This window comes from Mirounga leonina, unplaced genomic scaffold (genome assembly GCF_011800145.1).
Source record: "Mirounga leonina isolate KUSES-001 unplaced genomic scaffold, KU_Mleo_1.0 Mir_151, whole genome shotgun sequence".
Classification (NCBI taxonomy): domain Eukaryota; kingdom Metazoa; phylum Chordata; class Mammalia; order Carnivora; family Phocidae; genus Mirounga; species Mirounga leonina.
Window position 1 is genome coordinate 2787612 of NW_023270377.1, and position 71788 is coordinate 2859399.

Consider the following 71788-nt stretch of genomic DNA (forward strand, 5'->3'; position numbering starts at 1 on the left):
TGTCTCTCTCTGATAAATAAAATCTTAAAAAAAAAAAAGACTATACATTTAAAATACTTTAGCTACTGCAGATAGGCTGAACCAGCTCTCTACAAAGTTTTCTCACGAACTTCTGTACTGCAGGGACGGCCCTCGCAGGTGCACAGCCTGGCTTCATCTGTAGTCGGTAGAAATCATGAACAGCCCTCTAAGGCTTTCAGTGCAGGTCAAACAGGGGGTCTTGTTAAGCAGAACCCAAGGCACTGCACCCCGGGCCAGAGCTCCACAACAATCCCAATACAGTGGATGAAAATAACAGATAATGAGCAAGGGACACAGCCAGATCAGCACTTCACACTGGAGTCACACACTCGCCCTGGCTCCTTAGGAAGACTGCAAAGGGAGGTAACTTGCAGGTGGTGTGTTTGAGGGAAGGTAAGAGGGAAGATGCGAGCCTTTTCCTTTTGACAGGTCTACCCTGGAACTGTTTCCTTCTGGGTGTGCTTGAAAAACATATTGCTGACCTATCAAATTCTAAGCAGCAGAGCTATGGGGACGCAAGTGGACATTGGAGAAGTCCTGGAGCTTCACAGCCCCAGGGCCTGCTCCACTCCCGTCTGGCTCCAGGGCTGGCTCAATATACCCATCCCTGGCAGATGGGAAATCACCAACCATTATCGGTTGGTGGAACACATGAACTAGAACCAGAAGTGTTACTTGGACCTGAGTGGGAGGAGACCCCAAGACCCCAAAAGGCCTGGAAGTCAGGGTTCTGCAGCCACTAAAAGATGCATGGGCCCCACTGGCCAAGTAGGCAGCACAGTATCAGTTCTCCACTGTGACGGGCCAGGCTCGGTGTGTTCTGAACAAGATGGGGAAGGGGCAGGCCTCTGAGGGATTTCCACTGGACTGAAAGGGATGATCTCGTCATGCGGAAAGGTCATTTCTGAAGAATTACTGATCTCTGATAAGCGAAGTATTTCTCCGCTGTCAGAATTCACGACAGCTGTCCCTTCCACCCCTTTACCTACAATATGCATTATTTCCATTCAGCTGTGGGCACTGAGGTCACCTCCTCTCCGCCATCTGCACCACCAGCTGTGCAGCCTGGGAGCAGCCCGGGCAGCTGTGAGGCCCACCATGACTCAGGCCTGGGACTGCCCAGGCAGAGAACCACGTGTCCTGGGTCCCAGGGGCAGAACTCAGGTGTGTGGGCAGGCACCGAGCAGAGGCCAGCCCTGGGTCCAGCTGACCAGGTTCCTGTGACACTGGGCAGAGCTCCAAATAGAAGTGTGTAAGCTGCAGTGCCTCTCCCAGGCTTCAGGAGGGGAGGTTACTGTGGTCATCCTCACAGGCCCTGAGCCTCCAACATCCACGGTGCCCTTGATCCAGCCCCACTCTTCCTGCTCTGGGCACCAGTGTGGACCATCAGTCAGGGCCCCCCTCAATCTAACGGGTACAATTCCCGATTACAAATGGGAAGCATGGCCTACATTCGTTCCCTCCTGATCTCCAGGAAGACTGATCTCATAGTCAGAGATTGTATTATAAATTAAGAACAACAATCCAGACTGGGTAGATGGAAAGGGGGTGGGATCCAGAGGTCAAAGGAGGCTGTCAGTTAAACTTGAGTGTGCCGGGCAGGCAGCAGGTGAAAACCAATACATTTATTTTGCATTTGATTTCACTTGTTCAGATGTCTAAATGCTGGAATAAATCCATCTGCCCCCTTAGCGTTCTTGCTCGGAAGTGTACTGGCCTGACCGAATATGGCTACGTGCTGCTGCTGATTCCTGGCCCTCCACGGCCTAGGAGGCGCCCCCGAGACCTGGAACCGCAGCAGACTCAGAAGGCCACAGGACTGGTCTCAGTGACATCAGACATTGGTGGGCTGATTCCCGAGGTTATCTGTCCTGTCCCTCAGGTCACGAGGGTCTGGCTCTCTGGCGCCGCCCACTGGCTCACAACCACAAGACTGCTGTGGAAACACCAAGCCCCCAGCTGCTCTGGGCTCCAGCCAGTTTCCTCTGGGCAGTATGTGAGAAAGGGCTCCCTGCCTTTTTTCTTTCCTTTTTCTCTTTCAAAAATCATCCAGATCTAGGGCGCCTGGGTGGCTCAGTCGGTTGAGCGACTGTCTTCGGCTCAGGTCATGATCCCAGGGTCCTGGGATCGAGTCCCACATCGGGCTCCCTGCTCTGCGGGGAGCCTGCTTCTCCCTCTCCCACTCCCCCTGCTTGTGTCTCTCTCTGTCAAAAAAAAAAAACAAAAAAACAAATCATCCAGATCTAGCTTCAAAATCCAAAACTTCCTCGCCCCATCTGGACCCAAAAGCAAGAGCTGATTTTTAAAAGCCAAATTCTTGTTTCATTTGGACAGAAGGAATAATGTGTCTTTCATGTTTTCTTTGTATTTCTCTTCAATAGTTGCTTGACCCAACATCTTTCTGTCTGCTCTATACAATGAAAATACAAACTAAATGAGAATAGAAAAAAATAATTAAAGCATTAAATTGTACAAATTACAAATCTGTTCCAAAATATACTTACATTAAATAAAATACGCATTTCAGTAAGAGATCTACAGTGAATGACTACGCATTCTGGGAAACTTCACGACATCTAGGCAGGGCCAACATCCGTGTGAGGGGCTAAGAGAACTGGCATCCAATCACAGTATGTAGCGGGTTTCTCACTGCTCCTCTGCGAGCTACACTGAGCACGTCATCAGGATCACTTGTGCGGGGAAGGATTTGGGGAAAAGGGGAAGAAGCAAGCGCTAGCCTCAATTCTGAGTTCATTACAACTTCTCAGGAATCTCTCAATAGCCTATACAGTACAGTTTCCAAAAAGTAAACATGTTAAGGGAAGCAGACAACTCTTTAGAACCCCAAACACATTTTCTTGCTGTATTTATGTGGGACTCTCCATCTACAATGGGCAGCCGTGAAGAGGTTCTTCCTCGGGACAGCATGGTCACAGGATGTGGATGACCCTGTGGGTCTGAGGGGAGCGAGGACTGGGGAGGGGGGCTCCCTCTTGGTTGAGGTTGGAGACAAGCCTACAACACACAGTCCGCAGCCCCACCGTCTCCTCCTCCTATCATCTGGCGTAACGCTTAATGTAGTCTTCCACTTTATTCCGGAAGTCCTCCTGTGGAGCGAGAGGGATCAGGGAGAGAAGAAAGAAGGGGGAGCGAGTTAGCGAGGGAAACAACACTTCCAGAACAAGTGGGACCCACCCGAGCTGAGGAGCCACTGTGAGCTCCTGAGAGCAACACGGAGGACCTGGCCTCCAGCCGCCCCCGCCTCAGCTGCCACGGCTGCAGGACCGTCAGAGGCCCGAGGAGCGGAGCACCCTCTCCCTACCACTCCAGGTGCCCGCTGTGTGCAGGACGCTGTGTGCAGGACACGGGGCCACTGTGCCGGGAGGGCTGGGGGTGGGGACCCAAACACAGAAGAACTGAGTAGACGGGAACCTAAGACCCTTCGTTTTGCAGATGGGAAGGGTGAGGCCCCGAGTGGTCAAGGTGGCAACGCAGGTCAGGACAGGGCTCTTGACCTCAACTGGAGATAAGTCGGAGCTGCTGTTCTCCAAAGACCCGTGTCCAGATCTGTCTTCCTAAAACAACCCCCCAGACCCTGCTGCCTATTTAAAAGGTGCCCACTTTTCATGGTGAAGTGCAGCCCGCCACCCGAGTGACCACCTTGCCCAGAAACGGTGGGCTTGCTGCAGAGCTCCCCGCCTAGGCATCAAGCAGAGGCCACCTGGGCACCCAGCCTGATTCCTCTGGCGACAAGAGGCAGTGTGGCCCTTGGTGTCTCCAGGCCAGTATGGGCAGGAAAGTGCCACAGGTGTGCCCCTCAGGTCTGTTCTAACATTAGGACCTAAGTTCCTTGGCCTTGCAGGACTGGGCAAGGCCACATGCGCCATGAGGGACTTGGAGCTTGCCCACCTCAGAACACCTGCATTCAGTGCTCAGGACACTGTGATGTGACAGGTGGAACTCAACCCTCTTACTCCTCCAACACGGATGCTGGGTCACTGACAGCCATGGGGTCACACTGCTTCAGTCCCATCACGTGACAGGTACCACCACGGGCCGCACGGTGCAGAGAGCTCAGCAGAGCCCCTGTAGGCGCGGTGCTGGCTGCGCCCTCTTGTGGCCAGTCCTTGCCCGGAGTGGCGCCTAGAAGGGGGTGGCCACACTTAATTCACATGGTGACCCTTCCAAGGTCAGGGTGGGTTCCTGGTTTTAAGGTCTGAAAATGGTTTGGTGGTTTGCTTGCCATCTCAGGTGAGGGAGTGGAGAGCTGCTGAGCCTGTGCTTGTGGACAGGACTGCATTCAGAGGCTCCCACGAGCCCTGACTTGGCCATTTCCAAAGTACCCAGAAGCCAACAGTACCGTCAGCGGCTAAGGAGCCTGTGGCCACAGGATGTGAAGACCCCACAGGCACTGCTGCCCCGTCCTGCCCTCAGGTGCTCAGTCTCACCCCGGACGAAGCCCAGGGCCCACGGCCCCCAGAAGCCCTCTGTGCTCAGGCTCCCTCCTCTGCCTGAGGGCCCACAGAGCAGGGCCCACGAAGACCACAGACTCTGGGGCCAGACTGCTTGCCTGGGTTCACATCTTGGGCTCTGCCCCTTCCTGGCAAGTCTCTTCCCTCCATGGTGGCTCTGCCTCCTCAGCAGCAGATCAGGGATGGTAAGAGTCCCTCCCTTGTGGAGATGTCAGGAGAACAAATGCACTCTGGGAGGCGGGTGGGACAGGGCCTGGGAGGGCCGCCCAAGACTGCCACTGCTCTCACGTCACCGCCGTCCTGCACCCCAGCTCTAGTCACGCCGGTGTCCATACTCCTCCCTCAATACCCTGAGCACATTCCAACCTCAGGGCCTTTGCACCACTGTAATACTCTCCAGAATACTCCTGCCCACTCTCCATTTGGTTCACATCAGATCTCTACTCACATCTTGTCAGAAAGGCCTTCTCTGAGCACCCGACATCAAACAGCAAGACCCATCATTGGCCCCCCTGGCCCCTCACGTTGTTTGCTTATCTGGGCTCTACCTCTGCCCACGAGCATGGCCGCTCCATGGGGACAGGGACTGTCTGTTCATCACTCTATCCTGAGCATTTGCACCTCACCTGGCACTGAAGTGGCCCCAGTCAAACTTGGGATGAACCATGAGCACGAAATAAAGTAAGGAGAAAGTTCAGTAACTGTCATCATGACTCAGCATGAGGATGGGGTGGGGCTGGGGCACTTCTTAGAAGTGGAGGCATCACTATCTGGAGGATTTTAGGTCCATCTTACTGGGGCTAACAGTTTATAAATGCAAGTCTTCCCCTTATTTCATACAAAGAGCAGGAAGCAACCTTCGAAGAAAAATAAAAGGATAGACAATTTATAACAGGTCTTTCTCCACCTGGCCCTCTAAGAGTGGACCCATCATTACTGATTTCTTTCCCTGACTCGGCTTACAAGACACATCGCTTAGCGGGAAGTCCATGTCAGGGACAGTTACCGGTGGAGCTGCAACGTGAATGGAGCTGCCTGGAAAGGGGCGGGGCGGGCAGTGGGGGGCAGGAACACACCTGCTTGTCATCGCAGTGGACAAACCAAGGCTCTGCGGGGTGGTGCAGGGGGCTGACTGCCGCGGGCGGGCGGGAGATGCCGTGAGAGCAGCCGCGGGCGCATCTGCGGAAGACCTCTGCTGCTACCAGCCCCTGTGCCTGACCAGAAGCACCCACTGACCCTGCAGTCCCACCACACGGCTCACTGGTCCCGCTGTGCCTGCCGCACGGTTTTGTGAGCCGGGGTACGTGCCGGGTGACGCGGTCCTCCCGGGGCCCGCTCTCTGGTTGCAGTAAACATCACACACAACACATTTAACACGCCCCCCCCCCGGCACACAGCAGGTCTCACATAAACATGAGCACCTGCTCTTCAGCTCGGTACTGAGAACCAGGTCGATGGCACTTAGAACTTTACAGATTCAAGGGAGGTGCTGGGTAACGGCCTTGGGTGGCTGATTTCTGGGGTGGGGAGGATTCACAGGAACACGGTTCAGAAAATGAAACTTGAGGCTCTATGACTAAACCAGGTTAGCCCTGCAGGGCTGTCTGCTGAGGCCTAATGGCTAACTAGCCTGGCTCCAGGTGAAGCTGCATAACCTCGAACAGCCTTGTTCTGATCCCAGACGCCCAGACTGCTGCTCCAGCTCCTAACACCTTGTTCATGCACCTTTAAGGATGTACGTAAAAGGGATATTTATTGCATTATCATTTGTAGTTGGAAAAAAAAAAAAAACATGGGGAAAACCTGAGTGCCGACCACTCAGAGAATGGTTGAAAAAAGTATGGTAGAGCCACTAAAAAGTTAAAAACAAACACCAAAACAAAAATAAAAAAACTGAGAATTAATAATAAACAACAGGATCCCATTATTTTGGACAGAAACCCAGTGGGCTTGTGAGTGCAGAGGCACGCTGGATGGACCTGGGGGTGTGAATGCTGTATCCCCATACTGTTGTTAAGGCAAAGTAACAGCGGCCTGTTTTAAATCCCTCAGACTGAATTCTACTAGGAAATCACATCTAATAGAAACACTTCTGCCTGACCTTGGGTCAAATACTTAACTGAGACTACTCACATTTATCACAACACATTACTTACCAACTGCTTTCAATTCCAGGCGTGGACCCACCATTCTCAGCCTCGTGTTTATCTGAGCAAGAGCTTGTAATCATCTTTTTACCAAACCCATCCACCTCGAACGCTACCACTAGCTTACCTTGTCCCTCAAATGATGTTCTGCAGCTTCAATATTCAGCGGATCATCAAAATTCAAAAGATCCTTAAAAAGAGAGAAACTCAAAGTAAACAATGGAAAGAATGCGTTTTTCGGCCGTCACAAGTCTTCATTTTATGAGCCAGATGACATAACTCTAATCAGCAAACAGGAGAAGCTAGAGAGTGGAGAGATTCTATAACGGATCATGGTTCCTGGGACAGAAGCGCACAGTCTGTGTGGGTGTTTTCTCAATGTTGGTGAATGGCGGACTGAAAGATCATGATGTTTACATACAACTGTCCAAAGTTCGGTGAAAATGGAGGTTAGCGATCACATTAATTCCTAAAGCTATTATTATGAGCATTTCCAAATAAAAATCCCATTCTTTTTTCCTGAGAAATTCTTCTAATTTGTGATGAACATCTTTGCCTCTCTAAGTCTCTGGTTTCCATGCTGACCTTCTCTTTACATTTTGTTATTCCCCTTCACAGCACTGCACTCATACCCAGCAGGGATGGCGTTTGGAGCCTGAGGGCGGACAGCGCCAGGAGGACCCTGTCCCCCAGGCCTTTCTACCTTAGAAAACCCGGGGGTGGGCGGTGGAGGGCGCCTGGCTGGCTCAGTCCTTGGAGCCTGCAACTCTTGATCTCGGGTTGTGAGTTTGAGCCCCATGTTGGGTGCAGAGATTACTTAAAAAAAATAAAATCTTAAAAAGAAAACCCCGGAATGGCTACTCCCCTCTCCCTGCAAGAAACACCATGGACTTCAAATCGGAGGCCATGCCGTATCTTTATACTGCCTATGAGAAGTCATTGCTTTCCAGAGTCACTGATGGTCACTGTAAAGACAACAGGAGAAATGTTAAATCTGGGGACTGTATTTCTGATTTGGAAATAAATATGGGGTATGACCAATATGTTACAAATAGAGCAAGGAAAATTCTTAAGTCTCTATGATCTCTATGATCACTTGTAAAGTTGAACAATTAGACTTCAAGTCCTAGAAACAGGCAAAAATATGAAGCACATAGATGAGATACCCAGTGCATATAAAGACCACCAGACACACAAAACTCTTTACTTTCCTTACCATATATCTGACCTAAGATGAATAGATTGGCTGGAATAACCATTAGAGGCTTCATCAGCAATTCTGGTTGGCCCTCTAGAATTTGGAACACTGGAGGGACGGGGACTACACCAGATGAAAGGCTAAATCAGTGAAGGCAGCACGAACTGCTGGGCAGATTTTAAATCATGCTGCAGCCTTCACAGCTCCAGAAGTAACACCGCGCACATCCATGAAGAAGCCAGAGCACGATCACAACAAAACGACGGCACTACCTTCCCCGGGAGTGAAGGGAAGGCCCGAAGCCGGGAGTGCTGGGCTTGCTGCTGGTGCTCCAGGGGTCACCTGGGACAACAGACGAGAAGGCCAAGGGCGGCAAGGCCTTGGGGGTCTAATTTTGAGGCTCTGCTGCTTTCATTTTGCTGCCAATAAGAGCAAGCGCACCGTGGCCTCGGACAGCAGCCTGGCCCCGGGCGCCGGCGCCTTGTCAGCACACCTGCCTTAGGCCAGGAAGCTGCCCCTCCAACGACCCGCCGTCCTGCGGGCTGGCCAGGGAGGGCTCCTTTTCATGGAGGGCCGAGTTTCATCAAAAGTAGCACAGGTCCCCGCCCCACCCCATGGACAGACCCTTGAAGCTTATTTCTTTTAAAGCTCTTTTACGGTCAAAGAGCAAAAACTCAAAAGACTAATATTGTATTAAAAAAATCCAAATAGCAGCTTTTAGCTTCTCCCCGTGTCTCCCTCTGCCCTCCAGCCCCTGCCTGGGATATGCTGTTTTCTGCAGACAGCAAACTTCGGCAGCCCGTCACTGAGGAGACAATGGTTCTAAGGTTCTGGGTTTGTGAAAAGCCTCAAGGTCAGGTGACCACACGCTCCTTCACCCAAACCAGGACACCTGGGAGGGCAGAGGGCTGCTAGCGAGGGCAGACATGGAGTGGGGCCGGGCCAGGCGCCCCCAGAGGAAGAGCCGCCCACGTGAAGGAGGCTGCAGCCAACGAAGAGCCCCGGCCCCAGCCCTCCCGTCCCTGACGGCCTCCCCATGTGCCACCCCAAAGCCCCCCCCAGTTCCCGTCTCACTGTTCCTCTGCCTCATATAAATCCGACAGAAAGGAGGAGTTCAGCGTGTACAGGGTGCTGTTTTTAATCCCTCTAGGTTACCCTTAATGTGATGTTTAAAGCCAATAGTCAGAGGATTCAAGAAAAGCTTGGGATTCTGGTCAATATACTTACAGTAAACAAAGAGTTTAATCCCCAGACAACATCCTGGAATGAGAAAGAAAGAAGAAAACAAGTTTTAGGCTCCTGTGCATTTAGTGTTTCAAACCCATGACCAAGAAATACGTACTGTGTCAGGTCAGAATTTATCTTTAGCATGCTGTTTTCCCTAAGACAGAAACTTAAAACAACTTCTCTCCAATATGACAACAGGCTCTGGGAAATTTGGAGATGAGCAGTCACAGGTAGAAAGACAACATAAAATGCCCTCGGAACCCAGCCCAAGGAGCCAACGGGCTGTATCTGCTCAGGGCAATCCCACCTTACATCACCTCGTGCTCGTCATCTTCCAATACAGTTCGGGACTTCCAAAGAGTCCTCTTTACAACAAAATCTGTTGTTTCTGCATCTGTGTCCTCTTGGGGACTGCATATAAGCTAATTACCCACATCCCACAGGCCTCTAACAATTTTGCTCTAATTACTTAAAAAAAAAAAAGTGGAAGACTGATAAACACTTCCTACCTAACATTCAAAGATCAGAAATTCTCATTAAAATAAAATGGAAAACCAGTGTGTTCTCTCTGGACTGACTTGTCATCTGTGACTCAACCACCAATTCCCTCTCAACATTCCTCGTCATCAGCTCAAGTCTTGTCTTTTTTAGGCTGCTACTCTGCTAGCTGGCAATTTTAATCACCGCCTCTGCTTTGTCCCAGCCATCCACCCGTGTCCTTCTGGGGTGAGCTGAACCTGGGGCCGGAGCTGGCAGTAAACACATGCTCTTTGTCTGGTGGAGAGGTCGGACAGACAGGCATGTCAGCAGAACTCCCACAGAAGTGTTCCCACAGAGGACCCAGCAGGGAGGAGAGGCTTCCCAGAGGAAGCAGGGCCTGCCGGGTAGAAGGACGACAGGAGGGAGCACCTTCTAGGTAGAAGGACCCCTGTGCCGAAGCTAAGTCCGAAGTGGGCAGGACATGTCCAGGGTGTGGTGAGAAGACAGGCCGGGCTCCCCATGGCAGTAGAGACCACACTTCAGAAGGATCCAGTCAGGCCTGTAGGTCTGCAGTGTCCTCTGACTCTGGGGGAGGGCCCCAACACCTTCCCTGTGTTCTTCTCCCAAAGTGCCCACCTGGAGATACCCAACGACAGTGCCTACACGCCAGAGTTTGCAGCTGTTGCCCATGAGGTGTGGTCACGTACAGAACTAGACCTGGCCCAGAACCAGTGTAGTCACTGGTGGGCCGCTGTGACCCATGCATACCTCTCCGGGCCTCAGTGTCCTCCTCTAAGAGCAGTGGGGTTGCCTAAGAGCAGGGAGTGGGAGTGAGGACGGTCTCTAAGAGGTGAACCAGGAAGCTGGCATGTAAACAATGAGGTCAGTTTATCCGCAGAAGCTCTTTCAAAGGCAGGGCCTACAGCGTTAAACTGTGAAGGATGGTGGGTAGAGAAAGCCCGGCACACGTGTGCAGGAGGGCCCAGGCCTGTTCAGGTCTATTCAGGCTTCCCCTTGTGGCCCAAAGGACAGCATCCGATGCGCATCTCCAGCACCAGCCATGCTTATGTTTTGTGTGTTTGGCACAGAGTTCGACTTACAAATGGTTTTAGTTAGGATGACTTTTGTAATCCATGCATGACCAAGCCAAAGTTAACACATGTGTAAAAATGTTGCTCTTCAGACAAAGACAGAGATGGAGAGGGGGAGACAAAGAGGAAGATGGCCTTGTGCGATGTGCCAGGCAGTGTGCGAGTGTCACAAACTCGCTGCTTTGACACCTTCCAGGTTGACCTGGCACGACTGTGAAGAGGAGGACACAGTCACCAGGGAACATGGGCCGGGTCTGGACGAGCACGCCTTTGTGCCGAGTCCCGGGCTGAAGAGAAGCGCAGGCTGGGAACCCAGCTGCCCTCTGAACCCAGGACCGGGAGGGCGCCTTCTGGGCAGCATGGACCCGGCACGAGAAGGGCAAAGGCTCTGATGACTGCGTGGACTGCTTCGTTACCCATCAGAAACTCCCAGCAGGAGTCAGGCAGCCGGTCACCACAAAGTGAACACTAGCCAGAAGTCCTGGCTGCTTCTGACGAAAAGCTCAGGCAACAGGAGGAAACTGTAGGTGTCCCACGGATACCGCAGCAGAAAAGCCCTGAGCTGAAGCCAGAGCTGGCGGCCTCATGCAGCGCCCGTAACGTGCAACCCCAGAACCGACTAGAGCCTACACCGCAGAAGCAACTGGAGCCACTTGTTTAGCCCCGGCGGCTCCCCTCTCCATCGCCCTCCCCTGGGTGGGGTCCTCCTTCAGGGCATACCTGTCTGGGCTGCCACCCTTCCGTTGTCCAGGCTAGCTCCGGGTAACTCGGAGCAGACGGAAGCCACATCTGCCCTCTCCCTCCTCCCCTCTCCCCACCCTGACAGCTCTCGTCTCCTTGGAGAGTGAGGCATCCCACAAGACTGGGGGACAGAGAAAGGGAAGAATAGAAACTACACGACCTGAAGCACAAATGGTAAAGCGCAGAGGGCAGTGAAGATAACTTGAATCCCCACTGCCCCGAGATGAACTGGGGGCAGAGGAACCGACCGGGGCAAGTGCTTGGCCAAGCAGCCCCTGGTGGGCAGCAGGGGGCAGGGTGTGCCCGGCCACGTGGGTGGACAGGACAGCAAGGAGACTGGTTCGCAGAGGGAGAGGCCTCCAGGCCAGGGCTGTGCTCAAGCGCACTGCACTCTACCTTTAATGTCCTTGTGGGAGCCCAGCCGGTGCCGTCAATCGAATGTTCTCTCAGTAAACTGAAACAGACAGAAAGGCACAGCGGTCAGCAAGGGCAGCCTCCAGGCACAGGAGCTGCAGATGTGCTGAGCCGCCGCCGCCAAGCCCTCTGGGCCCATGGCTCCTCTTCAGGACATCTGCTTTCTCCGGGCCCCACCTCTCCCCTGGTGCCTCGCAGGCCCGTCTCCCTGCAGGAGGCCATCTCTACCCCCAAGTCTAATCTGTTATGCCATGTTTATTGCTTGTACACCCAGGTCTTTAATCCTGCATGCACAAGAAGTTCTAAGCAAGAAGAAAGTATGGTTAAAATAACATACAAAGAACACTTGTCAACTTGATATTCAGAAAATGACAACTGATGCTTAGAACTTCCTATGTGTTTCAGCATGATCCTAACCTCACGTAATGCCTCAACAACCCATGAGGGAGGTGCTGCCATCTCTCTAATGCAGAAAAGAAAACAAGGCACAGAGCAGCAAGGGCACGGGCCTGGGGGACAGTCCTTCAAACCTGGGCAGCTTGCCCGGAGATGCAGGTGAACACGGATGACAGCTCCTAGCACACATTCTAATACCTTGTTTTTGTTTTGTAAAAAAAAGTTCAAAAGGGAAAAATGAAGGATAGAGGTAGATTAACACAAAATTCTGAATGGTCCTCACCAGTGGGTGGGAGGACCATGTTCAGAAAAGGTGCACATGCGCTTTGGAGGTACTGTGAGGTCCTATGTCCTAAGGTGGACCCGAGGGCCACTTCCATCCCTGTTCCATCAGCTGTACATGCACATTACAGACTCTTCACAGAAACGATTATTCCACACTTGGAAAAACGAGAATTTATCGCCAAGTTTCCTTCTGGGGCGAAATCAGTTTGGCACTGTTGAGCTGTATCCTGCTGCTCCTTCGATGGTACATAACAGTTCCTAAGCTCACACGGCAGCGCCTGGCTCTCTGCACCTTAACTGTTACTGTGAAGAGAAGTTCTGGATCAGAGCATGTTCAAATTCCCGTAAGTCAATTACGATCAGGAGAAAATATAAATATCCTATAATCTTAACTGCCCATGAAGATCAGTTAGAATAAATAAAACCTTAACTTGACCACTACTACTTACTTTGAGCCTTAAGAACAAAACAAGAAAGAAGAAACCGACATCTCCACCCTGCAGAGCCCCAGGCCTTGTTGACAGGAAAGCTCTGCAACTTCAGAGTAACCGTTCGGGAACCATGCGCCAGGTCCTGGAGGTCTATATGACCCAGTGAGAGGTCTCCTCACTGGGGTAGGGACAGGAATCTGTTCAGATTGTCCTTGTCCTTTTCTCTGACAGACCTCATCACTATCCTCAGCCATCTACCTGTTCACTTGTTCAATGCCTGTCTCCCCAGCAGCTGCCAAGCCCCACAAAGCAAAGAATACCAACTGCTCCCACTGCGTCTGGGCTTGACCACCATTAGCTGATGGCGGAGGGGGCAGCTTCACTGGCTGAGCAGGTAGTATCCTCTGACCCCTGTCAACACACAGCCAGAGCAGGAGGGTTCTGAACCTGGGGGCCAGCTGTGCCCACCCAGGGCAATGGCAGATAAGGGGGGGGGGGGTACCCATAATCGGGCAGGCTGTGCCCAGGGCTGCAGGCCACAGGTCTGGGCAGAGTGACACTATGGAGGGAACACACTGTCACTGTGCAAGCTCTAGCCCAGCCTCAGCAGGTGGCAGGCCCTCAGAGGGTACCAGGCAAGGGATTAGAGAGGGTGCCTCAGGGGCTACACTGGAATCATGGGCCCCAGGAGAAAAAGTCTCAAGTGCAACCACCAGGGTCCTGGCCCGGAGCCCTCTAATCCCACAGACACGGCCCCTCTCACCTCTGACCCTGAGCCAAAAGCAGGCGAGGGCCCCTGGTGGGAGCAGAGCAAGCCTCACAAAGAGAGGTAAGTGCCCTGTGTACTAGACAAGGCCCCACAGAGCACCAGGCACCGGTCAGAGCTGCTGAGTGAGGAATCCAGGTAGATGCTGCCTGGCGGTCACTGCAGACCAGGAGTGGCTGGCCCAGGCTTGTCTTTCTCTTTATTCAGGAGATGCCAGGATTAGTCAGTGGTACACTAAGCCCCTGCTGGACACTGTCTGGTTTTTTCCAAAACAATGAGGAGGTCTTTGCACTTTAATCTGGCACATTATTTCCCACAAACAAATCCCTACAAGTGCAGCTGACAAATCCAAGGGTAAATACAAGTTAAATGTAGACTTTATAGCTGATATATAGGTATATCTCCCATGATGTGAGAGAGCCTGTTCTTTCCCTTTCTCTCTCTCCTTTCTCTCTTACCCCCCCACCCCCCACTGGGTATTTGCTTTTGCTCCGGGCAATATGAGGAGTGGTGAGCGGCATCTCATTGTTTCCATGAGCCTCTCTCTGGCTACTACGGAGACCAAACATCCCTCAGGTGCTTACCACCCACCTGTAACTCTCCTATGAGTCACTACTTGTACCAGGTGCTCGGTTTTCCTAGTGGGTGTGTCTGTCTTTTTCATCCTAATTGGCAAAAACCTTTTACACATGAAGGATGTAACCCAGCTGATCTTTTCTCTCTCACTTTTATGTTTTGTCTTTTTAATTTTAATGTGGCTAAATCTATCAATGATTTTCCTTTAAGGCTTCTGGCTTTTGCTGCTGGCTGCTGCCCACTGAGTTCTCCTCACACTTTGCTAATAATCTGATTTCTCAGAAGACAGCAAAAGTGATGGAGAGAAATTCCTGCCCTGGCATTAACTCTGGTGGAGGATAGGGTGTGACAGGTAGGGCGTGCGGTGGACTCCCAGGAGAGCAAGCACCAGCGATGGCCTCAGGGGAAAAGGCTGGAGTGGATGCCATCTACAGCTTGAAGCTGGAGGAGTCCGATTTTGTAAGTGTGATACTTAAAGGACAGGCAGGGAAAAGGTGGCCTCTCGTAAATGCATTTGTAACTGTCTACTGAAACGGAGGCGGATAGGAGAGAACAGTGGACACTGCACTCAAGCTGCACCGGGAGCTGGATACTAACTGTGCTTTTAAGAAGGAAGAGGGGGCGCCTGGGGGGAGGCGCAGTCGGTTAAGCATCGAACTCTTGATTTCGGATCAGGTCATGATCTCAGTCCTGGGACCGAGCCCAACATGGGGCTCGGTGCTCACTGGGTAGTTTGCCTGTTGCTCTCCCTCTGCTCCTCTCCCAGCCTGTGTGCTCTCTCAATAAATATATAAACGAAGAAGAAGAGAAAGAGGAGGGGGAGGGGGATGAAGAAGAAGGAAGAGGGGTCCAGCTCTGCCGGCACTACGGGCAGTGTGTAGCTCCCCATCACAGGCAGGCTGGTGTTGCCAGGGCGGGGACGGGACACAACACGACACCGACTTAATCACAGGAAGAAAGCAGAACAAGGAGCTAATGCTAATGCCTACCCTCTGCACTGTGGCTGAAGGTTACTGTGACTTTGCTGTGGCAAAGTCACCCGCTGCGGGTGGACGCGCAGGGTTCCAGCCTGGGCAGTCTGGCCCCAGAGCCCCTGCAACCCCACTGCCGCCTTAGTAGAGAAAGTGACGAGACGCAGGAAGATAAAGCCCAAGTGCTAAATTTACTTAAAAACAACAAACCACACACCCTACATTAGTGACCAGCAGCCTAGAGAAGCGGGGAGTTGCAGATCCCTGATCATCTGCCACTGGAAGGGGGAGGGACACACAGGCCACAACTGACATGAAGTTCTGGGAAAACTGTCCTGCTCTACGCACATCAAGACTTTTGGTAAAAAGAGGACATCTTAAATACAAATGCCCAGGTCTTAAACTTGCCATCTACACCCCCCCACCCCAGATTTTATAAATCCTACTTTTCCTTCTTTTTATTTATTTTTATTTTTTTTTAAAGATTTTTATTTATATGATAGAGAGAGACACAGAGAGGGAACACAAGCAGGGGGAGTGGGAGAGGGAGAAGCAGGCTTCCCGTGGAGCAGGGAGCCCGATGTGGGGCTCGATCCCAGGACCCTGGGATCATGACCTGAGCCGAAGGCAGACGCTTAACAACTGAGCCACCCAGATTTTATAAATTCTACTTTTCCTTCTTAGCTAAAATCAGCCACATGGAGGGATTGCAGCCTCTCACTACAACAGGAGCGGAAAAGGGTGAGGAGGCCTGGAGGGAGCACCAGCAGGGCTCTTGGCCACCGGAGGGCCCAGGAGGACTTGGGTCTGGAGGTGGAGGAAGGCTGGGGGTGGGGTGGGGGTGGGAGACCTTCCAGTCACTAGAGTACAGCCCAAAGCTCTGAGGGTGGTTTCCCAAACCTCCCTAAACGTGGCCCAGCCTCAAAATTTCCTCTCAGTGGAGATTGTGTTAGAAAGCCCAATGCTCACACATAGTGCTCACAAACACAGAAGCCAGGAAAGAAGAGAAACCCACCTTAGACATATTTCGCCTGTCTCTGTGATGTTGGGGTGCCAGATCCTCGTCAGGCATTTCACTTTGGGAGGCTGCAACACAGAGAGAAAGAGACTCTCCAAATCATGCCTACTGCCACACACCCATCTAGCCCCTCGTTCCACTGCTTACTGGGCACTCGCTTGGACTGGCCCCAACCAGGGTTCAATCCTGGACTCCCGTCACCTGAGCAGGAGCGTCTTCACACTGCACCCACAAGTGCTAGCCTGCCCGTACCCCTAACACGACCCTTCTACAAGTCCCAGGGCCGGAGGGGCAGTGGGGCTGGTGGCGGGGCCCCAGCCCGCTCTGACCCTCCCTGCCAGGGCTGTGGAGCCCACGGTGCGCTGCAGGCCCCGGTCAAACCAGGAGCCTGCAGACGTTATGCTGTGCGCTACGCTGCTGAGCTGTGGCTGAGGGTTACTGCTCCTCACGGCGGTAGCTGGGTCCCTGCGCGCGTGTTTCTGAAGATGCGACTGCCATGTACATGGTCCTACATCCAAGTCATAGTCTGCTTTATGCTTACAGGAGGGAAAGAGAATGAAAACGAGCATGTGGGAGGAAGGCACACCGACATCACTGATGACGAGGCATGTTTGGATGAAGCTGTTCTTTTAAAGTGACTCGATAATACAAGCAATCCATACTCATTTAAGACAAAAAGACAATGACAACAAAAGGCAAGATCTCTAGAAATTCTCTAACACCCGATACACATCTTGTGAGCCTCTTTTCTAGGCCCCACACAGAGATGCATGTGCGTGCACATTCATTTTTCCTTATGGAAGTGGGGACGTGTGCTCTCTATCTTTTCATATTCCTTTCTGTAATCACTTCAAATGGCTTTGGGCTTTCTCGCCCTCCATGGTACAATTCTAGCATTTCACAAGCCAGTTCCTATTACTGGACATTTAGGTTGTCTCCTACCTCTACCACGAACTGGGCTAAATCAGTGTGCTCATCTCTGCTCACATCTGTAGGAAAGGTCTGCCCGGGAGGAAGCCCAGGTAGAGGAACTGCTGGTCAGCGCACACAAGTGTCATCTGGCCAAGTCTCAAGAGACACGTCATCTTGTAGACATTCACAGCCCTTTGTTACGGGGGGCCACGCTTTCCACGTTTATCATTCAGTATTAATTTGCATTTATGATGCTTTCTTTTGTAAAGTCTTTGTAATCAAATTTTTATCTTTGTTACCAACCACCCAAATCCTCTACTGCACTTTTTCTAGTACTTGAATGGTTCCCTCATTTTATTTGTACAAAACATACTTTTCCAGCACTCTTTTAAGTTTTCCTCCTGATTTTAAAACAGCATGACATCAAGAAACTCCCCCAGATAATTAATCCAAGCATGCAAATATAGGTGTCCAAGGTTACAGAATTTAGGTTCAGAGTGAGTTTCAATCAATTTAATATGCTCTAATTTGGTTTCCTGCAAGTAAATGGGAATGCATTTGACGGAAAGTATGCTAGTCATCGTGCATTTCCAGCAAGGCCTTCAGGCTGAGGGAAGGCCGACATTGCAGGGTTGTATGAATCTAAGTAACAATACAGTTTCCATACTGGGTAGACTGAATCACCAACCTGGCATCGGAGGGAACCTGCAGGCTCTATCTCCCTCCCTTCTAGAGAGTCCTTGACACACACACACCTGTCACCCCGCCTAATGTTGTTCACTGGATCTCCAAGTATCCGACTGTATTTGCCCCTCTCCTCCTTGTCCCTTCCCACCTTCCATAGTTAGATGTTGGCACAGACACCTCCCCTTGTCAGTGGTCCTCCTAACTGCAGTCCCCAGACAAGAGAACAAATTAGAACTATGGACCCAGATTCTGACACACACTTTCCAAACAGAACTTGTAGACCTGACCCTACCCCTAAAGCAAGACAGACGAGAAACACCCAGTCCCACCTCCTACTTGGCAATGCCGCCTGCCCCATCACAGGCTAGGAGTTTAATATATGACAGCCACGGCATTGCAAACCAATGGGGAAAAAGGGATTCTTCAGTGCACAACTGGATAACCATCCGGAAAAACAGATCCCCACTTAAGAGTTGTACTCCAGATGCATTAAACACAAATGATACAGAACTATAAGAGCACTGAAGAAAATGCAGATGATTTACCTTGGGATCTGAAGGCCTGTTTTAAGCATTTCATAACAAGAAAAACTCATGAAAGAAAAGTAGATTTTAGTACAGTGGTGAAGCAAAACAAAACAAAACAAAACAAACCCCTCCCCCGCAAAACCCCCCAAAGTTTTACAGAATAAAAACAACAAAAAACAAGGGAAAAACAGAAAAATCTTTAGAGTACAACTAAGAAAACTAGGGAAAACGTTTCATATAAATTCCAGCTGAGAATTCTTATAAGAAAAACAAATATCCCAATGGAAGAAAGGGCTCAGGACATAGTAACAGCTCACAAAGAACATAAAAAGCTAATAAATAGGAAAAAAAATATTCAGCATTCCACTTATTTAAGAAATGAAAACTCAAATGACAATTAGATACCATTTATTTCCTCCCAAAATGGCAAAAAGAAATCAAAAGATTCCATTTTCGTGAGGAAAAAGGGCCTTTTCAGACAGTACTGGTGAGGAAGCTGCTGGCGTAACCTCTCTGGGAACTAGTTTAACAGTATCGATGAGGAGTCTTAAAATCAGCATCAGTTACTCCACACTGGTAACCCCACGAGGATTTATGCCAAGGACAGAGGCAGACGCGCAGCAGCCGCTGTCTGGACCACGCACGGCAGCACCGCTTATGCCCGCCGTCAACGACCGACAGCCTATGCACCAAGTGCAGGCGGGGCCTGCTGCTGCAGGGATCTAAGTATGGTTTCTACATTTTGAAAAGACTGTTTAAAAAAATCCCAACTATTTTGTGGAGAAAAATAAGTATATGTGATAGAGACCATTTGCGGTTCACGAAGCCTAAAATATTTACTACTCACAGAAAGTGTGGTTCATACTGTCAAAAACTGGTCAACTAGTGACCAACAATAAAGGACTGATTTAAAACCATGACGCAGTGCTCTTATTAATGATGATATAACATGTTCTCATGTGAATTGACATGAGAACATTTGTTCATCACGTTATAGTGTTAAAAACCCCAAGTTATCAAGCTATGTGTAGCATGACCCCATTTGTACATACGATTATATGTCGCCCATAACATACATCAGAAAGTGAACAGCAATCATCTCTGGGTGGAGAGGTAAGAGGTGATTAACATTCCATTTCTGCAGAGCCGTATTTTCCCCATTTCCTACAAAGCATACACTACACACAAGGCAGAGGGGAGTGGGGGTTCAGTTCACTTGTAGTATCTCTGCCCCACCCCCCCTTTCTGGGGCTGGTCATGGCCATGTCTCTTGATTCGGTTATGTTTTATCAAAAATGTGAGGGGAGGGGCGCCTGGGTGGCTCAGTCGACTGAGCGTCCGACTCTTGGTTTTGGCCCAGGTCATGATCTCGGGGTCCTGAGATCAAGCCCCACATCAGGCTCCACACTCAGCGTGGAATCTGCTTGTCCCTTCTCCCTCTGCTCCTCCTCCTGCTCTCTCTCATAAACAAATAAAATCTTAAAAAAAAAAAGTGTGGGGGACGTAACATGTGTTACTTCCAGGAGGAAACTGGAGGCAAAGAATGAAAAGCCGTGTCCCCTTCTCCTGCTTCAGCGCATGGTCTCTGCCAACCAACGCGCGATTAACATGCCACGGGGGCATTGCAGGACTTTGGGACTGTGACACCACACTGAGCCCTGCTCCTCCTCTGGGCGTCCTGATCACCCAGGGATCCCCAGCGCTATGTCACCACCCTGGCTCATCACTGTTTGTGCTGTCTCCCAGGAGACTGGGGTTCTTAAAAAGCCAGTGTCTGACATAGAACCTTGCAAAGCTCATTTCATGTCACTAAATAATTTCAGCCACTATCTTAGAGAGATCACAAGGCAGACTTGAGGCTGTGAGGTAAAGTTCAGGGACAAAAGGACAAAGAGCCAAAGGAAAATTTGAACTTTAGCTGCTGGGGTGTAGGGGCATTTAGGGGGTAGGGAAACCAAATAGGTATTTTCTTTCTTTTAAAAGTTTACTCTAAAATGATGACCTATTTAAGTGATTAGAAGTTTTTCAGAATGACAATCTTAGTAAGTGACTTTAATTGAAGAAGCTGTGTCAGGGGTTTTTAAAAAGTCCTTACCAAGTACAGAAATCATATAAAGTCATGGCATAAAAGCAAATGAGCCTAAGACAGCTCCATGGAGGTCTCTCCAGCTAACCTTCTAAAAGCTGGCTGTCTCCCATCCAAATAAAACATAGGTGCCTAAAGTTTACTCTCACCATCTCTGCCCCAAATGCCTACAACCTATGTATTTTCAGATGCTGGTTTCATTTTCTACACCGTTAAGTCTGTAGGGGCAGAGAGCACCAATCGTTGGACAAATGTGACTGTGTGCTCTCACAGAGCCCTGGAAATACAGTGTAAGTAAGACACTCCCAGTCTAGTGGAAAGAGACGTTAAGGAGTTATATAGGCAAAGATTAACTACAAAAAAGTAAACACAAATACCTGTATTGGTTAGGCACTGCATTACATGGTTTCCCGGGGATGGTGTCACCCCCCAATCCCTGCCCTGAGCTAGTGACAGTCACCGGCCTGGTAATTACGACTGCGGCCTCAGCCTGGACATGGAGGCAGAGAGGACATGCAGGGGCCGCAGGAGCACAGAGTGGAAGAGGCCCTAGCGGCAGCAGGGCAGGGTCTGGGTCCACCCCAGAGGGGCTGGCCTCTCAGTGCCCCTGGCTTGAGAAATGGGTTTCATTCCTGATGAAATCAAACCAGCCCATCATTCAGAAATTTCCCAAAGGAGACAGAAACTAAATATAAGAATGTAAAACCATCATAAGTCACCAATTAATGTAAGAAACATGTCCTCGAGGCTCAGCGGTTTTCTATCCTGTGTATTCCGTGTCCTACCTCTCTATTTCTTGAAGAGGTCACATAGGGGCAAGACAAGATGACCAATATTTTCTCCCACAAAGTGGCCGCTGGGTTTGGGAAGGGCACATGTCAGGGAGCTGGGCAGCACTGGACGAGAACCTGCTTTAGCAATGGAGCTATTTATTCTGGCAAAGCTAACTCTACCTCTCTGGGCCGTAACTTCCTGACGTGTCCCCAGGCAACTACTGGAGAATCACACGAGGGGAAGTGAGTGGGGGCACCTGGTACATAAAAGCTCCCAACAAAAATCGCTTCCCTTGGTGTCTTCTCATGCTCTGCTCTCTTCCGATACTGGGACCGAGAGGCTCTGCCACTAAATGATACCTAATGTACCTGAAATAGTGGTCCTCAGATTCGGCAGCCCCTCCCCACACCATCCTCCTCCTCAAACACTCACTGCCTCTCCAAGAAGACTGTGTCACATACCACCCTTTAGCACTCTTCCGACGAGGAGTCCTTAGAGACGGCAAATGCCCAAACAGCTAAAAGGTCCAGAATTTTAAGTGCTGTATGCCTGGCTGTTTCCAGAAAACATCAAACTAGCCCCTGGAATTCTAAACATCTGTACTTCAACCAAACCTCTCCAACTGTGTCTCCCCTGAGGGAGTCCAGTGTTCTGTCAAGCCAGACTCAGTGTGTGATTAGGGAAATAGAGGAAGTCAGCAGGGAGCTGGATGGATGGACAGATAAAGACCTGAGATGCATATTTTCCTGTCTTTGCTTAGAAATTAAGTTTTTTCTTCTTGGATTGCCAACTCTTTCCCATCCTCACGAACTACATTCAGAAAGAACTTTTAATGTAGTAGCCTAGTAAAAACCAATTACTTAGATAAAGGTTTGGCTTCAAATAACAAAGTGTGACAGCCACTGAACTGTGCCCTGGTGGTGGGCCGGGCCCGGGGCAGGGGGCCTCACTGCACTTGTCAGCTGGTAGGTCAGTCATTGCAGGCAAACCAACGTGGCACACAGGGTCCCCAGTACCCACAGGCTCAAGGTAACAAGAGACTTAATTTTACCATCAGATTTTTTTTCCTAGTTGATAGGCCTAGAGAGGGACGGGAAATAGTAGGGGCATGTATATATATATATCTCATGTAAAATTGTGGAGCTGTTCAGAACTGTCACTGGTTTCTCACTGCCAAAGTGAAAATGCCCAACAACACTCAAATGTGAGTTTCTTGTTTGTCCCCACTTCTCCCCAACCCTGATTCCTCCTTCTAGTTGACCTGGTCAATCCACCACACACATGCTGCTCATTCTCACTTCTGTACCTATTAAAACAGTTCCAGGGATTTCGACATCACCTAGACCACCATCCCCTGGTTAAGGGTCAACCAAGTCAGGACAACTCCAGTCCTATTTCTCCTGAAAAGCTCAACTGGCTGGACCACCTTCCCAATGTGATCCTCTCCTTCCTTCTCGGAATCCCGTGCATTAATTTCCTGGCACTGCCCCATATCTCTGTTATCTGCTACTTAGGGCTTTTATCATTTTAGGGTAACTTTCTACACTTTTTCTCACCTTCCTAACTGGTAAGTTCCTTAAGAGCAAGGATAGAATGTGGCAGTACTTGGTATAATTATTACCTAGGTGGGGTCTTTGAGAGATCAACATTACTTATGGTTTAAAACTATGAGCCATTCCTCTTTTCTAAAATTCTAAAATACGTGTTTTCTACACCTTGGGAATTCTGGTGTTATACCACAAACAAAACCACAGTTCTAAATAAAATGCTTTCTTCCTCGGTGCCAGGATTTAACAAGTTAAGACTGGTGTGAACCACACAGGCAGCTCCAAGCGAAGGTGCCAACCTCGGCCGAGCTGTAGCCCCCATGCGCATTGCCCGACATACAGCACTCACAAGTACTTGTTAAAAAATGCATCTCTCCCCTAAGGCTCTGAATACTGCCGAGGAGCAACATGAATCACAGAAATATCGGCCGTTTTGTACTCAGCCCCAGGACTGGGGGGACCCAAAGTGGGGGGAGGGGGTGAGGGTGCAGGGCCGTGACCACCACTGGGCCACGCAAAGGGGACAATGATTCAAACGCAGGCTACTCACCACCATGTTGTACGCATCAGGAACTTCAGTTTCAAACTGAAATTTTCCACCCTGGTAGTAACCCTCATCTATCGAAAACACAAAACAAAACAAAAAAATCCTTTAAATTAAAAAAAAGGAAACAAAAAGCAAACACTCATGTTAGAATATGGCAAATACAGAGAATTAAGAGTTAAACAATAGGACTGGAGGGTTCCTTGTTACTTCACCAAATCCTGCCCTGCTCTAATGATGAACCCCAATCAGTTCCCTGCTGGCCTGTCACCCCACTAGCCATGCGCCCTCAGGGGAGGTGTAGGCACCCTTCTGGGGGACTGGTTCCTCTTCCTCAGTCTCCCAGGACCTGCCCAAGGAACGCTGTTCTCACCTCGGCCCACCCCACTCCACACCCCAGCACCCAGGGGACCCCTTCAAGCACATCTCATGATAGGCAACCATCCTGTTTGAGCTGCAGGGCCATCTGTTTGCTGCTGGTGGCCCCATGAGAATGTCAGTTCCGAGGGGTGCTCCGGGGGGCCGGGGGGGGCAAGCAGTGGAGCACAGAGACGGGATCCTCGCCTCAGAGACGGCGCACAGACAACGCTGCTGGGCGGGCTGGCTGAGCGCTGGCTGCAGCCTTCTGAACAAAGCGGGACCTCTGGCAGGGGGCTGGTGGGCATGCAGGAGGATGTCTGGAGTCAGGGCGGCACTGGGTCAGGCCCCACAGCGCAGTCCCAGCTCCTGTGATGGCCTCAGCTACCTCTCAGCCTCTTCTAGGGTCGACCAGGCCGGCATGAGCCTGGCCTGCAGGTGCACAGTAGAGGCTACTGGGGCTGCTGCCAGCAGAGGGCGCTCCACCATGAAGGTGCTTGAACCTGAAACACTTCCCCCCAGTACTCTGAGTTTCACAACTTGACAAAATTAACACCATCTTTAAAATGAAAGTTCAACTTCCCCCCAAATATTTATCATTGTGAACAAATCAGCAATAGTACATCTTATTGCTTCCCTCAGCTGTTTATGTAAAATGAACATTTAATAGGAAGTTGTTAGTTTCCAATAAATCATCACTAAAAAAGTTTTTTGAGATTGCATCAATACTTACGTTGTCCATGGTAGTTTTAACTAACATTACCTGGACCCCAAAGTTTTCATTCTTTGCCAGCGTGACAGAAGAGAAATACTCTATTTGTTTCATTTTACACTGAAGAAAAGTAGTGAGGCTGAAATTTACTTCATATTGAATCATTTAATGACTGATGTTCCATAAGTATCCTTGTATTACTGAGGTACCCATGCTTTAATTACAATATAAAAAAGCTCTTAAGATTAACCTTTGCCTTTTATATTTGTTACAATGTTTCTTAGTCTGCTGTTTGTCTTTCGGTTTTGTGGTTCAACTAGTTTTCACTTTTGAGAAGCCAGTCTTTCTGTGGTTTGTCTTTGGTATTACCCTGAAAAAGATCTTTCCCAACCAAGATTATAGAAAGACCTGATTTCTCTGTTTTCTCTTAGTGATCCTGTGGTTTCATATGTCCCATCGGCTCATCTGGAATAAGGTGGTGTGTTTTCTCCGTGCTTGCCTGACCCATCACATAGTATTTATTATCCTACCCTTCCCCACTATCTGATGCGTCTATTTCTAGTGCTAACAAGTGCACTTGGATTCGTGACTGACACTATCGAGTCTTTGGAAAAGACTCTGGGGAAAAATTTTACCTCCAGATACAAGAACTTTCCAAACAAGTGGCATCTCAGGTATAAAATAATCAGAGCACATCCTTGCTCACCAGAGGCTCTGTGTTGCACAGCGGTCATCGTGGCCGAGTGGCCCAGCGCTGGGCTCTGTAGACCATGCGGCGGCACCAGAACGCCAGCTTCAGGTGCAGAGCTCCACCTGCTCTCTTCTCTTCTTGCTCCCCAAGGCTGTGCTCCAGCCCCTCCATCCTGCCACACCACTGTGGTTTTTCTCTAGCTGGCTTTCCATGCCACGATTATAGAGTTTCAACTCTGCTATCTACCAGTTTCAAAGAAACTATTATTTGGTCTAATGGGGTTTTGGTTTTACCATATTCCTCTGTCCTACTCAAGCTCTCAATTAGTAATTATTAGAATTATATCATGTCTGAATCCACTGAAAAGAGAGAGCAAGCAGACGGTTGTAATTTTTGTTCTATTTCACGAAACACGTCTTTCAGGAAAGATTATCAGCTCCTGAGCCAGTACTTCGTTTTTCCTCTTCTAAGGTACGTAAGCCTTTGGACCCGATCCACCTTGGTTGTGAATTTGCCTAGAAATGCCACAGTCCCACTTACAAAGCAGCTGAGGAGCAGACTGGACTGAGAGGAAACTCAAGAGCATCTCTTGTTTCCTGTGATTTTCTCAACAAAAGGCCCCAGGGAAGAGTTCTTGCTGGTCCACCTTCCGGGTCTGGCTCCCGAGCTGGCATTTCGCAGGACGGAGACGCAAGACGGCCTACACAGCTCTGGAGCCAGCGGGCAGCGGGGTCATTTAGAGCGTCCATAACCCAGTGTGCACCACATCCAAGTCTGGGACAGGCCCACTACGTCACTATCCGTGACTGCTGTGGCTGAAAACATCCTGCTTCTCAGATAACTGGGCATTCAAGTACAACAATGAAATGCAGTAGGAAAGTTCCTGGCATCCACCTCTCACTGGGCCAGCCTATCCCCGTCACCCAGGGTTCCAAAGACAGGAACCATCTTTCCCTCCTCTTGTATCCTGGAGCCCACTCCCTCCTGCCTTCCAGGAATCATCCACCACTATCTCCCAGCCAGGTTAGGGGTATTCCTGGGAGAAAACTGTCCAAGGGGTAGGTGGGTACAAACAGCCTCAAGAGAATCCACTTCTAGGTGGTCAGTGTCCAAGTGCATTCTCTCCTAAAATGAAGCTGCCTGACCATCTCAAGAGTCATGCAGGCCTCCCCTTCCCTTTCCCTTCTCACAGCTGCTCCCCCGGGGGCAGAAGGCTGAGTCTCAGCTCTCCTCTTACCATGATGCACTGCCCCAAGGCACAAACATCCCAGAGGACAAAGGTCACAGGAAAGCCCTTTGAAGGGAGGCACAGGGCAGGGTTGTGCTTTCCCTATCCTACACCCAGTTCTGTTAAGGGCAAAGTAGGGTGTTATAAATAAATAAGATATCCCAGTTCATACTGGAATGTCTTAAATTCAGACACATCGTAGAGTCTGATGGCAGGGATGATTAAAATTTCATTTAGCAACTTCAATCCCTAGACTACTGTAAAATAACACATTATCCCCATGAGAAGCAAGCAAACAGGGAGCCAATAAGCCACAGGCATGGTACCTTCTTCCACCCAGGTGACTGGCTCCATGCCTCACTTAACTGCTAGGAATTAAACTCAGAAGAGAGGTGGCTGATGGTACATCTTAGAGATAAGTAAGACTTCTCCTGAGAGTGAGTCTGACTGCTGACTGGGCTGACAATTAGAACTGGTTCTGCCTATTTATGCACTGGGTAGATAGTTCTGATAAATTGAATGAGCCAAATCTACAGCTTCAAGGTTTTAAGGAAATATAAAGCATACATTTTTATATTGGTAAAGGTATGGCAAAATCAGTAATATCACAGAATTCTCAACTCTTACTGAGAATTTCAGATAAAACAAGAGATGCTTCTAAGTGAAGACAGGTATGACTAATGGCCAGTTGACAGGTCTTGGGAAAGTGGTTTTGGTGACTGTCTCAGAAACCGTGATGCTAAGGGACGCTGATGACTGTGTTTGGAAAGTCTTCTCCAAGTCAGGTGGGTTCCAATTCTCTGCTTTCAACAAAATGGAAGAAGGACCCTAATCTAGTAATCAGCAAAAAGATCAACAAAATATCTTATATGATATTTTTGGCCTCTAACTTTGAAGCCCAAGGATGGAATGTCATAGCTATAACAAAATACCTTCCAGGCCTGTCTGAACAAGCAGTCCTCAGTGTTTACATCTACAGAAACAGAAAGAAAGAAAACTGATACTGAACCCTTCTTTCTGGCATAAAGTCATTCACAAATGCATCAACTAAATCAGAGAAAAATGCTAATAGTAATAACTCCATCATTCTCAGATGCATTTCAGATGAAGTGCTATGTTGTGTTTAATAGCCATCAAAGCTTGCAACATATTGTGTAAAGTCATTATTCATTCAACAAATATTTGACGAGTGCTTATGATGTGTTTTAGGCACTGGTGACACATCAGCAAGAGACCTTTCCTGCCCTGACAAAGCTTACATTCTAGTGGAAGAAGGACAAAATAAATAAGGAAATCATATAATAGAAGATGAAAGAGCTAAGGGAGTAGGAGCTGCGATTTTAAATAGGGTGGCTGGAGAGAGCAAAGGCCTGAAAAAAGGCCACTGGGGTGAAGAACACTCCAGACAGGGGAGCTGGGTGAGGCCCATGAGAGAGCCTGGTATGTTCAGGGAAGACTCCAGAGGCTGGAGGCGAGGCAGGGGAGGGAGGAGCTGAGGCTGAAGAGGCCACCGTGAGAGCGCTAGCTTTTACGCAGTGAGACAGGGAGCCATGAGAGGGGTCTGAGCAGAGGAGGGAGAGGCTGGAGGCCCTGTGGAGGCTATCTCTTACAGTAACCCCGGTGAAATGTTAAGCTGTTAGGACCAGGGTGGAAGCAGTGAAGTGGGAATACTCTGATGGGAGCACCACCAGCGTTTGCTGGCAGATTAGGCGAGGGGTGGGGAAGAAGGAGCCACAGAAGAGCTGAGTTCTCTGACCCTGCAATGCAAAGGGCAGGGCTGCCACCAGGAAGATAAGAAGGCTGTGAGGGGCACCACCGCACAAAGTTCCATGTCAGACGGCGAATCTGAGGTTTCACGTCAACATTCAAGCAGAGGTGCCAATCAGCAGCCAACAGACCATTCTGGAGTGTGGGGAAGGTTGGGGCTGGATGAGGGTAGTTTGGGAGCTGTTCAGTAGACGGAAGCACTCAGATTTCATGAGCTGACTATGGAGGTCCAAGGACAGGACAGAGTCCGAAGGGGCCCCACCTAGAGGGTCAGGAGAGGAGCCAGGAGGGGCAGCCGGCACCAATGGAGGAAGACCAGGAGCCAGGAGTTGGTACAAACAATGACTAACAACCATTCAAAAGAAAATGCTTAAGGCCTAAGAATCTTATAAACTTTTAAAATAATTTTTATATATACATATACGTGTATATATATTTACAGAATGGTATGACAGGGTGACAAAATACTTAGCAGAAAAATGTTTACATTGGGATAAAATTCTATAGGACAAGTGGAATAAAACAAAGAGTGCAAGGAGAAAAGGCAGCAATGAACATTTTCCAACCACTGTAGCAGAGCTATGTTTCTACAAAAATGCATGATAGTGGGCGTACCCATGCTGTTTAGATTCTCCTGGAAACATTTTAAAGAACAATATAATACTTTTATCCTTAAGTGTCAATATTTACAGCACACTGGAAATTATATTGTATGCACATTTTAAACGTAAAAGTCAGGGAAAACACCGTCCCTGACAAGATGAGCCTATAGACTGGGATTGGCAAACTTGTTCTGTAAAGAGGCAGACAGTAAGCACTTCAGGCTTCGGGCCACAGGTCTCTGGCATATATCCTCTTTTGTTTGTTTTTTCATAGCCCTTTAAAAATGTAAAAGTCATTCTCAGCTTGAGGGACACACAAAAACTGGCCCAGGGAGGGATTTGGCTCACCTCTGGGATGGGGTCTAGTGTGCCCACCCCAACATGAAAATACACAAAGACAAGGGGCGCCTGGGTGGCTCAATTGGTTAAATGTCTGCCTTTGGCTCAGGTCATGATCTCAGGGTCCTGGGATCGAGTCCCCCACTGGGCTCCCTGCTCAGTGGGGAGTTTGCCTCTCCCTCTCCCACTCCCCCTGCTGCTCCCCACCCCCGCCCGCTCATGATCATGCGCTCTCTTTCAAATAAATAAAAATAAAACCTTAAAAAAAAAAAAGAAAATACATGAAGACAAGCTGTGGTGCTGACCTGTGTGACACAATGCACATGAAGCTGGCTCGCTGAAGAGGGGAAGCTGGTGTGGGCTGGATTACTCAGGGGAAGCCTAGGGGATAGGCTGTTGGGTACAACCTGAAAATCAGGATGACAACCGCCACAGCATGAAGCACACGGACACATGGAGCGTGGACAACACAGTCACTGACCCAGTCAGCCCAGTGCAGTGGGACGGGCACAACACAGCCGCTTCAAAGAAGAAACTGGGGCACGTGCAGTAAGCAACTGGCCGCAGCCCCAAGGCCAGGAGGGGGCACAGCTACTTCCAATCAGGCTGTCTCACTGGGACCTGAGGGTGAGCAGGGCAGGGCAGGGGAAGACAAAAAGACAGTGGCCATGAGGAAGGTGGAGTGGGAGCAGAGTCACAGATACGACTGCCCTCGACGTGTGGCCTGGAGCCAAACCGGGAAGGTGGGCAGGTGCTTGGCGGTGACATGGGGTCAGGAACCAGCAAGGAAATGCAGACAGACACTAAGTCAGCTGCCATGAAAAGATGCTGAGATTTAGAGGAAACCATGGACATAACGAGGAAAGAAACAGTAAAGATGAAAAAGAAGCAAAGAGAACATCAACAGCTGAAAAAAACATAATATCTGAAATGAAAACTTCACTGGATGAGGTCCATACTAAATCAGACCCTGCAGAAATAGGAACTACCCACCATGAAGCACAGAGAGGAAAGTGAACACAGACCTGTGACCCAATGGAGGTAGAGGTTCTATGTAGAGGTAATATATATGCAACAGATATTAATACAGGTGGAGTCCCAGGACGGGGTTACAGAAAAAATATTTAAAGAAATGTTCAAATTATTGCTCAGTTTGATGAAAACCAAACTCACAGATCCAGAAAGCTCAACAAGCCCAGGTCAACAATCACCTCAAAGCACACCAGAGTCAAACTGCTAAAAATGTGATAAAAAGACTATCTTAAAAGCAACTGGAGAGTAAAAATGCACATCGCATAAAGTGGAACAAAGAATCAGCACTAACTCTCAGCAGGCAGCAGAATGAGGCCCCTACGACACTGAAACTGTCACCAGCAGGGCTGCACTACAGACAAATCCAAGGGTGTTCTTCAGGCAGAAGGAAAATGACAGACAGAAATTCAGACCTACAACAAGAAATGAAGGTCACTGGTGGTCAGTATGTTGGTAAATATAGAAAGAAAGCAGACTGTCTAAAGCCGAGTTACAACATATGTAAAGGAGACATGAGAACTATAAAATGAAGGCTGGGGGGGGGGGAAATGGAAATACTTGTTATCTCTCCAACCTTCCACCTTCAGAACAGGAAAAAGAAGAACAAATTAAACTGAAAACAAGCCGAAGGAAGGTAATAAAGATATGAGCAGAAAAAAAATTGTATTAGGGGAAAATCAGTGCAACCAAAAGCTGGTTCTCTGCAGAGACTAACATTGATAATCCTCTAGCTAACCTGATCAAGAAAAAAGAAAACATTTTCAATAGCAATTAAAGAGGCGATATCAACACAAACTCCACAGAATTTTATAGGGTAAGATATGAAGAACAACCTTACATTAACAAATCTGAAAATGTAGATGACACGAAAGACATAAATTACCAAAGCTCACTCGAGAATGAAGAACCAAAATAGCCCTCTATCTACTAAAGAAATTGTATTCAAAATTGTTTTGTTACCACGAAAACAAAACACAACATTCCAGAGCTAGGTGGCCTCCCTGGTAAATTCTACCACTGAGTACAGAATGGATACTAACTCTTCATACACTGTCCCAGAAAGAGAAGGAACACGTCCCCCTTCATTCCGGGAGAGGGCAGCGGAGGGGGAGAAACTAGACCCTTATCCTGCACCATATGGAAAACGAACTAAAAATGAATCACAGACCAAACTGTAAAATCTAAAGCTAAAAAACTACTTTAAAAAAATAGGAGGAGGTCTTTGTAGTTCTTAGATCTCTTAGGGCATAGAAAGCACAGCTCTCTGTATTGGCTTGTATGGTTGCTATAATAATTCACCACAAACTCAGTGGCTTAAACAATACAAATTTACTAACTTCTGTTGGTCAGAAGTCCAAAATGGGTGGCATGGGGCTAAAATCAGGGAGTGGGCAGGGCTGTGTTCCTTTCAGGAGGCTCTGGGGAAAATCTGTTTCCTTCACTTTTTAGCTTCAAAGGCTCTTCCTCCACCTTCAAATTCAGTGACAGCCAGTGGAAATGATGACACACGGCAGCACACGGCAGAATCTCAAGAGCACTGTGCTAAGTGAAAGAAGCCATATACAAATGCTACATATTGTTTCGGCCCATTTATATGGCATTCTGGAAAAGGCACAATGACGGGGACAATGGCTGCCAGGGGCCAGGGGCCAGGGGCCAAGGGACCTTTCTGAGCTGACAGAAACATCCTGTATCTAGACTGTACTGATGGTTATACACTGTTTGTCAAATGCAGAGAACACCCCAGAACAGTGAACTGTCAAGTAGATTTCCGCTACACATGATTTTTGAAAAAGATTAAAAAAAAAAAAGCCTATGACACATAAAAGGCACTCACAGATGGGACAGGAAACCAAGAGTGCTGGCAATTTTTACAGCATGCCAGAAAACTCAGCATTGAAACAGCTTTATACACATTATATAGGTTTTTATTGGTGACCATAAGAATATACGTTAAGCATGGTAATGAACAGCTTTAAAAACATGAAGTCAGGGCGCCTGGGTGGCTCAGTTGGTTAAGCAACTGCCTTCGGCTCAGGTCATGATCCTGGAGTCCCGGGATCGAGTCCCACATCGGGCTCCCTGCTCGGCAGGGAGTCTGCTTCTCCCTCTGACCCTCCTCCCTCTCATGTGCTCTCTCTCTCTCATTCTGTCTCAAATAAATAAATAAAATCTTAAAAAAAAACAAAAACAAAACCAAACAAAACATGAAGTCAGACATTTAATCTGTCACTGGAGGAAACCTGAGTGTCCCGAGGAAGAATGTGTCTCGGAGTTACGTGTGTGTGTGTGGTGCGGGGGGTGGGGGGGGCGCGCGCAGAAATCGTCATAAGAACAGTGTGCGTCAGACACATGGGATGGTAAGTCAAGAAGCTTACCTGGAGCTTCTGGAAGGAGCCAAGAAAAGAGCAGTGGATGCTTTCCCAACAAAAGTTAACCAATGCAAAGGCGGATAACGGACAGTCTTAAATGCTCACACCATACTTCTATTACATATAAAAAGAGAATTACCACCTGTATTTCTAGGGTTTAACTGAAAGAAAAGACTTCACCAGGAAAAAGTCTGTTCCTCTTCAAATTTATCCCCTCATGATGGTTATCTCCATCTTAAAATTAAAAGTCAATCTAGAAAGAACCAGGGAGAGTATGCGTTCTGGGCCTGAAACCTTGATGTGCTAACCATGAACGACTGCAGTGCAGGTCAAGGCAAAGGGCCTGCTTCAGTGCTCTGCTCCATCTCGATAGCTTTTAAAATGTCCACGATGATTTAAATGTTGTTCCAAATGTTCAAGAGTAGAAAGAAACCCATGTTTCAGGCTTATCAACCATACTTCTTTGTTCAGAAATTGGGATCTTACTGTATTTCACATTTAGAAACTTTCTATAAGCCCAAAGCTCTGAAACAAAGCTAAGAAGGGACCATTAATCAAACATTAATAGGGGTAACAGATAAATCAATCAAAATTTTATGACTTAATGTATGCTACACTTTTACTGTCATGTACCAATTAGGGAGTTTTTATAAATTAAATGTTCAAATTAAGAAAACATGAATAATCTAACACGTTTAGAAACAAATTTAGGATGAACACACACACAAATACGCAAGATTTACAATGCAGCTATAGAATTCCCTAATCAGAATTTTTATGTGTAACATTAATAAAAAAGATGTTATTAACCATTAACCCCCCCACAAATCTAATAAAGAACTTATATCCAGTTATATAAACCTTACAATTCAATAACAACAGGACAAGCAACCCAATTTAAACAGGAAAAATATCTGAACAGACACTTGAACAAAGAAGATACACAAATAGCAAACAAGCACAGGAAAAGATGTTCAACACCACTAGTCACTAGAGAAATGCAAATAAAGGTCACAATGAGATACATACCCACGAAAATGTCTAAAATTGAAAAGACTGACAATCACAGTGGTTGGCAAGAATGTGAGGTAAATGGAATTCTCATTCATTGCTAGCAGGACTGCAAAATAGTACTTACATTCTGGAAAACTATATAGCAGTGTCTTATGAAGTTAAACTTGCTCTTACCGCATGACCCAGTAATTCCATTGCCCGGAGAAATAAAAACATAATGGCAAAGACCTGCACACAAAGGTTTTTATACCAGCTTTATGCACAATGGTTCCAAAGTGTAAACAACACAAAGGTTTATCAACCGGTGAACTGATAAACTAGTAATACACATATAGGACAGAATAAAACTCAACAAAAAAAGATACAAAATACCGATTAATCCAACAACACAGGTGAAACTCAAAAGCATTAAGCTAAAAATGTAACTTACACCTCAACCAATATTGCTTTGAAAAATTTTTTTAAATCAATGATCTAAGTTTCCACCTTAAGAAAGTAGAAAAAGGGGGCACCTGGGTGGCTCAGTAGGGTAAGTGACAGACTCTTGATTTCAGCTCAGGTCATGATCTCAGGGTGGTGAGATCAAGTCCTGTGTCAGGCTCTGGGCTCAGCACGGAGTCAGTTTGAGATTCTTTCCCCCTCTGCCCCTCCCCCCACCCGCACAGGTGTGTGTGCACTAATAAATAAAATCTTTTTTTTAAAGAAAAAGGTTTTATTTATTTATTTGACAGAGAGAGAGAGAGCACAAGTAGGTAGAGCAGAAGGCAGAGGGAGAGGGAGAAGCAGGCTCCCTGCTGAGCAAGGACCCTGGGATCATGACCTGAGCCGAAGGCAGATGCTTAACCAACTGAGCCACCCAGGTGCCCCTAATAAATAAAATCTCTAAAACAAAAAAAAAAGGTAGAAAAAGAAAAGCAAATTAAACCCAAAATATAAGGAAGGAAATAATAAAGAGCAGAAATCAATGAAATGCACAAACAACTGAGAAAAACAAAAGTGAGTTCTTTGCAAAGATCGGATAAACTTCAAGCTAACTAACATGATCAAGAAAAAGAGAAGACTCAAATTACCAATATCAGGAATGAACAAGGGGACATCAGTACAGATCCTACACAGAGTAGTGGAATAAGAGAATATTCTGAACAACTTTTATATCAATAAATTCTGCAATTTAGGTGAAAACAAATTCCTTGGAAGAAAAAAATTACCAAAGCTGACTTAAGAAACATAGAAGATGAATAACCCTGTATCTGTTTTTGAATTCATAAGTAAAAATGTTCCAGAAAGAAAACTCTAGGTCCAGACTATTTAACTGGTGAATTCTATCAAATATTTAAGGAAGAAATAATACCAATCCTATCCAAACTCTCAGCAAACAAGAGGGAACACTTCTTCATTTATTCTACCAGGCTAGCATTGCTCTGATGCCAAAACCAGACAAAATAATCACAAGAAGAGAAAAATACAAACCAACATTCCTCATGAATACAGACATAAAATTCTATATCAAAATATTAACAAATTTAATCCAGCAATATAAAGAAAATGGATAACATATCATGACCAAGTGGGGTTTATGGCAGGAATATAAGGTTGGTTTAACATTCAAAAATCATTCAATGTATTTAACCATATTTATAAAATGAAGAAGAATCATATGATCATATCAATTGATGCAGAAAAAGCATTAGAAAGAATTGAACACACATGATAAAAAACTCTCAGCAAATGAGGAAAAAAGGTAACTCTTCAACCTGATAAAGAACATATTTAAAAAAGAAAAACCATATAGCTAACATCGTATTCATGAATAATGAGCGCATCTCCCCTGGGATTAGGAACAAGGCAAAGACAGATGCTCTCACTACCTCTATTCAACACTGTACTGGAGGTCACAGCCAGTGCAGTAAGAAAAAGAAATTAAAGGCATACGTATGGGTAAGAAAGAAGTAAAAACGTCTTTATTACAGATGCAATGATCATGGATATAAAAATCCTAAGATTAAGAAGCTACTAGAATTTCTAAGTGAATTTAGCAAGATGACAGGACACGTGATCAATATATTAAACAACCGTATTTTTATATAATGAGTAAGAAGTAAATGGAAATTTAAAAAATACTATTTACAACAGCTTAAAAAAACGTGAAATACTTGGTGTTGTATTTGCAAGACCTATACACTGAAAAGCACAAAACACTGCTGAGAGAAAGTAAGGAAAATCGAAATAAGTGGAAACATTCACGTGCTCATGCATGGCAAGACTCAACACTGTGGGGGTGCCCCGGTGGCTCAGTTGGTTAAGCGACTACCTTCAGCTCAGGTCATGATCCCGGAGTCCCAGGATCAAATCCCGCATCGGGCTCCCTGCTCAGCAGGCAGTCTGCTTCTCCCTCAGACCCTCCCCCGTCTCGTGCTCTCTCACTCTCTCTCTCTCTCAAATAAATGAATAAAATCTTAAAAAAAAAAAAAAAAAAAGACTCAACACTGTGAAGATGTCATTTCCCACAGAACTGATCTAAAAAGTCAACACCGTCTCAATCAAAATCCCAGCACTGGAGAAATGCAAATTAAAACCACAATGAAATACTATTCATATCCAAATACTGAGAAGTATGTAGAACAATCGGAATTTCTCATACATTGCTGGTCAGTGTATAGTATAACCCCTTTAGAAAGTTCTTAAAAAGCTAAATATAGATCTTCCTATGACTCAGAAATTTCACTCGTAACTGGAATTAAAGAGAAAATGAATGAATGAAAAATAGGAGTATAAAAAGGATGATATGAAAATGCTAACACAGCAGTTGTATCATAATAGCGAAAAGCTGGAAAGAATTCAAATGTCCATGAATAGGAAAATGAGCAATTACGGCATACTCATAAAACAAAAAGAAACAAACCACTGATACAACACACATGAATTTTAAAACAACTTATACGAAAGAAGTCAGAGACAAGAGTACATATATAAGATTCCATTTATATGAAATTAAAGAACTGACAAAAGTCATTTATGATAACAAATCAGAAAGGAATTTTGGGTGGGTAGCCAGGGGCAAGGAACTGACTGCAGAGACAGAAGGGAATTTTGGAACTGCTGGAAATAGCTTTACTGGGGTCGTGGTTACATAGGTGTACACATTTTTTCAAAACTTATTAAGACACAGTCCAAATTGGTACATTTTATTATTTTATACCTCAGTAAAATTTATTTAAAAAGTAAAAACTAAAATTAAAAAACAAAACAAAACTGTTATTTAAGCCCATGTTCCTCTCTGCCTAAAAGCTCCACGTCACAGTGGGGCAGGCTGAGGGGACCCCCGCAAGTTAGCTGGGCAACAGTTTTCCAAACTGTCCTTCCAATTTCACCGAAGACTCCAGGGAGTATCTCAGCAAGTCTTTAAGTGTTCGCTTTTTCTTGATTTGTTTCACTTACTAGTTTTTTTTCTTATTTTGTTGAGTTGATGCGGAGACTTTTGTCCCCTCTTAAATTCAGTTCTTTTCCTCTACCACCAAAATACATTTCCATTTTCTCTGAAGAGTACATTTACTCCTAAGCATGAAGGACAGTCTAAAAACAAAACTATGAAAATGTTACCAAGTATTGACAGGAACTATCTTGCCAGGAACCAGGTAAAAAAGAGCTTTGAGCGTCAACTACCAATACAGTTCTCCCACCCTGACCACCCAAATATCTAGATCGTATTAATCACCGAGTGTGCAGACTACTGGCTGCTGCCAATGAGCCGGTTTCAAACCCATCTGCTTCATACGTGACTAAAACTTTTATCAGTTAGGCACATCTCTTTAATTTCTTCCCAATGCTAAGAGGAGCAGGACTCCAAAAAGTTGCTTTAAGACTATGATATTGGACAAGTTTTTAGGGTTGGCAGGTCTCTGCCACGTTTCTCTTAACAACAAAGGGCAGGAACCAGAGCAGCTTTCCGACGCACAAACACCACAAGATAAGGGCACACACACAGCATCTGAAGTGCATGCCGAGCACACAGCTCACTGTGGTAATCGTGTCCATGATGTACACTTATCACCAACACAAGTGCTAAGGTACTAAATAGTTACAGGCACCGAAACACAAGTTACTTTTTAATCTGATGGAACAGTGGGATATCAAAACTCTAGCAACTGTGCTCCACTTTCAAGAACACTAAAAACATCAAAGATGGTGTCATGTACATAATCTCAGTAATCATAACATCCATTAATTCCATTAAAAAAATTCAGTTAAAAAAAGAAAAAGCAAAAGGAGAAACTCTTCCTCAGAGGCTGGACTGACACAAACCCACGTAAGATGGTAACAAGCCCAGCAAACTCAACAAAGGTCTCTGAGTGGCTGGGACGGACCACAGAGCCCACGCCCGGGCAGGGAGCAGGGCAACGGAATCCCTGCCAGCCACTGAAAATGCCCTAGGAAGGCAGAGGCGAGTAAACGTGTTTACTCCAAACACACAGTCTGAGACCACTGAGTACACACAGAACCAATCTCAATCACCACAATAATTTATGAAAGTACTCTGCATTACTCAACAGTAATAGTAAATGCTGTTCAGAATGGTGACCCCGAGTCACCAAGAAACATTAAAGCCCTTGCTAAAAACAGCACGATGCACCATGTTTTATGAAGATGGCCAAAGAATGGTTATAATTTTCATCATTTCCTAGCTTAAAGTCCTGAGCTTTGGTTATCTCTTGATGTCAGGCACGTGGAACGCCCCACCTCTATGGACTGTGTTCTGGTATTAACTCCCTCCTAGTGCTTTCTTAGTGCAAAACGGTACCAGACTGAGTTTATGGACATGTCTAGAGATGTTTGTAGAACCACCACACAGATTAAATGAGTTTTTAAGTTTTCAAGCACATTATGAAAATGGGATTTCTCCTGTCATTATAAAACATCTTCCACAGAAAATAATCCACCCTACCTGCAGGGAGACAACTGCCAGGTCTTATCTGTGGGTTCATTATCGCCTACTGAAATTCTGTATTCTCTCTCACTTTCTAATTAGCTAGTGACTCATTATTCTCAGTTTCTCATTCCCTTTCCATCCCCTAAATAAAATAACACCCTCTATTACTTCCACAAGACTCCCTTCCCCACCTACCCCACAGCAGCACCGGCTGCCCACGGCATAGCACCCTCTGCCCAGTGTAAACACTGGTGGTCCGTGCCAGGCTAGAATCTGCAACATTCAGAGCTGCACTGGAGCGAGAAAAAAACCCAAGTCCTCCATCTTGCTGCCCAGTCTGACCAAGGAGGGACAGGTTACCATCCCGGAGTGCCTAGAGTTTGGAGACTTACCAGTCCTAATGAGGACAGCTAGTAATCTGCTTACCTCCCTGTGCCAGACCCTGGGCTGAAATGCTTCACACACATTATCTATTTAATCATCATAACTGTCCCATGAGATAGGTCCTATTTGATCCCCCCTTTCTAGCTGGGTGGGCTGTGCAAAGAGGTTATGAAGCAACTGAACCACGATCCCACTGCCACCAAAAGGCAGAGCAGGGTCAGACCCCAGTTACGATTTCAAAGCTCACCGTACCAGCAGCTTCTGGGCCCTTCACTCCAGTTGTCACAGTCTGTACTTCGTTTCCGAGTATACACCAAATGCCACAGATTTCCCTTATTCTGCTTTCTTTGACTACAAAGCACATATCTTGTCTTCATGTGGAATAGTTGTAACTGTCATAACTTTCAAAAGTGAGTGGACAAATCAAGCCAAAGATTCTAGATTTGGGCAGCCTTTAAACTTTGCTGTCTGAAAATCACTTTAACACTTAAGTATGTAGGAATATTACCTGGGGTTACAGTTAGCTGAAAGCAATGAAGCTTGTTTGGATCAGGAAAATGCACCTTACATGTACCTGCAAAAGAAACAGCACATCAGGAGGGTCTGGCAGCCAGCAGCGGTCCTTATGTGGAGGCTAACCTTGAAACAGACACGGAGTGGAAGGTGGCAGAGGAGTTTGTAGACTCCACCTTGCTCTTGGTGTGACAATAATTGAGCCACTGTGCTAAAACTGCAAACCAGTGATTTTGCCATACAGCCTTTTACTTGCTAATTCCAAATTGAGATGGTTTCTTCCAACCTTTAAACAGTCACTAAAAATTGAGATCTTTCCATTAACTTCAAAAATTATGCTACTTTACTTTGAAAAGAGAAAACCACATCTCAAGGAGATGAACACATGTGGGTAAGGCTAACTAAACATGGCAAAACCAGAAGAACTCAGGCCAAACTTCTGGGCTGTTCACCCACCACCATACTTACTCATACCCACCACAGTAAACTGAAGTTCAAAAGAAGGATGTCCATGGAATTAACTCATACCCAGAGTTTACCATGGCATTAAATAGGAGGGAAAGAAAGTCTTCACAACCCAACTGGTAGCTCAGTTTGCTTTGCTGGTGAAATGATGCTCTGCTCAGATGGCAACACCCTATGCCCACTGTACACATCAGAAGGGGTCTGGTAAATCAGGACAAGGATTTCTCACTGGGGGAAGAACTAATGGCTAGTGGTACAGACAGGGGAAACTGGCTACATCCTATATCTGCTTCCTGCAAACAAATGATATCAAAAAATGGTAAATACACAAGGAATAAATACCCACTAAATTGGGAAGGAATATATGCAGAAATTGTCTATTATTTTATAAACTCAGAAAATATGCTAAACTCCTTGGGTCACTTACTGACTTTATTTCTTACAAGTCCCACCACTGAAAAATTTGTCTAGTTTTACAATGGTATGAAATTTCATCAAAAATAGGATGATTCAAATTTAGACTTAGAAATGGTCCTTAGAGATCATCTAGTTCAATGTCCTCAAGCATGAGATAACACAAAGGTCAGGTTTTGTTCCCAAATTAAAGACGAGTTCATGGTTCTTCTCCCTATACCATGCCTCATTTCATTACTTCAGGAACATGCCAGGTGTGAGGCATAAAAACCACACAGAACTGTTAAGGGGGTTTTGTTTGTTAGTTTGTTTTTGGCCAATTCCTCAGAAAATTCATTGTAGAGTAAAAGGTAACTTAATCTAGAAGAGCAAGAAGGGGTCTTACGGATTACACTGTCACATTCCTTATTTTAGAAATAATGAAGCTGGGAGCCATGGAGTTCAAGACTTTTGCCCAAACCACACATGTGAACTGTATATGGGCTTCATTTCTCCTAATCTTGACTTGAAATGACAAATGCTATCTTTCCAGTGAGATCTATGCAACAGAAACATAGGACAAGGGCTTGGGGAACATCTCACTGATTGGCTGAAGTCGGCAGTATTCCTTTGTTTTCATACTTTGCATTCTCCTTCGTTTCAATAGAAGGATAGACATAGAAATCCATCCCTCTGGAACAGATTAGCCCACCAATAATAAAGAAGTTACCAAGGGAGATTAACAAACAATCCAAGTACTGAAAAGAACCAAACATTTTAAAGCTCAAAAAAGTCTACTAACAACAACTACAACAAAAAGTTAAGAGACAGGTTTTTGCTTTAGTTCAAAGCTTTTCCTCTGTCTGCAGGCAAGGGCTAAGATTTTGTATTTCCATCTATCTGAAAGAGGTATTTTTTTGCCAACAGAGAAACTTCTATAAACTCGCATATACAGAGCTCCAAACTAGTTCTGAATGATTATTAAGCAGCACTGCCACATAGGGAAGTTATTTTGTTTTTCTTAGTTAATACTTTAGATATATTATTAATACTAGATATGATACTAGAGATTTATTCTTTAGGGTGGCTTCTTGTTTCCTCTTTAGAATAATGAGTTGCGTACTTTTGGAAAGCATGGCTTACTTGTATAAACTAATTTAGACTTCTCCACTCTGATGGCACAGAGGGTAGGGAGAAAGCAAGAAAAGAGATAGCAATGTAGTCTCTTTAATCGGATACTTTAGCCATAAATGCTAGGGAGATGCCTTTTTCAAACCTAAGGTGTTTAGTTAAAATCCTGGTTTGAAAACCAACTACACATTGTTTTTACAATTTTTTCTTTTTCTTAAGTAGGCTCCCTGCCCAACATGGGGCTTGCACTCACGACCCTGAGCTCAAGAGTGTATGCTCCATTGACTGAGCCAGCGAGGTGCCCCCCAAAGTTTAACTGTTTTCAAACCAAAATTTTAGATAAAGTTAAAACTATCCTTTATGGGTTAAAAACCAACAATTTCTGTAAGAGTCATATTTAAGGACAAAATGAACCGTGTGTAAGTGCTAAGTTTTTGTGGCCTTTGATTAAATGTGTGTGTGTGTGTGTGTGTGTGTGTGTATATATATATATATATATATATACACACACATATATACCCTTTAAGAAAACCCCAAGACACTTCCTTCCAGTTCTGACTAGAAGAAAACTTTGAGATCAAGCAATTCAGGGATTTTTAAGACATTTCTGACTGAGACCCACACTAAGAAACCTATTTTATATCACAATCCACCACACCCACAGATAAATGCCATACATTAAAAATAATTTTTCAAGAAACTATGTGTACTTATTCTTACAAATGATTTTACAACCACTTAAGGGTCATACCCACCATCATCCTTCTAACTATAGTTGGTGGCAGGAATGGCCCCTCTCTTATCCATGTCAGATGGGCCAGAGAGATCAAGCTTTCTAGAGCATTCACCCAGACCACGTATAAAATATTTCACTCACACTGACAAACATCCTCAGCCTCAGAACTATTTTTAACCAAATATGATCATAAAAAGTTCTAATTCAAAAAAATACTAAAATGATCAAAACTTTCAGCCTTTAATGGTATTATAAAAATTTGGGAAGGATTAATAACAGGAAAAGAAAAACAACTCTTTGACGTATCACACAAAATTAACTGCCCAGGTAAGTGAGCTTGCTCACGAGTGAGGACTGCACCGTGGGTCTATGTGTCTGAGTGGGAAGGACCAAGGTGAGGATACCTGGTGACGTAAAGGGTGTGGTCACCCCAGCTCATGTAGAGAGACACATTACAGGCAAGCACTTTCTGGACCAAAAAGGTGGTACTGTCGCTCATGAAAACAGGACCATCTGTCACTGATTTATATAGATCTTTTTACTCCAAGAGGACATGGGACAGAACACTGTGGAAGAGATACAAAACCCAGCCAAGTCACCTCTGCCACTGTAAGGAGAGAGGGGGCACCTCTGTGCTACAGTCACAAAGATGGTAAATATCTCACTCTTACCCGAGCCTCAACAAAATTCTGCTACCTGTTTGCACAAAATTAAAACTTTTACTCCCAACACACATGAAAAACAGGCTTTTGGCTATGCAAGGTTATTAAAACGTAAAAAAAAAAAGCTTCTCCATGCAATTACTTTGCGGCACTTACTGTCTGGGTGGGGATGCTGTACTTACATGGTAAATTAGCTTCAAGCTCCGCAACCTCTGTGGAAACAAAAAGACTGTTGTTAGTATCAGTCAACTAAATTGGCAACTTCTCCCAAAACGCTGAGGAACAAAAGGGACTGAAGTAACTAAAATCTACACTTGGTCTAACGTTCAGACTTCAAGCCATGGAATTGCTTTCAAAGACACAAAGGGACTTGTGGGATGCCGGCAAGTACAGTCACAGGCCCTTGAAAATGTACTTAGTATAAATGAAGATCATTTAAAATTCACATAGAAATCACCTATAGGTAAACAGTCACTAAAGTGTTTTTGAAAGTCTTGTTCCCCCACATAGCAGAACTACTGCCCTTGGAATCTGATTTATATATACACCTTGTGTCTCTTCCAGTTCTTCCAGACCTGTCTTCCTGTGCAGCTCACCCAGTGTGTGCTTGAACTTTTCCAGGGAGAGAAAACTCGGCCTCCTGCCGGGGGCCCCAGGCTGTGCTGTTATCCAGCTATCTGTTAACATCTTGCTAACTGCCCAAGGAAGGGGGACTTGGAGTCTTGGCCCTTTGAATCATCACTCACTCAGTGTTTAAGCCCAGCATCCCTCTGCCAGGACAAAGCTGCAAACCCCCCACTACTACTATTAAGAGCTGAGGTCTGGGGGCACCGAGAAATAAGTGGGCAGGCAAGTCAGCGGTGCCTCAGACATAACAGAATGTGCTCTGGGGTTCTGGGAGCACAAAGATTCCCCCCAGCTGTGGAGACTAGAGAAAGGAGGTCTATGGGCCAGGCTTTAAAGAATAAATAGAATGAAGTCCAGCAGAAGAGGAAAAAAAGCATTCCTAGAAGCTAGGTTAGTGATGTGCAAAAGCACAGAACATAGACAAGCACAGAAACCAGAAGGCACACAATGCAGTCAGAGCAATGGGTACAAAACAACAGAGCAACAGGAAACAAGGTAGAAAAACAGGGCCAGGATCTCGGAGGGCCCCGAGTGCATGGCTTAGAATTCTAAACTTAAATCTGCAGTGACAGGGAGCAGAGGGACATTTCTGAACAAAGTTTCCAAACTTTCCTCAAGAGGACAACTTTGAAAGGGCAAAGCAGAGGCCAGGTGACCTGTGGGTTGGGCACTCCGCGAGGCAGCAAGGGCCTAGCAAAGGCAGGGCGAGTTGAGGTGCCTGAGCGCACAGAAGACAAAAGGCTCTGCCAGCTGTGTAGGGTGGGAGGGTCAGAGACGGCAGAGGGCTGACTGACATGCTGGGGAAGTCCTGGAAGGAGGAAGCTGAAATCCGGGTACATGGCTAAGGCCGAGGAGTCCCCACAGTGATGCCACCTGTCAGTCATGAGACTGACAGAGGGGAAACTAGTGAAAAGAACGAAGCTTGGCAGAGAGCAGAGGACAAAGGCAAGGAGGTCCCTCATGACAAAAGGCGGAAAAATAGGAGACAGGTGGGGAACATAGGGACTCAGGGCACAGACTGATCCAAGGGAAATGAGGCCCCAGTCAAGGCCATCAGATGTGGATCAGACACTGCTGAGGGCATTGGGAACAGCAGGAAGGCAGGTGGCAGGATGGAAACCAGATTACGAAAAACTAATAAGTAAACGGGTGGTCAAAATATGGAGGCAGTGGATACGACAATTCCTTCATGTCAAGTATGGAGCAGTGGGCAGGAGGGGAAGAGGACAGCAGAGGCCACCACGTGGCACAGCTGAACACTGCGCGCAGTAGTGGGAAGACTGGCAGGTGGCTCCATTCTGAGGCCAAGGGTTTGAGAGACGCACAAGCCTTTAATACCAGCTTTTTGAGAATCTGGGTACAGACAGGAGGCCCACTAACTGTGTTCACTCTGGGGTCCAGGTACTTAGAATGGGCACTCAGGAAAGTGGAGTGGGGCAGAGGAGAGAGGAGCTAGGGAATGGAAAGGTGCCCGCATGGGCTACAGTGCTCCATCTGATGCTCTAGCCAGGGAGAGACAAAGAGCCAATCTCTTCAGTGGAGCAGGGCATGCGGAGAGGAGTGACAGTTAATTATCCTCTTGCTGTGACTGGAAAAGGAACAAGTTTTGTGATGAAGTGCAAGCCCAGGAAGTCTGTTTTCTTGGCCGCCTTGAGTTGTGGTACATTTAAAATACAGTCACATAACAAACCATAATTAAGAATCCTATGAACGTTCACTATTCTTCTTCTTCTAATGACCAGTGATCTTTAGTTTCATCTTTCTGACTGGCGCGTCCTCACCCTTCCTTGGAGCAGGGCACCCACTAAAGAAAACAGTGTGCGGCAAAGGGGGGCCGAGACCACGGTGCTACCGCTCTGAGGCCACCGACACCGGGTCCTCCGAGGGCCACCCAGGGCCACACTCTGCTCCAGCCACTCATACAGGGCATTTGTTTTATCAAAAAAGCACATATTTTATCAAATGAGTCATTCATTAATCACTTTAAAATAAATGTTACCTATATAATTAAACTGTATGTTTTAAAACTATATGCATTTGCACATTTTATTATACTATTACTTAGTTTGATGGTAAGAACTTACAAGAAACTGTCCTTGGGGGCCCTTGTTTTGAGAGGCTGATGTCGGAATTGGCTTTCGGGGAAAGCCTGTACTGTCTACAGTTGTGAGAACTCTGGCAGTCCAGCTTTAAAAAACCCAGTGAAATAAAAAACATATCCAGAGGATTTGAGGAGGAGGGGGCCACAAAACAGAAGCAAAATGTTTGAGAAGACCATCTGGTGCCAAGGGACGGGGAAGAGGGAGGTCAGGACACAAGAGGACAGCAAGGCACTGACCAGGGGTGTGGTGGTGACTGAGCAACAGAACCAGACCCCTGCACCACAGGGATGGGACAGGGGGTAAGAGGCTTGTGTCCCCAGGAAGCCCGTCTGTAGGACAGGGAATCTCTGCCCTGGCTGCACATCACTCACCTGGAGAGTTTTTTTGCTGCCTCCCCCCCTTTAAAAACAGCTTTGGTGAGGTACAACTTACTATAAAATAGACCCACTTTTAGCATATGATTCAATAATTTTTAGTAAAACCTAGAGTTGTGCATTCATCACCATAATCTAGTACCTACTGCGCTTTTAAAACTCTTAGTCCTATGCAGACCCATTACACCAAAAGTTTTACGTGGGGCCTAGGCCTCTGAATCTTTTACTCTCCAGGTAAATCTTTTACTCTACAGGTATCGGAATCTTTTACTCTACAGGTATCGGAAACTGCTACAGGGTATTTGGCCAGGTTAAAATATTCACACACAGCTATTTACATAGATGGATTTAACAACTTCACATTGTAGTCTAGAATTCAACTCCAAAGATGAGCATTATGCTTGCATTTCCAGGTTCAGCGTTACTCAGTCAAGGGAAGTGGACAAGAGCCAGGAGAGCCTCACCATAGTCAGGGACGCTGCAGGCTTTTGGTCCAAGAGCAGGCAAGAAATATAATCTTAGGAGCACAAGAATTTCAATAAAGATATTGAGCATTTTAGTTCAGTCCAGTGCAGAAGATAAAATAAGCCACATACTCTCATGGAGTTGTCACAAATGACACATAGTTTCTCTACACTTCAAATGATGGCAAATAAGAATTCATTAGTATCAGTAGCTATCGCCTTAGAATCTATGTACAAGAAGTCTATGGCCACAGAAACAAGCGAATTGCTTCACATGCTTGACAGGCCTCTTTGCAAAGTAGTGGCCCTTCCCTGCCATGACCTCACTGCCTGCAGGACACAACCCTTACCTGTAAAATAGCGAGAAATTCAGATATTTTTAACCTGCTAAAGTCTCGCCTGTTCCAAGATGCTAATACCTCTACCCCTCACTGGCCCAGTCTTTCTGGGGGGCACCTTGCACAATTCCGAGGCTGCACAACTTCCTTCTGAGAGATTAGACTCTTTTCCTTTCTAACTAAAGAGCAAACCACAGAGCCCACTTGAAGCATGACTGCACTGAGATATCAGATTACAAAATCCACCTGATGACCACAGTGGTCCCCACACGGCACGTCTTCACCCCTTTCTGCCACAGGTTGCTCACAACACAGTGCTCTTGTTTCTCCACTGCCTGCCCCTCAAATCTGCACACTCTTCATGGTAAGGGCTGTCTAGTCTGACCCAGACCTGCAATCCCAGTACTTGGCCCTGGGCTTGGCACACACAGGGTGCTCAGGAAACGCTTAACAATAAGCACCGTCGCCAGCAAGCTGGCCGTGCTCCTGGTGTGCATGTCCTGAGATGTGAGAAGCCTTTCCCCTTGTGTAGTTAGGGACCAATGCATTCCAAAGTTGCCATGGAAGTGTGTTCCCCCAAAGTGCCTATGTTGAAGCCCTAACCCTGCCCCATCCCCATTTGATGGTATTAGGAGGTGGGGCCTTTGGGAGATGATTAGAGTTAGATGAGGTCATGAGGGTGGGGCCTTCATGATGAGATTAGTGCCCCTATAAGAAGAGATACCAGGTGCTTGCCAGGAAGGGGTCCTCACCAGGAACTAAATCTGCTGATGCCCTGATCCTGGACTTCCCAGCCTTTAGAATCATGAGAAATAAATGTGTGTTGGGCGCCTGGGTGACTCAGTTGGTTAGGCGACTGCCTTCGGCTCAGGTCATGATCCTGGAGTCCCGGGATCGAGTCCCGCATCGGGCTCCCTGCTTGGCAGGGAGTCTGCTTCTCCCTCTGACCCTCCTCCCTCTCGTGCTCTCTGTCTCTCATTCTCTCTGTCTCAAATAAATAAATAAATAAAATCTTTAAAAAAAAAAAAGAAAGAAAGAAAGAAATGCGTGTTGTTGAAAGGGCCAATCATAGACACAGATGGCTCTCCATTGAGCCGGGCAGCTGTGCCATCCCATCCAGGGAGAGATGCAGCCGCTTCCCAGAAAACTTGATTACCTCCTTCCACCTGAATCACTTCCTCTTAGATTTTCTCTGACTGGAACTTCCTCTCTTAGCTTCCTGCTTGTCTTTACGCACTGAGCACTCCTTCTGCAGTCTTAGCATCCATGCACAGTGCCCTTACCTGGGAGACATCTGAACTAAGGGCATTAGCCCCTTCACAGAGACAGCATTGCTGGAGCCGAGGACTGAGGACCCCATGGAGCCTCACATCAGCCCTTCTACTCAGGCTAGGGGCCTTTTAGCAGCACACTGCCGAGTGCCAGCCCAGAGCACTCACAGTCCCCTCCACTCTGAGGGAGCAAGGCTGTAACCCTGAAAACCAGCACAGCTGCTATAGCAGAGACTGGTATCAATGGGAATGGAACCCAAGGCCTCATGCCACCCCTACTTTCAACATGAGCTGACAAGGTCAACTTGAAACCTCATCTGTCTTCCACAATCCTCCCTGCCCTACTGGGCTACCGGGTACACCTAAGTGGGGCCACCAAGCTTCCTGGGCAGCTTCACTGGTATTTAACCCTTCAACAAAGCATTTTTTAAAGGTTAACCTTGGGGCCAGCTGCCTTAGCTCTATTTTAGTAGGACTCTTCCTCTCCGGGCCACTGCTCCAGCTTTTATTTTTTATTTTTATTATTTTTAAGATTTTATGTTTAAGTAAGCTCTACACCCAACAGGGGGCTCAAACTCACGATGCTGAGATTGAGTCACGTGTCCTACCAACTGAGCCAGCCAGGCGCCCTTCAAGTTTTTAAACTACAGAATGTAGTGCTGCTAAGTGCTCTGAATATTCTGGAACATGGCAAGCCAAACCCTGAGCCCACCCCCAGAGTCCTGGGCAGGGCCTGGCATGGAGAAAGCAGCTCTGGAGAACAATAAATGGTTCTCTTTCCCCCACTCTTCCAGGAACTGCACTGGAATGGGGCCCTTCCTGTCCCACCCCATGACCGAACTGCTCATGTGGACACAACAGCGCACCTGATGAGGCACCTGCACCCTGGACACTGGGAAGCACGTGTAGGTGGGCAGCCAGGCCTCTTTGCTCCAGGCCTGGAGCATGGAGAGCCACATACCACAGCCCCAGGACGCCAGGAACCACCTGGGGTGCGGGGGCTAGGATGGATAAAGGTACACACTGGTTCATTCCCCCTATTCCCCTAATTTCAGAACTGACCCTGAACTCAGCTCAATCCAAGTCTCCACATTTAACAAAGACTAACAGAGGTGAAAGGTTCCTGCCAGCATGCCTGGAGCCCTTTGGGGTCTTTAGGGGTCACTAACAGTAGGCGGGCACACAGCAGGGACTAAAATGCCTGTTGAGCGAAAAAATGAAAGAACTAGGAGACACACACAATCCCATCATACAAAAAGTGCCAAGCTTCTGCTAGCTAACCAAGACCCTGCGAGGCTTTTTTGGTAGGTGGGGAGCACCATCAGACTTAGAACTTGATGGACTCAGTGGCCCCACAAAGGTCCACCAGGAATTCAGCACCATCTGCCCCGTGACTAAAAACACCAGCAATAGCTCCCCAGTTAGGCTCAGACCTGCACAGATCTGACACTCTCTCCACAGTGTCCCCAGCTCCTAGGATTCAGGGCAGACAGCAGCCTTCAGTCCTAGCCCAGAGATACTCAATTGCTCTACACCCTCCAGGGACTGCTGCTACGAGCATCTCTCCAGCTCCAGCCTGGAGGATGTCCTTGAGTTAGCTACCTGAGGGGCGCAAACGAGAAGCTGGTGTGACCAAGGTGCCAGCACAGTGGAGGCCTGCCCTGGCCAGCTGCTCCAAGGCAGGCTATGGTTTTTCCAAAGACAGTGGACTCCAGCCTTCCAGAGGCCAGAAAAGGAACAGGAGCTACACAGTTCTGCAGCCACTACTGGCCCTCACCATTAGCACCAACTGCCCCTGCCAACCTCCATCTCCCCCATCCATCAGCTGAACCTATAGCCATCTGCACCAAGCCAGATCCCATACCTCTGGGCTATGGGATACACAGCCCTCCCACCCCACCCCAGCCCCCACAGGGCTCTTGGCAGATGGCCTTTAGCTGTGTCCTTCCAGGCACTGTGTAGGTCGCACAGACCCCCGTGCCCCAGGACCCTCACCCCTCTCAGGGGTGGCAACTGATCCATGCAGAGCAGGAAAACCTGACCATCTCACCTGACTGGGGACTGCTCTGAAGGCTACGCTTGCCCTAAAGAGAGGCTGTCTGGGGCCTTCCCCAGAGATCGATTTCTTGCTCTGCCTGCTCCTGAGTCCTTCACCTCCCTCCACAGGTATCAGTCCCAGGGATACTCCTTTATAACTATCCTGATACAATTCCCCACTCCTAGGAATCCAGCCTATGGCACTGAATCCCAAGACACATTAACATACTTTTCTACAAACTAATGATCCTCATGAGTAACATTCCCACATGAGCCAAAGCCACAGCCCAGGATGACAGCGCTGACTAGAGCAATCTTGTTGAACTCAGACATCCAACTTTTTTCAAAGTTCCCAAAGGGGATTTCCCCTAGAAAGAATTTCGTTGTAATCACCCCTCAAGGGCCCACAATGCCATGGACTCCTGGACTCCACACACCACTTCCGCCATTCGAAATCCCCAGAATGAAGACCTCTCCAACATCCAGCCAAGCAAAGGAGTGCTCTAGGTGCAGAGCAGGAGATCATGGACCAGCAGAGCATCCTTCCTTATGCATCTGTTTTTCACAGCCCCCTCTCTCAGGCCAGGCCCACCCTTGCTCTCTACCCACCCTCCACCACATGCCCAAACTGCTCACCACTCAGCCAGCCCAACCTGGTCCAACAGCCCCAAGGCAGGAGGGAGCAGGACACGTGAGGTGTGTGTTACACTGAGCCCTGCTGCCCACAACACCCCAGAAACCTGATCATCACCAGTGCCCTGGGAGGATGGAAATAGGTGGCCCCACGAGGTGGTTTTGCACCTCTCTCTCTGATGAGTCTCACAAAGTCAAAGGACCTTAGCAGGGCCCTGTAAACCCAGCCAAAGACATCTGTCCTGGGAGCGGGGGCGGAGTCCAGCTTTATGAGCCTCCACGGGCTCCCCGGGGCTGCATCAGGCCCTAGAGCCATTTGAGAGCTGACAGGTGAATCCTTGAGCAGGGTGGAAGGTGTGCAGGAGCCCGTGCACCTCCCTGAAGGTGGAGCTCTTTTCAGTGGACCTGCACTTCTGTTCTGCTCGTCAGCTTTTGCTTGTTGGGTCTGCTCCCCCAGAGCCTGCACCACCCCAGAATGTGGGTCTGGCTGTGCTGCTACAATAAAGTTGTAATCTGGGCATGTTTCTTAACCTCTCTGAGTCTCAGTCCTTCAGCTGCAGAATGAACAACCCACCTGGCAAGGCTCAGCAAAAGTCAAACAAGAACTGCCCTATAAAGTGTCCAACGGAGGGCCCGGTCCCAAAAGCCCTGTGTACGACAGCTATTAACCATGACAAGGATATGGTGAAGAAGACGGAACAGTCTACTCACTGTTTCCTCCTGCTCCTCCTCAGCTAACATCTGGGCATTCCTCACTCTAACTCCCGGGCACTAAAACACCCTCCACTTAAGGACCGCGTCAACACATCAAACGCCTTCCCCAGCTTGCCTGGCTCCTGGCTTCTTCTGCAGATGGAACCTTTGAGCCAGCATCTGGGAGAGAGACTCAAGTCCTATCAGGCCCATCCAAGTGAGGAGCTGCAGCCCATGTCTCACCCTCTGACCGCCACCACAATTCTGAATTCAATCTGACATAGTGGGTGATGTCAAAAGGTAAGAAATGATTCTTACTCCATCATCCATCAGGCTGGATAAATCAGAGCTAAGGCCAGATTCAGGGGCAGGGAGAATAAGGAAGAGCGCACCGCCCAAGACTCCCTGAACCTGACGCCTTCCTGGTGCCACTCCTGCCAAACTCAGCAGTGCCTCGTTTCTGAGGACAAACAGTGCATGCACCCACGCCAGCTCTCCCGCCATTAGGTCTGCTTCAGAACACACAAATGCCAGCAACCTCATGGTGTCTCACAGGGAGTCCTAACCAACTGTATACTCGTTGCTTCCTAGCTGCTATACACTTAAGAAATGTAAACACATGCCATAAAGTAAAAAGTGCTACAAATTCTAAGCTCCTTAAGGCAGGAACTGTTTCTTCTTCATCTTCTGTAGTCCTCATGATCGCAGGAAACTGCCTTTGCACCTGACAGTCGTTAAGTCTGATCAATGAACGAACACAAACATTCCATACAAATGCATGCATATTCACACACTATATAAATCCTTCTCCAAAGACTACAGCTCTAGGACACTCAGTTATTAATTTTGTGAAGGGAACTAATTTTGTATAAAGCTCTCTTCAGGCTGTGACTTGAATAAGTACAGAAGGATCCTAGAGATTACTGAAATCCACTCCCTCCCTTTACAGACCAGAAACTGGTGCTGAGGTGTTAGAGAGGGACTCTGGAACCCCTTGTGATTGAGCACAAGAAAGGAAGATGCTCCCCCCTCGCCCCCACAACCAGCCAGATACTGAGAGCACTGAGACCAGAGTACCATAATCCTCCCACCAGCATTCTGGCAGCCCCTACAGAGCATATTCCAAGTGTGTAAGACATACCACATTTTCTTGTCCTTAGTATTCCCACAGTACAAAGTCCTTGTAAGTGACAGGCAATTATATTTTTAAATATTTTCAAATAGGTATTTCTACTCAGCACCTGGCTGCTTCATATCCCCAAAGAGCCTCCAGTCAGACTTCATTTTGTTACAGGAGAGAAACCAGCTTGCATGGATGACATTACCTTTAACAAGCAGCCTGTCTCTCACAGATACCCTCCGAGTGGAGTCGGAGGCCGTGGCTGACGTCCGGGACCCTTTGAGACCGTCCTCCCGCTTCAGTTTGCTTGCCAACGTCAGCATTACTGCTACCTTTACCCTGCAAGACAGACCAAAGCAGGGTTATGGACACGTCTCTAGACAATGACTGGAAATTGAAGACAAGGCCATAGGTGGTTAACTTTTTCCTATAATTTAGTCACAGAAAAATTCAGCATATAAGGCACATTCATAAGATTGGATTCCTTTACAATTAATCTGGGAAATCTCTATGCCATCCTCTGTAAGTCTAATTTTTTAAAGTACACAAAAATTTTAAAAATGGAGAGCCATGCATTTAACATTCATTAGGTACCAGGTCCTGGGACACAGTGGTGACAAAGATCCCGTGAGCTTGTGGTCTAGGGGAGCCTCCACCCATGGGTTCCACGTTGGCCCACCACTGTCCTCTGGCTAAGTGTGCCCCTCTCTGCTGCAGGGACCATGCACTTGTGTGTGCGGCCCTTGTGCCTGGCCCATCGTAGCCTGAAGGGAGCATCAGCTCTGGGTAAGAGGAAGCAATGCAATGCTTTCTTTTTCTTCTTCCTTTAACAAAGGTGTGGCTGGAAACTTAAGAAGCATCTTTGCATTTATTTATGTTGTATCTTATTTACATTTTTTAGGCAATATCAACAACAATAGTAAGTTATAATTAATGCCCCAAACTAGACTCTCTTCATTGGCTGCTTCCAACCCATCTATGTTTCAGGCACCACCCCCTGAAACTCACTGAAAGCTCACTGGGAAAGACAATGAAGACCAAACACAAAAACTGGTCACCGGTCCAATATTTCCATAATTTCCTTTGTTGCTTTCATATTATTTCCTTTCAATACCACTCTGATTGTTTTCAAAAGAAAACAATCTAAAACTTCCAAATGAAAAACTTGACCCAAACACAAACTTTTAGTTTGAAGCTAAGATATTGAAAGCCAAAATAAGAATACGCTTCCCCCACTGGTATTTTTAACCATTTTTAACCCAGGTTCTTTACATAACTTCTCATACCATCTTCTTCTGTATATCTCCCCCTCTTCCAAAGACTGTCAGATTTTATTTTCTATTATGTATGCCATAAAAAAGAAACATACTGAATATGATCTTCTGTATTGTATATGACCCCCACACAAACACACACCTAATCCCTTTTAGAGTCAGTGGTTTAAATGCTTCAAAAGAGGGGCGCCTGGGTGGCTCAGTCGGTTAAGCGTCTGCCTTCAGCTCAGGTCATGATCCCAGGGTCCTGGGATCGAGCCCCACATTGGGGTCCCTGCTCAGCGGGGAGCATGCTTCTCCCTCTGCCTCTGCCTGCCTGCCTGCCTGCCTACTTGTGATCTCTCTCTCTCTCTGTCAAGTAAATAAATAAAATCTTTAAATAAATAAATAAATACATGCTTCAAAAGATGGTTCTATTACACATTAGTATTCACAAGGTCCTAAAATTTCAATCTGGGAAGGACTTCCCCCTCCAACCCCCAATTCCCACTCTTTTTTTTACTGATGTAGATCCTGTGACTATGGGAGCCCAGGAACTGGCTTGGTTAAGGCCACTCAGCTGCCAGAAGCAGTCACCACAGAAACATCAGTTTCCCTCCTGGAGATGACACAAACATTTTGAGTGTGGTGATGGTTTCAGGGGTATATATATCAAAACTGATCTAACTGCATACTTCGAATATGTGCAGTTTCATGTACTTCAATCATGCCTCAATAAAGTTGACACAAATGTGAAAACAAACCAACACTAGTTTCTTCATTGCCACTTGACCATGACATCTCCCCAGGCGAACCTACACAGTGGCCTGGACCATAACCAACATGTCTTCTCAGCGTTACCCAGGGCAGGGAGGTATTGGATCGGCAACCTCAGCAGGGGGGCCTGGGGGTAGGAATAAAGTCAAACACCCATAGGGGCTCCAGCCTGCAGCTACTAGAGACAGAAGCACCATCTAGAGCCAGGTTCTTTTGCTCAGCCCCCACCTGGAATGATCTTGTCAGGAATCTCTTAAGCAGATCTGGATCATAAGGCCGTGTTTGCCGCCCCAGCCAAGTCCACCGACACACACCCAGACTTGAGCACATCAGTCCTGCCACCTGGTTAGGACTGCCTGAAGATGGACCAAGGCATGCAACCTTCACAAAGTCCAATTGGTTTTTATCTTCTAGCTGACCTTGGCAATACAAATATGGCAAAAAATGAAAAAAAAAAGCCCAGCGTGAGTAAAGAGTTCCTGTAGGCAGTACTCCAGGAAAGTTAAAACAAAGAGCCCCATGGAGAAGCAAGTGCCAGGGCACCCAGCTCCCTGAGGACCTGCACTGAAAGAGCCACTTGGAGGGTCCTGGCAAGACTTGTTTACAAAGGCTCACACCAAGACACTCATCTGTGTCACTGCAGTCTGAGGATTCTGACTTTTTTTTTTTTTTTTTTTTGAGAGTGGGGGTAGGGGTGGAGAGGTAGAGAGAATCCCAAGCTGACTCCTTGCTGAGTGAGGAGCCCAACTCGGGGCTGGACCCCAGACCCTGAGATCAAGACCTGAGCTGAAGCCAAGGATCAGACGCTCAATCAACTGAGCCACCCAGGCACCCCACTGCTTATTCTTTTATAACCCTACTACTCCACACTGAAGTCTTCTCTGTGGGCATAATGTGCTTTATACTCAACTCCGCTAAGAGCCAGATTCCTGGCTTGCAACCTTCAACAAGTTTGTGGCCCTTAATAAAAACGTGGGGCACTGACTGAAAGGTATAAAAGACAACAATACTCATGCTTTGTTGTCCATCGAAGAGAACACTAAACTTACTCTCCTAGCATTCTACGAAATCTAAGTGTATAATGACCACCTATTTGTCCACCATCTGTATTACTACTGCATGACACTGCAGGGATAAACCTAAGGCCTAATTTGGAAATGTTTCCTTAGCCGTTAAATTCTCTACAAAGAGATCTGAACAGAGAGAATTATTCAAACTGTCAAGAGGTCTGCCAAACACCTGCAGTTGCTGCAGGATTCTCCTTTCCTTCTGTACTATGCTTCACTGACGGAAGACCAGGCTCAGCAAGAAACTGCCCCTTGACTGCAAAGCACACAGTGCTTCTGGTGACAGATCAGCTGCATCGAATGGCACGCTCAGTCTCTAAATCCCACAAGTCCCAATTGGCCCATTTACGTTCCTCCCCCGGGTGGGACTTGCTCTCTGGCTGTTCAAAGAAGAGTCCTGTGTGCTATTTACCAGTCTCATCATCAAGTCATATTTACTCGGCATTCCTGCCTGCAGTGGCAGCATCGGGCCATGTCACCTCTGCAGGGACACCAGGAGCCAGTCAGCTCAGAGGGAGGACCGCCACATCTGCACTTCCTTCTGCTGTGGACAAGTCCCAATCTTAGAGTAAAAGACGGAAGTGCAGGTCACTAGGGGACAACTAACTTCTCCATCCAAAGAAGCCCTCATCAGGACACAAAAACGTCCACGCTGTACCCTCCTCCTTCAGAATGCCAGGGCCCAGAAACCTCCCACCTGGCAGGGCTGTCACCCTGGCTGGCTGACCGGCTCTTGGAGCCCGACCCTTTATTTTCATCAGTAAACATGCCCCCTCCTGCACTGCCTATTACCCGAAGCGCAGGCAACTCTGGGTGGAGGTCCTCAGGCCACACACCACCCAGCCCGGTGACGATCTGCCTCTGAACATCTCTCCCACCCTTCTGTCCGCCCCCCACCCCCATCCCCATCCAGCCAGAAATCCTTTGCAAGCTGGCCTCCTCCCTGCTCCTCAGCACCACCTTGCCCGTTTCTGGAATCTTCTGTTCAATCTGATGATATCCAAGTCTGGAGTGCCCCCTTCCTCAGGACAACAGATTCCCACGTCTGCTCCAAGGAGCCTTCTCGGCCACTCCAATCCATCCTGCCCCCACTCCAGGGCTGGAGGGAATGCGGACGGGGGAGGGCCAGTCCCCCCATGTGACAAATGAGGAAACTGAGCCCCGGGAGGGCAGGGCCACACCCAGGATCACACCCCAGCGGAACCCGGTCTGGAATCCGAGACTTGGTCGTTCAGATCGTTCCATGACGCCCTCCCTCCTTTCCTGCCCTCTCGGTCCGGGTACAATCCTCCCGACGAGCCGAGGCCGCCCCAGCCGCGGGGCAGCTGCAGGCGAGCCGGCGAGGCGGGCGTCCCACTCTCACCCGCGCCGCTCTCCGGGCCTGGCCGGACGGCCCGCGTCCGAGTCCCGCGGCCCCCGGCCCCGCGGGCTGGTGACCTTGGGCTCCGTTTCCTTCCGCGGCTCCCCCGCGACGGCGGGCGGGAGCGAGGCCGTGAGGGCGCCGGCCCAAGCAGGCGCTGCCTGCGGGCTGCCCCTCGAGCCCGGCGCGGCCGGCGCCCCGTCCCTTTCCCAGTCAGGCGGCCCGGCCCCGCAGCGCGCGGCCTGAGGCGGCCCCGGCGCCGCCCGCCCTCCGGCCCGCCCGCGGTACCGGCGCCGCCGGAGGCCCGCGGCCGCCCCCTGCCCGCCGCGGGGCCGCGCGCTGCTCACCTGGGCACCCCGAGACAGGCGAGGCGGGCCCGGCACCCAACACCATGCCCGGCCGGCCCGCGGCGGCGACACACGGCCCCTCACAGCCGCACCGGCTCCGGGCGGCGGGACCGGAAGTGGCGGGGCGGGGACTCAGCCGCTCTCGCCCGCGGCGGCCGCGGCGGCGGCGGGCGCTTTAAAAAAAAAATTCAAAGCCCCGACGAACTTTATTTGGAGCCCGACACGCGAACAGCGGCGTGCGCCTGCCGGGGCTGGGCTCCGCGGCTGGCCGCCCGGGCCTCGCTCATTGGCAGAGGCCGCGGCGGGGGCGGGCATGGATCTCACCGCCCCTGCTGATTGGCGAGTAGCGGCCGGGGGCGGGGTCGTCCCAGCGGCTCTGGAGCCTGCGCACCCGGTGCCCCGGGCTCCGAGCAGCGTTCCTACCTCCATTCATTTCGTCGTGCGTGGTACCTGGACCCGCGGTTCAGAGGTGCTGGGCACAGCCTGCGCTGCAGGAGCGGCTGGGCCGAGCTGACCGCCTCGGTGGATGGGGAGCACGCTCTGTGCCCGGCACAGTGCCCGGGGTCTGTGTACTGGACCAGGCATCGGGGGTGATGGGCGGGGCCGTCAGGCGTGCAGCGCCCACCGATCAACCCCAGGTGTGCTTCGGGGCAGCCTGCAGGAGTGCCTTGACCCTTTCCTGATCTTGTCTGGAAGGCTTTTATTCCTCTTTTCTCCTCCTGCACATTTGTAAAATACCGGCTTTATCTATTTCTAGCTTGTTGAATACAAATTCTCACGACCATTTGTGTCCCTGTGATTGAAATAGGCGCTGGGGTGGGGGAGTCAGACAAGACGGCTCCTGGAGGAACGGGCCGTCTAAAAGATGAGGTTCGCCACGTGGACCGGGAAGAAAGAGCCAAGGAGTTAGAATTTTATTTCCAGAAGCCCCACTGAATGGTTTTAAACAGTGGAGTGGAGTTTTCTTTCTAAAAAAGAAGCTTCTGGCTCTCATTGAGCTCGTGGGAGGGGAGCCAGGCGGGGAGTCAGGAAGACCAGTGAAGAACCAACCCATGGTATTACTTCTGTTCTGGAACACTTCCCACCTTCTTCTCCTGGCTAACTCTTGTTTCCCTAAACTTAGACACCACTCGCTCAGAGAGGCCCCACAGTCTGGGAGGTGCAGGTGTCCCTCAGTGACTTCACTGGAGTTCTGTGCTTGCCCTTCTTGGTGCTGGAGACTTCCTGCCACTGCCTGTTTCCCCAAGTTCAGCTCCTCAATCCCTCCTCTGCCATGTTCCCCATCCTTCTATCCCTCCTCCCCCATCCTGTCACACAACAGGTGGTCAAAATCCATCTGCTTGATTAAGTATTGCATGTGCTTATTGCTGGAGTCCTGGTGAGAGAAGATAAGACTGTGAAGCAAGGCAGCAGGTGAAGACACAACTGGAATGACTTGAAGGCTTGTCTCACTAAGGGGCCACTCTGTTTAGGATGGGCTGCAGGGCCCAGTGCTCCCAATCTCGCCAATCTGGGTAAATGCAGCCATTTCTAGCTCCATTTCACAGGGCTGCCTTGTGTCTTCACCTGATGTTTATTTCAGGCTTACTAGATTGTAAATTCATGTAATCCTTACAGCAACCTCAAGAAACAGGCATTTTGTTACAATAGTCCTCCCCCTTATCCATAGTTTTGCTTTCCAAGGTTTTAGTTGCCCTCAGTTACTGCAGTCTGGAAGCAGATGATTCTTCTTCAGATGTATTGTCAGATGGTCAATAGTAGCCTAATGCTATGTCACAATGCCTTTGTCATTCCACTCACTTCATCTCATTGTGAGAAGAGGAAGGGTAAGTACACTACAATAAGATATTTTGAGAGGTGCCTGGGTGGCTCAGTTGGTTAGCGTCTGCCTTCAGCTCAGGTCATGATCTCAAGGTCCTAGGATCGAGCTCAGGGTTGGGCTCCCTGCTCAGTGGGGAGTCTGCTTCTCCTTCTGCCCCTCCCCCTGCCCATGCTCTCTCTCTCTCTCAAATAAATAAATAAAATCTTTAAAAAAAGATATTTTGAGAGAGACCACATTCACATAACTTTTATTACAGTATTGTTATAATTGTTCAGTGTTGTTATTAGTTGTTAATCTCTTACTATACCTAATTTATGAATTAAACTTTATCATAGGAAAAAATAAAATATAAATAAAATATAACATGTGTAAAGTAAACTTTATCATAGGTATGTATGTATAGGAGAAAACAGTCTATGCAGGGGTGGTAGAATCCATGGTCTCAGGGGGGTCTTGGAATGGATCCCCTGCAGATAAGGGGGGACTACTATATCCCCATTTCATAGATGCAGAAACTGAGGCATGGAAGTAGTCTGCCTGACATTGCAGAGTTGGGATTTGCCCTCAACCAATGCACCATACCCCTTAGTAACTGGTGGTCCCAGCAGCCAAGAAAGGAGTCAAGTTGACCTTCATGCTTCCTGAAGAAGCAATTTGTCATCATCCACGGCTTCTTCAGAAATGGAATTTGTACTAGCTTAAGCACAAAAGATTGAGAAGACTGGAGTGCTCACAGAAACCAGGGAGATCAGTTCTGGAGATTTGGGGGGCAGCATGAGGGACTTGTCGTGTGCAGGCCTCTTGTTCTTAGTGGTTCCATCTGAGTCTTGGCCTCTGGAGGCTGGCCATGTCCTCCCAGAGGCCTCCTTGGAGCTGGGGTCTGGCCTCAGACACATCTTTACAATCCAGGCCATCAAGGGAGCTACCCCCTTCCTCCCAATCTCACATTCTCTGGGAGGGCTGGCTGGGCTTGGATCCCACACTCATATGGGAGTGTGTGCATATGGGAGGGAAGGGGAGAGGTTCAGCTGTGAGCCTTCCAGAGGGGTACAGGTGCCAGGGGAAGAGCAGGCAGACAATTCACCAGGTGTCCTTCCCACCTCCTGCACCCTTACCCTGAGAAGTTCAACCAGGACTTCCAGCCGGAGCATGGAAGGGGAGATGTCCTTTATCTGTTTTCAGCTAGGCCTGCCTCTGGACACACAGGCTGCACAGCGATCCCAGAGGCTTTCTTGGCTTGGCCTGGGGCTCACTGACCTGGACGACATGGTGTTGGCAAGCCAGGGATCTGGGCGCTCTTCAGCCTAGGGCAGCGGGCCAGTTGGTTAACAACATCTGTGGCAAGGGCCTGGGTGCCTGGTGTGAGGCCTGCTTGGGCAGGAAAAGTGACCTCTGCTGGTAAAGCCCTGGAGGGGCAGCCTTCCTTAGCCACCCGCTCGGTATTTCCCTCTTGCGCTCACTGTGGAAGAAGCAGAGCTCTCCCGCATCAGTGGCACCCCAGTGGGGCAGACATTCCTGGCTCCGTGTTTCAGTGAGAGGTAAAATCTATAGCCTGGGTGAGTTGATACGAGAGCCAGGCCCATGCGGTCCAGTGCTCTTGCTCTTCTGTCCCGCACTGTCCCGTGGACTCCAAGCTTTCCCAGGGCAAGACCTTCATGATGTGTCAAAGCCAGCCCCTTGCAGGGATTGGGAGATAGCTCTGGAGGCACTAGATATGGAGTAGATGTGAGTGGAAGGGTCCAGCTCAGCCCTTAGCTGGCATCTGTTCCAACCTGTTCTGTGTTGTTCCAGGTTATTCCAGGGTGTGCATCCTGCCCTCCAGCCAGGCCTGGCTCTCCCTGGGAGCAAAGCCCAGGGCACGGGAGAGCAGGCCTTGACACACACAGGCCCCTTGTTCCTTTGTGTCTTCTGAAATCTATTCCAACAAGTCAAGAACTATATGATGGGCATCTACCAAGTGCTGAGAGCCTGAAAAGGACAATGTATAAACTGTAGACCCTGGCCTCCAAAAGCATGAACTCCCCAGAGAACTAGTCGTAGGTAAATCCCACAGATGGGAGAGGGATTGTAAAGATGTCCCCCCTTATCTGCAGGGGATCCATTCCAAGACCCCCCTGAGACTGATTCCTGAGGTTTGCTTGGCAGGGGAGAGACCCATCTGTCCCACTGGAGTTTAGAGACTGTTGGGGGAGAATGGGGGAGAACAACTATGCTGACCATAGCCCTTGCCTTAGAATCCAGCTGGAGAGGCTGATGACGAATGTGCAAAAACCCAGGCCTTGCTGGTGACTTCTGTTGCCTAAAGTGGAGACAGGGTACTTGGAGACAGGTTCCTTATTTCTAGGAAAAACTTTATTGGGCCTTTCAGGGTAAAAGTGCCCTGGGCCTAATCTGGAGAGGGGAGGATGAGGCACAGATGAGAGCAGACAGAGTGGCTAGAAGTGGTTATGGGGACCTGGATGAGTTGTCTTAACCAAGACCCACTGGCAGCCTTGTTGACCCAGTTCTGGCATCCATTGTGGCATGGAGGGAGGGAGCAGGCTCCGTGCCATTGGGCCAGATGGGAGTTATGATGATGATGATGATGATGATGATGATGTGAGGGGCTATCCAGACAGCAATTGGATTCTAAGGACTGTGACTTTAATTACATATCTGGTATAATTAACTTTTGACTGCTCTTATAACTAGCCCCCAGGGAAAACATCAGTTTCCTTTTATTCTTTTGAAAGATCATAAAATAGGCTGTGACAGCTATCCTGGAAAGGTCCTGAAATAGAGCGCTGTTTTAAATATTATAGGGCTGAGATTTTCTTCCTTCACCTAAAGCAACACTGGGCACATTTTTTTTTTAATGTAGATTTATTTATTTATTTGTTTGTTTGTTTGTTTATTTATTTATTTATTTTAAAGATTTTATTAATTTTTTTGACAGAGAGAGACACAGCGAGAGAGGGAACACAAGCAGGGAGAGTGGGAGAGGGAGAAGCAGGCTTCCCGCCGAGCAGGGAGCCCGATGCAGGGCTTGATCCCACGATCCTGGGATCATGACCCGAGCCGAAGGCAGACACTCAACGACTGAGCCCCCCAGGCGCCCCATACACTGGGCACATTTTAACAAGAGTTGTGCATTGTGACTGGAATGCAGACATGGGTAACTGATCCTCTGGTCCCCACCCCCCACCCCTTCCTGCAGGCTGCACTCATGCGATTCTTCCCCCCTCCAGGCTGCCCATCAGATCAGGCCCCAAAGCTGGCAAAGCTCTGAGGGAAGCTGACTTCGTCCAGAGCCTTTTGCTTTTCCTTTCTTGCAGAAATGAATTGAAATGGCTGCTATAGCCTTTGTCACACTCTGTCCTGTTTCCTATTCTTTTGTATTAGTCACTAACCAAGGTCGATTCATATTTTCAGGTGTGTCTAGGCTGCCAATGCCAAAGTGCTACATTTTAAAGCTTAGCTCTGGTAGAGGACGCAGCAGTAGGAACGTGTGCCTGCGTGCATGCATGCGTCTGGGGCAGGGGGTGTGCTCGTGTATGGTGAATAATAGCCTTGTCCTGTTGTTTGTTACTTTACACGGTGAAATGGACTCTGCAGATATGATCAAGGTGGGTGCCATCAGCTCAGGGCTCATCTTGGCACATCTGCAGAGAAATTCAGAATACTGAACCCACTCTTGCAGTGAAGTCCTGCTGCCTTTGTTTTATATTTTGTATTGTACCTACAGTTTTCATTACTTTAGGTATCTGACCTTGTCCACTTCAGTGAGTGCTATGGGCAAAATACCACAGAACGCTGTTTTCCCTTAAACATGATTTAAAATGTTTACCAGTTAGAGTTTATATAAACGCTCCAGTGAACAAGGCAGGAACATGATCAGAAGCGACCTGACCACATTCTGAGCATTTATAACAGTCCAGGATGGTGTCCCTGACTGCATCGCAGGCTGCAACCCCACGGCCACACTGGGGTCACCCAAGGCAGTCCCACCTCTGTGTTGAGCCCTTCCCCCTGCAGCCACAGCTCTTTCTGGCTGGAGACCAGAGTGAATAACCAACATTCTGGTGACTTCTTTCCAAACCATCATAACTAAAACCCTACTTCAGAACTCTGGTGATAGCAATGCTGCGACACCTACCTGTGAAAAGGAGCTGCCGTTCAGAGTGGACCTGGGCTGCTGCTTGCTCCACTGGCATCAGGGGACCCAGCACAGCCCCTTAGGAGGGCAATAAAAGACCTACAAGCCTTACCTATTTTTTTTTAAGATTTTATTTATTTGAGAGAGACAGGGAAAGATCATGAGCAGGGGGAGGGGCAGAGGGAGAGGGAGAAGCAGACTCCCCGCTGAGCAGGGAGCCCGATGCGGGACTCAGTCCCAGGACCCTGGGATCATGAGCTGAGCCGAAGGCAGATGCTTAACCCGCTGAGCCACCCAAGCACCTCAAGCCTTACTTTCCTTTGACACAGCAATTTCACTCTAGGGATTGGCTTGAGCAGTAATCCAAAGGCAGAAAAAGCCCTGGCACAAAAATATTCACTGTGCATGTATGATAGAACTTGGAAGTGACCTCATGCTCAGTATTAGGGAACTGGTTAACTGAACATAACCCAGCAATGAAGCTTGGTCATTATGCAGATTATGTAGAACCATGAACATACTGATTAAATCAAATGAGGCAAACAATGCTCAAATTGTAGAAATTCAATGCCTGCAATTCTGAAAAAGACAAATTGATGGGCAGAGACAAGTAAATGAACAAAAATGAACATAATTTTTGTGTCAGGTACTTGAGTTTTCCTTTTAAGCTTTCATTTATTTTGTTTGTTGTCTTCATAGCAATACAAAGGTCTCCTTTAAACACGATCTTTCACTTGGAGAACAGGTCTCACCAAGTAAGGGGCTTTATGGCTGCTACTCACTACAGAAATAAATACAGAGAAGCATAAGTTCTTCCCTAGACAGTGTTTAAAAACAGGTGATTGGGGCACTTGGGTGGCTCAGTCAGTTAAGCGTCTGCCTTCAGCTCAGCTCACGATCCCAGGGTCCTGGAATCGAGCCCCTTCGTCAGGCTCCCTGCTCAGCGGGAAGCCCGCTTCTCCCTCTCCTCCCCTCTCGTGCGCTCTCTTGCTATCTCTGTCTCTGTCTCTCCCTCTCTCAAATAAATAAATAAAAATCTTTTAAAAATAAATAAATAAATAACATAAAAAACAGGTGATCCATACCATGCTTCCAAAGCCTTTCTGAATTCCCGGAAGACACAGTCACTTTGAACTAAATGGTGACTGATGGAGATAATAGATTAGCTTTAGGTCAAATCCATGTGGTGGTAGAATCCATGTGCTCTCCGTATGGTACATTCAGGTCCACTTGACGGGATTCTGAATGTACATTTTCTTCCCTTTTTTTTTTTTTCCCCTAAAGCAGGCTTCATGCCCAGCATGGAGCTCAACTCGGGGCTTGAACTCACAATCCTGAGATCATGACCAGAGTGGAATCAAGAGTTGGACACTCAGTTGACTGAGCCACCCAGGTGCCCCTGAATGTACATTTTCTACAGGAAAATGCAGTCTGCCTCATGGCAGTCCCCAAACACATAGAAAGGCAGACACTACTCCATCTGAGAGGCTGGGAGCGTGGCAGATTACCATGAAGAGAGGATGGAGAGGCCACAGACAGCAGGATGAAGACAGATGCAGAGACATCCACCCTCGCCGGTTTACCTAGTATTATTCTGGAAGTTCTGGCTAACTCAGTAAGGCAGGCACCAGAAATAGAATGTGATTATTAGAAAAGAGAAGGCAACATGACCATTACATAATGAGACAATGTGATCAGCTTCCGGGAACATCCAAGTGGCAACTGAAAACTAAAAGGGAATTAGGGAGATGAACAGAGTGATCCTGCTAAAAAAAAATCAACAGGTGTATTTTCTGTACCAACAGCACCCGATTAAAAGTTATCAAGCAGCCCGGAAAAGAAAGACACATAAAATATTTAAATAACCTTAACGGCAGATAGGCAAGATCTGGATAAAGAAAATGATAAACTTTAGGTTTCTCAAAATATCCATGGCAGAGTTAAAAACGTACATGGCAGACGCGCTAGATGCTCATGCCTGAAGGAACGGGCCGGGAATCCGCTGGCGCAGGGGAGGGAGACCTGAGCCCCAGGAAGGCCCCTGCTAGCCCCTGGGGGACGGCCTCCACAAGGATGGTCAGTGGGAGACCGTGGAAATATCACCCCATCACTGCTCTGTTGTTTCCAGCAATAGCCTGGACGCCACCCAGGTCTCCCCCCACAGGGCCCTGGGGAAATAGAGGCAGGGGACTCCAAGAAGGAGTCTGAGCGGCTGCACGTCACATGTCCCAAAATGGAAAAACTAGTGGCACAATGGCATGAATAATATAATGGCGTTTCTGTAAATACAGTGAGTGTAGATAGAGATAGGCTTCCAAACTACCAGAAAATATTGACCAGCATATCATATTACTTTGCTAGGGTTGCCGAAACGAAGTGCCACAAACGGAGCGGCTTAAAGAAAAATGTATTGCTTCTCGGCTCTGGAGGCTAGAAGGCCAAGCTGGAGGTGTGGGCAGGGTTCTCTCTGAGGCTGTGCGGGGACGGTTCCAGGCCTCTCTCCGTGGCATGTGGGCCCCCTCTTCCCCCTGTGTGGATGCCTCTGCCTTCAAATTTCCCCTTCCTTATATGGAGTCAGTCATAGTGGATTAAAGCAACCCCCAATGACCTCAATTAAATTTTATCTCTGTAAAGCCCCCATCTCTAATTAAGGTCACATTGTGAGGTTCTAGGGGCTAGGACTGCAACCTATGAATTTGTGGGGGACACAGTTCAACCCATAAACATACAGGCCAACTGGTAACAGCAGCTCTGGGCAACAGGATGGGGTGGGGGCCGGAACAGAGCCTGCTTTTTACTTCATGGAACCCTGCACCATTCTGATGTGTGTGGTGGGAGAGAGGAGCGAGGGAATCTAGGGCCTCGTTCAAAACACTGCAGTTCAAGTGCAGTCTGAGGAGTCTGAGCTGCACTCAGCCAAGGACCAGGTGGGGAGGCGGCCCTCTTCCTGACCTTCCAGATACAGAAGCCAGGTGGGAGCTGCAGCCCTGCTCGGCTGGGCACTCCTCCACCCCCCCGCCCTGGACCGCCAAGAAGGTAAGGTAGCTGGCAACAGGACAGCCTCCGGTCTCCTATGGGCGTCTCAGAGAGACTTCTGGAAATAATCTGCGATGCTAAGGGTCTGATCCCAGCCGCCTCCCCCCACCTCCTGCCACTTGGCATCTGTCCACTCACAGGGGTCCCGTCCTGACCTCGGCCACCAAGAGGAAGGACAGCTAAGGGCATGCCAGGTCAACCTCCAGGCCTCAAGGGGCAGCCACCCCCTCCCTGCCTCCGAATCAAAGAAGCGGGCAAGGCTCGTATGCGGCCCGTGGGGGATCAGAGGAGGAGGAGGGCAGATTGCCCGGCAGAGGTCGGTCCGCATTTCCTGACCGCCGCCCCGGAGCTGGGCGGTCTCTGGGGCCACCTGGAGGCGCCGCCAGGGCAGCCCGAGGGGACGCGGCGAAGTGCCGGGGGTCCTAGGCGGCCGCGTCTACGCGGGCGGGGAGAGGCGGAAGGTGGGCGCTGGGTGGCGCCCCTTCTCGGCACCGCCCCCCAGTCCCTCCGATAGGACCCCGCCAGGATGCAGGCGCCGGGCCGCTCGGGAGCCTCCCCCACGCCGCAGACGCCGGCCTGCCCTGGGCACACTGGGGAACACGGGGCGCGGGGACGCGGAGAGCGCGGCACCTCGGGGCGCGATGGGGGTGACCGCCCGGCCGCCCACCCCGCGGGGCCCCCTCCTCGGGCGCCCCCCGGACGGTGAGCGCTGTGGCCTCGCGGGAGGCCCACGCGGGGAGCGGCCGGGGGGCTGCGGGCCATAGCTCCGGGGCCGGGCCTGTGCCTGTCGCGCTCAGAGCGGGGCCCCACCGGGCACACGGCCCCGGCCTCCCGCGGTCCCCACCCAGGCCCGAGGGCAGTGACCTGCGTCCAGGCGTCCCTGGCCTCGGAGGAAGCGGGAGGAGCAGGCTGCAGGGGGCAGGTCGGAGGAGCGGTGGAAGAGCGAGGCAGAGGAAAATCAGCGAGGGGAGGCGCTTTATACACAGTGGGGACTCTTACCCCGCAGTTTGGGCTTCAGGACCCCTATGCCAGTTCCCCGACCCCCCCCCCCATTACTCACCACCTCAAATGAGAGATTGCAAAGGAGTTTAGGTTCCAGATGGGCTGTAGTTCTAAATGTGAAAGGTAAAGCCATAAACTTTTGGAAGAACATATAGGAGAATACTTTCATCCGGAAAGGCAAAGATTTCTTAAACAGAACACAAAAAAGCACTAACTATAAAGGACAAGAAAGATGCAAAAGCAACCTGCAGAGCAGGTACCGAGTTTCTCCAAGGCCAATCGCCAGAAGTGAAATCGCTGGCTGGTGGAGTATGCACGTTTTCAACTTAGCTAACATTGCCAAATTGGTCTTCTTTGCACGCCCACAACCAGTATATGACCGTTTGCATTTCCCTGTACCTCCTGGCGCTGTTTGCCTTGTGAATTTTTCCTGCCCATTGCCATGTATGAAATGGTCTCTCTCTTTGGTTTTAATTTGCATGTCTCAAATGGTGAATTTGTGCTTCACTTCTGTCTATTGGACGTCCAGAGTTTTCCTTCTGGGAATGCCTGTTCGTACCCTTTGCCCATTTTTTATTGTCTTTTTCTTGTTGATTTGTGGAAGTTCTTTATACCTTCTGGAACAAATCCTACATCAAATATGGCAGATATATTATACATGGTGCAAAATCTTCACCTGGCCAGTGGCTTGGTAATGCTTTGTTATGATTTCTTTGCCATACATAAGTCTTAGATGTGGATGCTGCCCAACCCATCAGTTTCTTCCTTTATGAGCTTCTCCACTAAGAACTCCTCTTCCCTGAGATTGTACACGAAATTCTCCTCTTTTTTTTTTTCTAGTAGTTTTATAGTTCCTAATATTTGAGTGGTTAATCCTTCAATTCAGCTGGCATTTACTTTGAGGTATGGTGATAGGTGGGAATCCAATTGCATTTTTTCTATATGGAAAACCAGTTTTTCCGGTGGCATTGTATTGAGCTGTCATCTCTCTCCCCACAGAGGTGTGACGTCATGGCAGAGGTGTGATGTCATGGCAGCCATATGTCAAGTTCCCAAGTGTGTTTGGGCCTGTTTCTGGACTCTATTCTGTTCCATTGAGCTATTTCTCTATCCTTCCACCAACACACACCGTTCTCATTATTGTCCCTTGCTAATAGATCTTTTTTTTTTTTTAAGATTTTATTTATTTATCTGACAGAGACACAGTGAGAGAGGGAACACAAGCAGGGGGAGTGGGAGAAGGAGAAGCAGGCTTCCCGAGGAGCAGGGAGCCCGATGCGGGGCTCGATCCCAGGACCCTGAGATCATGACCTGAGGTGAAGGCAGACGCTTAACGACTGAGCCACCCAGGCACCCCCTTCGCTAATAGATCTTGAACTCAGGTGGCATAAATCCCCTTCATCCTATTTCCCCCAGAAATACCTTAGCTATTCTAAGATCTTTACTCTTCTATAGGAATTTTAGAATCAGTTTCTCTACTTCTTTTTGGATTGTTAGCAGAATTCAATTGAATGACACAGCTGATCTTGACTTAATTCAGAAAACAATTAAATTCTCTTTGGAAAGATGTTTTCTAGTCTGGGACAGATCCAGGTTTTTTAGGGGTCTAAGGCTTGACATACAGATGGGGGGACTCTCTTTAAGAAAGACTATACTCAATTGTATAAGGTTACTACACAAAATATACTCAAAGAATACGAAGGTAGAGATGAAAGTGAATATTTAGAGTGAAATAATAAATACTACAAATATGACAAAACCCAGAAAAATATGATCACATAATAATATTTATATGTAATATGTAATGTAAAATAAAATTATAAGTATATGTGTGACATATCTGTTTGTTTTTCATGTTTGTGGTATTTGCAGTTTACTGTCTCGTTCTAAATAATATTTACTGTCATCCCTAACTCTGTGGTCATAATTGAGTATACTTTTTAAAGAGGCCCTCCCAACTATGTGACAAACCTCTCCAAAAGTTTCTATAGGCATGGTGGTAGGCAGAATAATGCCTCCCCCACACCCCAAGATGTCCACATCCCAATCTTTGGAATCTGTGACTATGTCACCTCACATGGCAAAAGGGATTTTGCAGATGTGATTAAGAGAAAGATTTTGCAGTGGGGAGATATTCCTGGATTATCCAAGGGGCCCTAACTGTAAATATAAGAGGAAGCCAGGAGGGTTGAAGTCGGAGTGATGATCTGTGAAGATGGAAGCAGAGGTCAGAGAGAAAGAGAGAGATTTGAAGATGCTATGCTGCTAGCTTTGAAAATGGTGGGAGGGACCGTGAGCCAAGAGATACAGGTGGCCTCTGGAAGCTGAAAAGGCAAGGAAAGGGATTTTCCCCTGGAGCCTGCAGAGGGAATCCAGCACCGGAGACACCTTGATGTTAGATTCTCACCTCCAGACCTGTAAAAGAATCAATGTTTGAAGCTTGTGGTCATTTGCAGCCATAGCAAATGGATACAGCCTTGTGTCCGCATCTACGTCGGAACATTTCTGGGATCACACTCGACATGAGCCCAGCAGCTGGCTTTCCCCTCTTTTTCTCAGCTAGCAATAGATCCTGAAGGTCTTCACACACGCACACGCAGAACCACGCACTCGCCGAGAGGTGGTGATGCTTGTTAACATTCTATTAACATTCCTGCCACGCCCCACAAGTCCCAGCCCCTGCCGGTAGGGGGCGCCATATTCCCGGTATGGCTCACGGGCTGTGGGCGCAAGCCGCAGGTCCGGCTCTGATTTGGACGGAGGGGAGAGGGGATGAGCAGCCTGGTCCCGTCTCCCACACTCGCGGCACTCTTTCCCCAGCGGGCATCTGCGCTGGGAGCTACGCAGAGAGATGCCGAGCAGAGCAGGACAGGGAGGATGTTAGTTTCTACCTCAACATCCATCCTTCTCCTCCTTCTCAGTAACACAGCCCCGATTTCCAGCTAGGCAACTGGCTTCATGTCCCTTGCCACTAGAGCGGTCTTGTGTCTGAGCTGTGAGTGGAAGGCGGCTCAGGTGGGTTTGACTCAGGAGGGAGAGAGCTCCTTTTGTCTTCCTGCGCCACCCGGGTTCTTGGAAGTGATTCAGAGAAGCAGGCATTTGAGAGTCTAGAAGACTCACTTTATCCATCAGTTGGCTTAAATGAGGCGGTGGGGCGGAGGCCCCTCTCGTCAGCATTCCAGGTGCTTCCCCTGTACCAGAACCCCCCACCCCCACTCCACCCCCACCCCCACCCCGCCCTAATGCAAGGTGGGCTTGCATACTGGTTCTGCCCATGCTCCATTACTCCATTACATTAGCCGCGGGAGAGGGGTGGGTGGAGCTTCTGGGGGCTCCGGGGCCTGGGCGTGTGAATGCAAGGGCACACAGTGACGTGTGAACCCCAACACGGCTCCCCTCTGGGCCATGCCGAGAATTCACACGCTGTTCCTGCTGCCCTGTCTTCCGCTCCACCTGCCGTCAGTCCGTGCTGCTCTTTAGGGTCAGAATTCTTTGGACGCAGCACACGGAAATCCTCTCAAACTTGCTCCAAGCTTAGCGTCTCTTACCTGGGGGCAGGTCAGGCAGCAAGTGTCAGGATTCTGGAAGGCATTCAGGAATGGAAGTTTCTGGGTGCTGTGTGGTCTCGCGTACCACTGCATACCCCTGCCTCTCTCCATCACTCACACCCCTTCCATCGGGCTCCCCCAGCTGTGTGAAGCCTGCCAACGCCTCCCTGCTCCCATGACCATCCACACGGCCGGCCGGTGGGTGCTGGGTCAGCCAAGAGGGGGCTTATCTATCCACCCAATTGATTAAGAACACACCATGTACCCCTGTGTTAGGCTCAGCAGCCTTGCTGATAAAAAGACGAGGCTGGCTCTGCTCTTGTTGAAGGCACTGGGGGCAGGCAGTTTACAGTTTAATGGGATCTGGGCAGCCCTGGATGGGAATCACAGAGGACTAGAATATCTGCATAAAAATCACTGGCTCAGAGGAAACTCATTACCCACCATCACACGATTAGATGGGAAAGCAGAAATCAGCTGATAGGAAAATAACCTCTGTCCACTTATAAAATGAGCATCCTTTGTACCATTTAAAAACAAATATGGCAAGTGACATGAGTGAAGCTGCAGTAAAGATCTCTGAAATTCTGTCCCCCTGAGAAAGCAATAAAAAGCTGGTGAAGACCGTCAGAGTCAACTTGTTGGAACTCTGGAAATTAACCAAAGATTTGCAAGAACTCAGGAAGCACTTATCAAAAAGAGCAGCTGCTTCTTAGTAAGGACAGCGGACTCTGCAGTGTCTTAACTTACTCTGGTCCCATCCCCTGCTCCCAGCCCAGCAGTGGCCTGGAAATGAGAGACTGAAACACAGACAATGGCCAGACCACATATGAAAATAGAACGCCAACCCACTCCCCGGCAGCAGCCTGCCCAGGACACCAACCTCTGTGGACCACACTCAACCCAGGAAGCCAGCCTGCTGGAAGTCAGACTTGCAGGGAGCCAGACTGCCATGTCCAGGAACAATCCAGAAGGCTAAACGATTACTTCTGTAACGGTCTGCCATGCATGGCCAGGACTGGACACTCGACACCTTCCCTAAGTTTTGTCCCTACTTCCAGTTTAAGACCAACCAGACAGAGCCAAACATATGAACCAGTCACATGGGACACCCCGCTTCTACTTGGCTGCCTCCAGCTTCCCCAG

The 71788-nt window shown here is 48.2% G+C and overlaps 1 protein-coding gene across 2 annotated transcripts; it reads right to left on the minus strand.

Annotated features, from left to right (window-relative positions):
* Positions 1 to 2456: 2456 nt before the first annotated feature.
* UBE2F (ubiquitin conjugating enzyme E2 F (putative)) lies at positions 2457 to 57226 on the minus strand. 2 transcript variants are annotated; one of them, XM_035006774.1, is made up of 10 exons: positions 57100 to 57226; positions 52501 to 52634; positions 42819 to 42848; positions 39245 to 39310; positions 23318 to 23385; positions 16232 to 16302; positions 11774 to 11831; positions 9066 to 9098; positions 6768 to 6830; positions 2457 to 3128 (listed from the first exon to the last, which is right to left on the minus strand). In XM_035006774.1, exons 2-10 carry the CDS (start codon positions 52616 to 52618, stop codon positions 3078 to 3080), a joined length of 558 nt encoding a protein of 185 aa, XP_034862665.1. In that variant the 5' UTR covers positions 52619 to 52634; positions 57100 to 57226; the 3' UTR covers positions 2457 to 3077. The 2 variants fall into 2 exon arrangements, with proteins under 2 accessions (XP_034862665.1, XP_034862667.1); XM_035006776.1 differs by lacking the exon at positions 39245 to 39310.
* Positions 57227 to 71788: the final 14562 nt, after the last annotated feature.

Excerpts from the sequence above, each read along its gene's own strand:
- UBE2F (XM_035006774.1), bottom strand. The coding sequence starts at position 52,618 with ATGCTGACGTTGGCAAGCAAACTGAAGCGGGAGGACGGTCTCAAAGGG. Across the intron at positions 16,303-23,317 it reads CTGATGCGTACAACATGGTG|CCTCCCAAAGTGAAATGCCT; the intron begins GTGAGTAGCCTG and ends TCTGTGTTGCAG. Across the intron at positions 6,831-9,065 it reads GATTAAACTCTTTGTTTACT|GATCTTTTGAATTTTGATGA; the intron begins GTAAGTATATTG and ends TCTCTTTTTAAG.